The sequence below is a fragment of the Chlamydotis macqueenii genome, chromosome 23 (assembly GCF_036417535.1).
Source record: "Chlamydotis macqueenii isolate bChlMac1 chromosome 23, bChlMac1.mat, whole genome shotgun sequence".
NCBI lineage: Eukaryota > Metazoa > Chordata > Aves > Otidiformes > Otididae > Chlamydotis > Chlamydotis macqueenii.
The window spans coordinates 860279-912150 of NC_141578.1; the positions used below are offsets into that span (position 1 = coordinate 860279).

Sequence of the window (51872 nt, forward strand, 5' to 3'; positions counted from 1 at the left end):
CCTCATGATCTACTCAGCACCTCCTCATCCCCCCCAGCAGCAGGATCCAGGCCGGGAACCGAACAGGAGGTGATGCGGGGGGGGGAGGAATTTCGGCAGCAGTTCGCCTCTTCTTCGCCCACTGCCCGGAGAAAAACTGAAAAGTGCCTGTGCTCGCAGCTAGCAGCTAATCCCTGTGCCTCCGTGGAGAAAAAGAGGGGGAAAAAAGTTATTTTAGGGCTAAAAGCCACGGGGGGGTTGCCCGATCCGCAGCCCGGGACCCCGCGAAGGCGCACGGAGAGACAGCAGGAGAAACTCCCGCCACAGGCTCCAAAAGTGACCGAGTACAGCGAGAAGTGAATCCCCAACACCACACACCCGCGCACAGGTACACGCGTGCCCCCCCCACCCCACGCACGGCATCTACGGACGAACACGCGCACGCTCACACGGCGACGACATGGATCGCTTCAAATTTAACATCCCCCACCCCACCCCAACACCCTGCGTCTAACACCGAGCAAACGCCACAAAGAAGTACAGCATTTCCACAGATAAAAATACAGGTGGGGTCCCCTCCTCCTCCTCCTCCTCCTCCTCTTCCTCTCTGCTGGGTCCCCAGGGCCACTGGACCCCCCGGGGCTGGGGGACGGCCACCCGCCACACACAAGAAATAAAAAGGTAAAAACACGTCCCGACGTACCGTGAGAATTGATCTGTACAGCACTGAGAATGAAAATAGGGCACGGGCCACTCCGGAGCACGTTTTGTCATTGAACAGCATTTACAGTGACATTTACAGAATAAATATACAACAGAAACAGAGAATCTCTAGGTTATTATCCCGTCTCCTCTCTGTATAGGTTTTATATTTATAATATACCTTTTTGTGTTACCTTCTCACCGACTCTGCCTCTCACTGACGCTGCAAGAAGAGGGGAGGAAAGCCAACGCCTCCCCGGCTGGTTTGGGAAGCGCGATGGGACAGACGGAGGCCCGGATCCCTCCGCCGGGGCTGGAGGAGCATCACACCGCGGGAGCGGAGGGGACTCAGTGCGTCGGCTGCGGGAGGCGTCCCGCTCCGTGAACTCCATGGGAGCTACAGTGGGAACCTGGCCCCCGGCGCAGGGGCAGTGGGAAGGTGACGCTGGGCAACGGCTTGGCTCATCCTCTGTTTTGCTGGTTGGGTGGAGGAAACTGGGGACAGAGGGAGAAACAAGAGATGGGAGGGAACATCGTGCCTAACAATGGGGAAATGCGATGGGTTTTGTGCTTCTCCCAGTCAGAGACGATGCGGTGGGGATATTTCCGTGTCCCTGTGCATGGGCAGGGGAAGGAGAAAGAAAGCAGAGGGGATGGTGAAGGGGGGACTGCCAGAGGAGAGGCAAGAGCATGGCTGCTCCTGACCACTGGTGCTTCTCGGAGAGATCAAAGACTGAGCTGCTTTGGTTCAGCCCACGCCTCCGTTTCGTTTCCCCCCTGGAAAAATGGTTAACGAAGGGCCTGAGCTCATTGTCCAGGAAGAGTCTCCAGGTCACCAGCCAAGCCCACAGAGCAGGACTATAAATAAAGGATCACGAGCCACCAGAGAAATGTTACCATGGGGTCCTCCCAGCCCCGGGGACGCGAAGAGAAGTCAAGGATGTGGGGAGTGGACTGGGTACTTTCTGCCTTCACCTCCCAGCCGAAAGGAGAATCGAGGTGGAAGAAAACCCATTGAGAAGGAGGAGAGGAGGGCTTGTGGGGAAGCACCTACAGACTTGGCCTTCAGCGTGGCTTGAAATACCACCATGCAGGATCTAAGCCCAGCAGAACCAAGGACAAGGAGCTCTCTCAGCTTTTGGGGGCCATAGCAAGGTGCTAAGAGGGAGAGAGGGTGCAAGCAGGCAGCTGCTCCCCTGTCCCCATGGGGAAAGGAGGAAGATGCCACGTAATACTGGTACCCATGATAGAAAGGCTCGGCTACACGTTCAGGGAAACGACCCTCAGTCCCAGTGGGAGAGACTCGGAGCTGGGAGAGCCCAACCTCTCCGAGACAGTCTGGGGAGAAACAATGCAAGGTCACATCAATCCAGTCCCCGGATAATGGGGATGGCTCAGCAGATGCCCCTGGGCTCACCAGCCTGGATGAAGGGCAAGCGGGGACACTGGGACCGGGCGCTGACTCCCAAGAACTGCTGACTCAGCAGACGCCCGCGGTCCCCAAGAGCTGGTTAACCCCACCCAAAAGCCGGTGAGCTCCTGCGGGAGTGCGACGGGAGGCCGTGCAGAGCCCCTGGCTCAAAGCGATGAGAAGGGAGGACGCACGTCCAGAGATCATCCCTGCTCAGCTCACCCCAGCTGGGGGGGGCAAGGGAGGTGGAGTCGGGGGGGGGTTTCCTGAGACCTAAACCAGGTCTGTGGTAGGACTGGACGTCCCACAGCTTCTCTGCTTGTCCCTCTGGGACATCTAAAGAGAGAGGCAAGAGGAGACGATCGCCACACAAGGTATTTTAGTTCAGCAGAGCATCCCACAGGTTAGGAGCAATCCCAGGGGAGCACTCCTGACCCCCATCACGGTAACCCTAACCAGACCCCACGCACGCCCACGCGTCCAAATCACCCTCACGTCAGAGGTCCTGCTGCCACCCAGCACGGTAACTGCCTGACCACGTCGTCCCACGGACGTGACGTCTCTGTGTCTCAGAACAACCCACAGACGCTGTCCCCACGCTGATGGTCACAAAATGGGTACCGAGGATCCGCCACCCGCAGTCTCACACACCGCAATGCCTCAGCCAGCCCCGCGCTGCTCCCCGCCAACCCTGGTCAAAATTTTGGGGCTACTTGGGTGTGTCCACAGCTAAAAAACTACAGGAGATACAACAACAACAACGGTGGTGACAACAGCAGCACCTTTTTGTGCTTTGAACATTGATGGTTAATTGTGCTCGTTGGAGTAAGGCCATGACTCCTCCCGGCTCAAGGACAACAGACCAGGAGAGAGCGCTGGGTGACAGGGGAAGCGGGGTTGGCTTTCCACGTGAGGCCAGGTTCTTTTTCCAACCATCAGCTGCTTAGGAAAAAAAAAAAAAAAAAAAAAAAAAAAAAAAAGAGAGATTCTTTGCTTCGGATTGGAGCTGCGTGAGAACAACTCTCAGAAAGACATTGCAGCGTCTCTCGTTCCTCCTCCCTGCCCCGAAGACGAGCCTGGGGTGTCCTGCCTCTCAGCCTCTCAGCCCAGGGTTGTCGGAGGAGTCCTGCCCCTCCCGCAATCCTTTCTTCTCGACGTCATCTTAGAAATGGCTGCTTTTGGTTATGATTTTAAGAGGGGTTTCTTCTTCATCTTCCTTATTAATTAATTTTCCTGTTGCCCGGACGGCCAGGACCCACTCCCCAGTGACCTCCTCTCCCGGCGGGGGTGGTCGGCAGGCAGCCATCACAGTTCGGATTCAGGGGTGCTGGCCAGGAGGTACCCGCTCCCGTAGCGTCCGTTGGGGGCACTGCTCATTTCCATGGGGGAGTTGCTCCCAGGACCCAGGTAGGACCGGTGCGTGGGCATAGGGGACGGGGTCTCGCTGGGCACTTTGCTCAGGATGAAGCGGGTCTCGTCATTGTCTTCCAAATTGGAGATGTCCTTCATCATCCGGCCCTTCTTGTAGGTGACAGAGAGGGTGTTGGAGCCGTCCGAGACCAGGTGGAACTGCCGGAGGATGAAGACCAGAGGTAGAGGGAGGGATGCCAGGATGATCAGAGAGATGAGGATAGCCATGGCCCAGGTCGGGTAGAAAAGGAACTTCTCAGCAGCCTGGAACAGACAGATATTAGTGTCAAGGGGCAGGTACAGCAAAGGCGATGCACACCAGGTACGACGTCTCCTAAGCGCTGGGCAACTCCTGCTGCCTCCTGCCAGCCTTCACCCTCAGGGGCACCACAGGAAGCGATCAGAACGGGGGGTTCAAATCAAGGAAAAGGACATGGTCCTGCACACAGCGCGTAGCTGTGGAAGCAACCAAAATCCGTGCTCAAACTTCAGCCCTCAGAGCCGGCTGGAGACGTTTGGGCAGTGTGGACAAACCTGACTGCTTGCAGGGGATGAGTGGCCACAGGCAGAACGTCCCCCAGCAGGAGAGGGGAGGGAAAAAGAGCAGAGCGGTGAAAAGCAAAGTGGTCTGCAGCTGTCAGCTGCCCCCTGCTCAGCCCGGACACGGGGTGGAGGCGGCTGCTGGGAAAAGAGCTGCGCTCACCTCCTCTCTGATCCACGCGCTGTAGCCCGGGGGGCTGACTCCCAGCTGGATGATGCTGGCGGTCATCAGCACGGCCATGCAGATAGGAGAGACATACTTCCAGGTGTAGTAGTAGAACTGATAGGGCCGGAAACCCAGCATTTCCGTCAGCTCCTGCATGAACCTGCCGAGAAGAAGAGATGGAACCATGCCGTTCCCCACCTCCAAGCAAGAAACTCCCTCTCAGGAGGCCCTGCTGTAAATTATGCTCAAGGTAGAGCCTGAAGATTAACCCAGCTGATCCAGGCAAGCATCTCAGCATCCCTCAAGCCTGTAAGACTGGTTGGGAACCTCCTAAGGAAAAGATCGTTTCAGCCTGCTTTGCTCTGGCCAATTTATGAACAACAACAGGCACAGCAGGGAACAAGGTGCCCTGCCAGAAGGGCCTGGAAACCTCAGACGAAAGCATAATCCCAAGAGACAGAGCACCACAACCAACCAGACACCCAGGAGAAGGACCTGCTCCTGGGGCTGGGTACAGCTCGGGCAGAGCAGAGGATCAAGGTGAACCAAGTTCCTGCCTCTGTAAGGCAGCTGCCCCTGGGGCGTTTGCTCCATCAGAGCTGGCCTCCTGGGGAAAAGTCAGATGGAAAAGAGCTGGAAGGAGGGGTTTTAGCCAGGAGTTACAGCACAGTTTTGTTGTACGAATGCCTTACTTCTTGGTGCCATAAATCCAGGCCACAGCAATGTTCTCCAGGATGACCACGACAGTGAGCGGCAGCGTGGCTGAATAATCGTCAAACATGGTGACAAAGTAATTCCCAGAGCGCTGCACAAAGATCAGTCCCACCACGAAAGCGAAGATGCAGCTACCAACTGCGGGGAGCAAACAGACACGGTCAGCAGAGCACCCCAAGGGGAACCAAGGCCTCCATCACGCAGTCTCTGAGTTAGCAGGACCCAGTACCTATCCACCACGTCCACACTCTCCTGGAGTGTCTCCCCAGGGCAATGGGGACCCTTCCACCCCTTCCCCAGGAGGATGCAGGAGAAAAGACCTCACCTGTGAACACTTCCTTCCGCACCTTGAAGGTGTCAATGATGGGCGTAGTGATGCCTGACATGGTCCCGATCATGCTCCCCAACCCCAGGTTTATCAGCATCAGGAAGAACATGACGGACCAAAATGGTGAGGCTGGAAAGTGGGTCATGGCTTCTGTGAAGGCAATGAAGGCCAGGCCAGTTCCTTGCACCGACTGTTCAGGGGGATAGAGGACCAAAAGATGAGGAAAAACACACCAGAGACAGCGTACAAGCCCCTGCGTGCCTCAGGTCTCTTCTGTCGCACTGAACGACTCTTTGAGGAAAGAACAATCCAGGCTAGTACCCCAACCTGGAAGCAGTGACGACCCTGCTAGATTTACTATGGGCAGACCTTTCCCCCACCCCAAGAAGGACCACTGTGTGCTTGGGAAGACCACAGGAACGGGGAATCCCCATCCCTGGAAGGCCTCTAAAAATAGTTTTTCCAGATCTACATGCCAGGAGTGACACAAGTAGAGCAGCTCCTACCAGGGAGAGGCAATGGGGTAGGTGACCTCCTGGTCCTACCCAGGAGTGCCACCAGGTACCTTGTTGAGTTCGTCCTCCAACAGGCAGGGGTCCAAGCCCAGTTCTTTGAAGTGCCCCTCTTTCACCGTCATGATCACCTTGTACATCTCATTGTAGTCTTTGGCAGTGAGGTGGGAGAAATTCACGTGGGGCGGGATGAGGTCATGGCTCAGCACGTTGGTGTTCAGGTAGCCCAAGATCTTCTCAGCGTTCCTAAGGGAGAGCAGAGCCTGGTCACCCAGTGATGTCCCCTTCCTTCCAGGGTGGAGAACGGGGCCTGATCACACCAGACCTTTGTCCCAGGCAGGATGAACCACCCCAGGTCACATTTCCCAGGTCTCAGGGGACCTCTTGGCAGTTCCCCAAGGTGTAAGTAAACATTGCATTCAGCCACATCACAGAGGATGCAGATGGGGGCTCAACAGGGAAAGGGCTCTCTGTGCCTCCTTCTCAGGCTTATCACCTGCTCTGGGACTGCACACTGCACGGCCAGGACTTTTATGGATGCAGCCCACCATCTAAAGACAACACTAGGTGCACAAATTCACCTTCCTCCAGCTGCTTCTGGGGTATGGCACAGCAGCTCCCTCACCCTTGCAGACAAGTGGACCCTACGATGAGCGGAAACTGGGGGAAACCTGGGTGATGTGACCAGGCATGTTGGATTTACCCTCAATCTGCAAGTTAGGGCTGGATTTTAGGTTGGAGGAGCTGAATACTCAACTCCCTCAGCTACATCTCTAGAGATCCAGGTCTTGACCATCATGAACTTGGGTCCAGCAAAACACAGTATCACCCGGCTCCAGAGCTCTTACTCTATTGCGTCTAGACCCACCACTACCAGCAAAGATCTGCCCGCTCCAAACAGAGAAAAAGCAAACCCTCTTACTCCACCACACATTTCTCATTCATGATGTTGGCCTTGAAGCCCAGCACAGCAAACACAACCAGGGTGGCCAGGACGGACGTGAAGAAGTTGATGAAGGAGACGAGCGTGGCATCAAAGTGGCAGTTGTTGTCCTGCTTGTTGTAGCTGGAGAAGGCAATGACCCCCCCAAAGCCCAAGCCCAAGGCGAAGAAAACTTGCGTAGCTGCCTCCCGCCACACCTGGGGGTCCAGCATCTTGTCCAGCTTGGAAGGAAGACACAAAAAGTTAGGTGGTTTGGTGACCCCACAACCCATCCCTGTGGAGCCAGAGCTAAATTAAGAGGCTGCTGTGCCTACAGCCTGGGCTGGTTTTGGAGCAGCCATGGGCATGCTTTGACCTACCACGATCATTGCCCAGCACTCATAGATCCTTTTCCTCTTTCCCAAAGAGGGGGCAACTGAAGCACGGAGAAGAGCAGATGAAGGTTTGACCTGACGGTGGCTCTGGCGCTCCATCTGCCCCAGAGTCCACGTTGGGTGCCTGCTCTCCCAGTGCAAAGCCCTGCAGCTTCCCAGTGGACTGTCCAGCTGCCCTACCCAAGTGATGGGTGCCACCCAGTGATGGGTCTCCATCCTCCCCCAGCCATCTCCTGCCTCCTGGAGCACTTGACATCAAACGTCTCAGCTGGCGGGTTCGTTTAACCTCCCGTCCCTCCAGCCACATCCCCCCATCCTGCGAGCCAGAGCATCATTCATCAAGAGATCATAATTAATATTTTCTAACAGCCTCGCCGGATGAGCTGATTCATCTACATCTCTGCTTAATTAATTAATTAGCTGCTTAATTAATGGATGCATACCACCAGCAGGGGTTTTGCTGCCAGCCTCTTCCCATGGAGTCTTTAAATATTTCTTGGGCACCCCCAAGCCCCCACCCTGGTGTCTGGGCACCTAAAGGTGATGGGAGTGATGTTAAGGCTCAAAGCAGCTCCAGGGCAGTGGGTTTGTGAGGCCTTTGGCTGTCCTGGCCATATTTAGGGTGCTGCTGGCACATCCTGGTGACATATCAGGGTCTGCGAGGTAGTTTGGGATCGATACTCTGCTTTTTGGGATGGGGAGCAGGGAAAACAGAGTGTGACCAGCAGGAGGAGAACCTGCTTGGAGTCTGCTGGGCATGGAGGCTCTCACCTTGGGAGTGAACATGTGCATGATCCCATCCACCGCCCCGCGCAGCAGAAGTCCCCGCACCAGGAAGCAAACCAGCACCACGTAGGGGAAGAGGGAGCTGAAGTACATCACCTGGGGCGAGAGGGATGCGACATGGGCACGTTCTCATTTACTGCCTGCCGAGCTCTGCCACCTCCCCATCCAACCCAAGGATGGCTCTACAGGGTTCCCCTCCCCAAAACAAGGTCTGCTCCTCGGGCAGCGCAGGATGCCACAAGTGCTGAAGTTCAGGTGGATCTGCAAAGTGCTCACACACACTTAAGAGAGAAAATGTCAGGGCTGCTGAATGCAAAGGTGCCTCTTCCCCACATCCTCTTTTCATCTTATTCTGTATCCCCCAGAGACGGCCCCGACTCTGGAGGGGGTGCGAGCATCCCAGGGGACACAGCATTCTTCAGCCACCCCAGATCAGGGCAGGAGAGCGTGCTCCAGGCGGGAGGTTTCTGTCTTGAGGACAGACCCCAGCCAGGCTCCAGTGGCCACCACTACCCACCTTCCCGGAAGACTGGATGCCTTTGATCATGGCCAAGCCAACAAGGCTCCAGGCCACCAGCAGACACAGCGTCATCTTCCAGTTGAGTCCCCCGCTCTCCGAGATGGAGTTGGAGATGTCCAGGGTCTCCCGGTACCAGAAGTAGGTGGTGGCCGAGCTCCTCTCGCATTCAGGCTCCACAACTGCAAGAGACCAGAGGCAGGAGAGCGTGAGGGGACGGGGGAAGAGTCACCCACCGTCTCCTAGAAGATGAACATCAATTAACATCAAAGATCTGCTGCAGCTGGCCAGGGAAGGCAGACCCTGCTGGAAACTAAGGGGCAGGAATTAATGGGGCTCATTTTTAGCAGGAAAAATAAGAGATCAGATATAAAACCATTGTCAGGTGGAAATAAGATGTTAAATACAGGGAGAGACATTTGCACTTCCTATAAAACCTCCAAGAGCGTCCTAAGGAGACGTTTGGATGCTATTAAACACTCTGGATCCCCAAACTGGCATCAAACCCCATCAGCGGGGACAGACCCCGTGGGGAGAGCATGGGAGAGACTCGGCCAACCCAAGGGAAACATCTGGGACCCAGTGCCCCAGGAGACACCTCAACCTGCAGCGTGCCCAACCTGTGACAGCTCTAGGTGTTGGGGGCCCCCAGTGTCCCACAGTCCCCCCTTCCCTGGGAACTGCTCCTGCCGTCCCTTACCAGCCACCGAGCCGTTTGTCACGACAGGGCACTCGCTCCAGGGAAGAGGGTACTGGAAGGACTTGAAGAAGTAGAAGATGCTCCAGCCGATGATGACGTTGTAATAGAGACCGACAAAGAAACAGACCTGGGAGGCGGGAGGAGGACACGGTATTGAATTGCAGGGAGCGACACCGTCCCCAGCACACCTCCCGCTGCGCAGGGACCCGGGGGGGCAGGGATTTGGGGATCAGGGGGTGGGCCCATGTCCCCGAACCATAAACCCATGAATAGAGCTGGAAAAACTCCCCCTGACCCCCAAACCACAGGGCCCCTCGAGGTTTGCTTCAAGGCCACCCTGGGGTCAGGGGGGTCCGAAGGGGCCCACGGGTGCACTCACGAGGCAGCTGGCGTAGCCGATGCCCCCCAGGCGAGGACAGATGTAATTCCAGACGCCGATGCTGCCCCGGCGGATCCGCTGCCCCACCGCCAGCTCCAGGAAGAAGAGGGGCAGCCCGATGATGACGAGCAGGACCAGGTATGGGACCAGGTAGGCACCTGGCGGGAGAAAGAAAGCTCATCATGGCCCCACCTTGCCTGCCCTGATGCAGCCAAGGACAGATGGACAGGGATGGGACAGGGACGGGTCCATGGGTTCGTTTGCAATGGAACTGGGAACACAGATCCGCGCCTGGGCAGCAGAGAGGAGAGCCGTGGAGAGGAGCAAACACACGTGCGTGGAGGGGAAGGGTGCGACAGCCCCTGCCAGCACGGGTACACGTGGGATAGAGCCCAACGCGCCTATGGACATGCTGCATCCGTACGGACACGTCGCCCCGCACGCAAGGGGACACCTCTATCAGCCAACCCCCGGGGCCACACACACACACCCCGACACGCACGTTCCCGGCCGTCTCAGACACGAGCCCTCCCGGTCACCCAGGTCACGCCTGCACACGCGTGTCCGAGCACAGCTGAGACCCCTGTGCCAACACGCACCGCTCACGGCCACCCACATCCCCAGCAGTCACCACGCCACGTGGAGCGAGGTCCTCTGGACTGAAACCGCTCGAATTAGAAACACGGTTAATCTCTGCCTAATTGAGGAGGCCGGAGAGAAATTAGCAATTCCTGAAGCACAACCAGTGACCGCACAGCGCGATGACTCACACTGCAGCGCCGGGCTGTGCAGCACTCCAACCTCCTGCCAGCGGCTGACGAAGGGGCTCAGGAGCACGCAGCCCGCTCCCGCGGGGCGGCAGGCGATCCAAAGGCGCGCGCCGGAGCCCGGTTGCTTTGGGCAAATTCGCAGCTGGATTTACCCCGGTGACAGCCACCAGCCCCTGGCCCCAGGCAGGATGTGCGGCAGGTGACGTGGCTCCGAGCAGCGGTGCCACAAAGCCGTTCAGGTGGGCACGTAAATCAAGACGCAGCAGCCCAGGGTGATTAGGAGGACAGGGGAGAGGCAGAGAGCAGGGCCAAGCTGGAGCCCGGTGTAATTCGGGAAGGACCGCAAGCATCCCGTCTCTGCCACGCCGTCCCGGGCATCCGCATCCCGACCCGCGGACGGATGGAGATGACACAGGCGGACAGACTGAGACGCAAATCTGTCCAATATTGGAGATTTTCTTCTGTGGTCTCTGGAAAGGTGGGCACCAGCTCACGCCCGTGCACTGCCGTGCTCGGCAGCACTGGTGTGGAAGCCCGTCCTGGCTCCCGGCACACCGAGTCCTGGGAATTTGGCTCCAGCGCATCTCGCTACCCAGCACGCAGCCGCTCTCCTCTGCGGATCCCCACCAGGGAAGCAGGAGAGAAAGCAGCAGCCGCCACCACATCCCGGGGCTGCTTGGCACAGCCAGAAGCGATCCCTCCATCACTCCCCAGCTCCCGCATCTGTCTGTCCGGCACCAGCCTCACAGCCCACGGGAATCTCAGCCGGGGGCCAAGAGGTTAAAGGTGGTGGGAAGAAAAGGCAGAAAATCAGTGTCTGCCCCACGGGACAGGTGAGATGGTGCCACCTGGCCAGAAGGAAAAGTGCAGGAAAGCTCAGCAATCTGCTGCTCCAGCCAGTTCCCACCTCCGTGCCTCAGTTTCCCCATCTGTAAAATAGGGGCAGTGGTTGGGGCAGCCTGTAAAGCCTTTTCTGAGACCTGCAGCGGGAAGGTGTCACACAACGGCAAGCTGCTCCTAAAACCAGCGGCTCCTAAACCCACCCTGGATTCGCCAAGGAATGCGCCAGGAACGCCAGCCCGGGAATGCTCTTCCTGCTACCCAGCTGAGGGTGGAGCCTTGCAAACACACAGGACAGCAGAGACCTCAGCGTAAGCTGAGAACCGTTCATTCATTGCACTAATGACAGCTCGTTATTGACTGCTGTGCCAGTGGGGAAACTGAGGCACAGCAGGGTTAAGCACTTACGGAGAAGCGGGATCTCCAACCTCTGGGTCCGAGCTGGTTCCCAACTTCATTTAACTGGGAAAACCCACTTGGGAGCCAGAGGCCAGACGCGCAGAGCTGAGCACGAAGCCAGCAGGGCCATTTCGATCTGTCCCAGCCCTGAATTCACCCCAGGCTCTGCCTCCAACCTCCTTCGAGCCACACGTACAACGCGCCCAACACCGGCGTTCGAGCACCGCAACACGACCCAAGACCACGCCCAGATGTCCCGTTGCCCTTGCGACACACCAAATACACCACGCTGCACCAAAACCCAGCCTGGACCCAAACTGGGACGCCGGGGAGATGCTGGGATGCAGGCGCCGGCCGCAGCGCGCTCCATCCCAGCCGGGAAGGGAAGGCGACGGGGGTGTGAGCAGCCCCGGTGGGAAGTGCTGACTGCACAGGTCTTCGTTTGGGAGAATGACTCATCGCAAAGATGACACCAGAGACGTTTTAATTATTGAGAGCGCTGCAGGCCTGCACGGGGGGCACGCCGAGTGGCGCAGCGCCGGGGACGTGGCAAGGGGGAAGAGGGGATCCCGGCTTCGTTCAACGCCGCTCGGCAGGGGCTGCTTACCGTCGCTGCAGGGGAGGGGCCTCGAGGGCTGTGTTTGGATTAATGATGCTCATCAGTGTCATGAAGGTGTCAGGTCTCAGCACAGCTGGAAGAGACCTAGCACTCCGGGCTGCTCCTGGAAGCCCAAGGAGGGGGCACGGGGTGGGACAGGAGGACGGGCTGGCTGGAAGGAGGGTTTGGGAAGGGGCTGGAGCCTACACAATGCGGCTTCGGGATCTAGGGAAGTGGAGGGACTCTCATTTTTTTTTCCCCCACGAGTTTCCAAATTGCTCCAGCAGAAACTGGGGGCTGCAGCAGGAAACCCTGGCTCCTGGCCTGCGGTTTGCCTTGACTTTGTAGCAGGCAGGTGGACATCCTTTGGGAAGTGGCCACCCTGGAGGCTCCTGCATCTCTACACTGATGTACACGCAGCAGCAAGCAGCTCCTGGCTGCCCCTTTCCACTCTCAGAGCCCAAATAACCCCGTCCTGCCCTGGGATCCACATCCTGACATGCAGCGATGCAGGATCAGGTCGTAGCCCCTTCTCCAAGGGCCGAGCCCATCCCTGCCCCATCTCTCACCTCCTCCGTTCTTCTGGCAGAGGTAGGGGAAGCGCCAGACGTTGCCCAGCCCCACGGAGTAGCCGATCTGCGCCAGGATGTACTGCAGCTTGCTGTTCCACGCCGGCCGGTTCTCCACGTCCAGCTCCTCCTCTCCATCCTTCTGCTTGTCCCAGGTCTCCCCCGTCACATTGAGGACGCTGCGTTTGTAGTCCACCGGCTCTTCGTGGGCCAGCAAGTCGGCCACCGACTCGGTGACGTGCTCACTGCTGTGCTCCCGCTGCGTCACCTTGCTGTTCTTCGGCATCGGGACAGCTTCTGCGTGGCCCAGTCGGGCAGGATGGGGTGAGGGGAGAAGACGAGCGTCCCGCAGGGAATGGCACCTGTGAGAGCTACAGCTCGGGCCTCACCTCCTCTTCATCCGCAGGACCTGGGCAGGAATGGGGACAGCGAGGATGAGCTGGTTTTACCTTACCCCAAGGGTGTCCTGGTGCCGGTGGGAGCGGCGCCACCACAAGAAGGGTCTCCATCGCCCCACTCCCTGGGGACCTCCCTCTGGGCTGGGGGATGCCAAGGGCCCCCTTCTCCATGAAGGACGCACCAGGAGCAACCCCCCGGCTCAGCATTCCTGGAGAGGAGCCTCCCACGACCCACAAGAGTGAATTGCCCCAAGCTGCAGGGGACGGTGACCAGCGACGGAGCTGGCCACATCGCTCTGACATCTCTTTTACCCTCTAACCACCTCGCTCCCAGGCCAGCAGCACCGGTGGGGACCAAACCACATCCAGCGCTGGCCAGGGCTCTGCCCTCCCTGCCCCGGCAGAGCCCGGGCTTGGCCCCACGGCAGCTCGGAAGCGCTGAGGGGACAGTGACAAACGCCCAGGCCATCTCTCCATCCCTGGACGTTATCAGAAGTGACTTAAAAGCCTGGGGGCGTGCAGCTAAATCATCCCGGGCAGCTTTTCAACAGATAACGGCTGCAGAACAGCGGCAGCCAAGGCCAAGCCATCAATTGTCCCAGCCCCTCCACCTTCCCAGCCCTCACCGGTGGGCTAGCCTTGGCTGCAGAGTGCCGAACCCATCCCACAGCATCCACGCCATCACGCCAGTTTGCCCCCACCACCTCATCCCCAAAACCAGCATCACCAGATCCCAGGGGTGCGGGGCCAGGCTGGGCGCAGGCAGGGTAATTTTTGGACACACGGAGGAAGCATGGGTGGGAGCGTGGGTTCGCCACCGGCGTGGTGATGAGTGGAGACGCGCGGCTGGTTGTGTTTGCAAGTAGGCGGCCGCGCGTTTGCACCGGGGACTCCTCCGGCTGCGGGAGCGACCCTGCATTGTTTCAGGGGGTGCCCGTGACCTGGCTCAGCCTCGCAACACTCGCCCTCGCCTTGAAAAGCTGCGGCGCATCAGGGAAATCCTCTCTGCTGGGGCTCCCCAGCTCAGGAAAGCACCATGTCCCTCCTCTCCATACGGGGAGAACTGGGGTCAGACTGGCACCTCCTGCCCCAGCTGGGACCGTGGAGCTTCACCAACTTTGGAGAAGACACAGAAACCTCACATCTTGGAAAAATGACTCTCCCAAAGGGCCACACTTGCTTCTTTTCTCTCCTCTCCACCCCTGCTCCCCAGGAGACACCACGCTGGTCACCAGCCCCTGGAAGAGCGACGGTGCCATGCCGGGGGACCTCTCCCACCCCCGCCTGCCCGCAGCATCCTCTCACCCTCACCCTGGGGGCTTTCTCCTTCAGTCTCGTACAGGACCCAGGTGGCATCACCCAGGTGACATTGCGCAAGTGACCCATCACTGCAGGCCTTGGGCAGCCACCCCTCGGTGCGGGTGGCCAGCCTCTACCAGGATGGACCTCCCGCTGTCCCCTCCAGCGAGCCAAAGGAAAAAAAGTCTCCCATGATTTTCCAGAGCCATCCATCCTCAGCTCTTCTTGCCTTTGGACAAATATCCAGCTTTTTGACCCAGTTCAGCTCACAATCCCAAATCGTTTCACAGCAGCAGGCTCAGCCCAGGCAGCAAAGCCCACCCCCACCCAGCGCACCGCGGTCCCGACCCAGCACGGGAGGGAAGCAAGGCATCAGCGGCAGAAAACCTCACCCTCCTTCGCCCTCACCTTGGTGTTTTTTCACCTCTGAAGAAAGTTCTCCCTTTGCCAGGCCCCATTCCTATTAGAAAAGCTATTTTCGGCTGTCGGCTGCATCCGTTGCCAGGCAACCGTGTCGGCTCCACATCTCTCCTGGACCCGCTTCTCCAGAGAAGCCGTTTGAATTATTCTTTCAAGCCTGGCCCAGCAATATTTAATTTCCTAACGAGGGCTCATTCACGTAAACCACTCATGGCTCGATCGTGGCAATTACCGGCACGTGGCCGCCCGGGGCTGGAGCATCCTCAGCCGGGATGGGGACGGGCACAGAGGGCAGGGAAGGGCCTCATCCAGCGGCCAGAAAATCATCGATTTTGGATCAGGCTCTGCACGGATCAGTGCAGACCTGCTTGAACCACCCGTGAGCGATTTGCTGCTCTCTGTCTGCTCAGCAGCCGCTTAAGCTCCTTCTGAGCAAGGGTGACTCAGAGCTTCAGTAGGACTCAACCTCGGGGGCTAAAGTCTCTCTTTGGGGTAGGGACAGAGCCCAGAAGAGCTGGGATCTGCCCGCTGAGCCCCCAGAGCTCAGTGCCCCACGGGGAGGGCATCCAAACCACTCTCCTGGGACAGCTCAACCCCTTGGAGCAAAGCCTGGGAGATGCCCGGCTCCAGAGAAGATGGTGTTGAGCCAGGCCAGCGTGATGGGGCCAAGACAAACCCTGCAGCATCTCTCTCTGGATCTCTGCCTCTCCCCTCCCCAGTTTAGGTGTCGTCCCCCTCCAGTGCTATCCTTAGTAGGGAGGCAGCAGGACACAGCAGTTCTTGAAAAGCAGGTTTCTTCGAGCACCTCCAAAGCCCCAAAGGGTCTCAGTGCCTTTGAGGACACTCGAGACAGCAACATTCCCACAGGATTTAGAATCATAGAACAGTTTGGGTGGGAAGGGACCTTTCCAGGCCACCCAGTCCAACCCCCCTGCCAGGAGCAGGGACATCTCCAACCAGATCAGGTTGCTCACAGCCCCGTCCAACCTGGCCTGGAATGTTTCCAGGGATGGGGCATCCACCACCTCTCTGGGCAACCTGGGCCAGTGCTCCACCACCTCAGCATAAAAAATTGTTTCCTAACATCCAATCTGAATCTGCCTCCCTCTATTTTAAACCATCACCCCTCGTTCTGTCACAGCAGGCCCTGCTGAACAGTCTTTCCCCACCTTTCCTGCAGCCCCCTTTAGGCACTGGGAGGCCGCTCTCAGGTTTCCCTGGAGTCTCCTCTTCTCCAGGCTGAATCCAGGCTGATTTGGGGATCAAAGGGGTGCTCAGCTGCTCTCCTGGGGCTGGGGCAAGGGCTGTCCAGGCACCGCAATGAGACAACACCAGAGGACAAGATGAGGGTGAAGGAGCAGAGGTACAAGTCTTCCTCCCTGTGGGACACATGCCCAATTTAATCAAAAATTAATCTGCCAAAACTAATAACCACCCTGCAAGAAAGACGAGGCAGATCAGCTGACAACGACGAGCTTTCCGGGCTGGAGAGAGACAGAAAACCCTGTCACTGACAGATGGAGATTTGGCTTGTTTACTTAGCCCTCATGACCTTAATTTTCTTAAATGTGCTTTTTTCCTCTCTCTTTAGAAGACAGATTAGGGCCTTCCAGAGCCCATGGCTCCCAATAACCTTGCTTGCCCCCCAGACCAGGATGCCTTCGCACCAGCCACCTTTTCCAGGTAAAACCCGTGCTGGTGCCTCCCACACGGGCGCTCGGAGAGCGAGCACGGCTTTTCCGACGGCAGGACCAGGGAAAGGACCAGTCTGCGCTGGGGTCCGTGCCGTTGTCCCTAGGGATGGCGTGCGAGCAGCCACCCACACCTGCAGGACGTTAGGGAGGGAAGACGCCAGGGAAAGCACCACCGGACTGTCCCTGAGAACTTACCTCCTGCGTCTCCCACCGCTCCGTGTCCCTAGGCATCTCCTTGAATATTCCCACTTTCACGGTCCCTGCTGGGGAAGCTCCTGCTTTGCTACTGCCAAGGGGTTTAATCCCTGCCTGGAGGCTCCCATCGATCCCAGCTGGAGACAGAAACACCCACTGGGAAAAGCTTCCACTTGGGACGAGTGAAGACCTCCGGGAGCTGGGGGCACGGCGTCCCCCAGCCCAGCCCTGCCAGCAGCACCAGGAGCGGTTCAGCGGAGGAGGGATGCTCGGAGCCACGCATCCTGCCTCGGCCCATCTTTGCTTTCTCGGGAAGGCGGCCGGGGAGCAATAAAGCCAGTTGGAAATGTGTCAGCAGATCTTTCGGCCTGGCAGTGCGGAGGCAGGAGGGGAGGAGATGGGGATTCACAGCAGCCTGCGAGGAGAGCGGCCAGCAGAAAACGTGCTCTGCGTCTGAAGGACACTTCTCCTCTCCTGCATCCAAATTCTATGCTTATACCCTGTTTGGGTCCAGAAAGGGGAAACTGAGCCAGGAAAAACACAGCCTGAACTTAAAATTAACATCTAAACTACGGGGATGCTCTGCCGGTCCCTCCTCCTTCAGCTGCGACCCCGCTACGCCCAGCTTCCAAGCAAATCTCTCGCAGCTCCTAAAGGAGAGGGGAAAGATGCTCCCGGCGAGGCATCCGAGCTCACCAGGCCCGGGAAAGCCCGGCTCACTCCATCAAGGTCACAGAGCAGGGAAGGGAGGGAAAAGCGAAGGGGCCAGAGGGGTTTCGGGAGCTGGAAGGCCACTGGTTGGGGCTGGGAGATCAGAGCATCAATTTTCAGTTCCCCATCCTCCTCCACACGCACGGAGCCAGGGAAACCTTGCACCCAGAGCCAGGCTGTTCGGTGCAGGTGGGGAGACTGAAGCAGGGAGAGGAAGGGACGGATCCAAGGTCACTCAGGAAGCCAGAGGCAGACAGAAGGAAGGAGTATCCCTCCTGTCGTCCCTCTGCACCGCAAAGGGAAGGAGCCCTGGACACGCATCGCGGCTTTGAGACAAAACATGAGAAAACCGGCTCCAGGCCCCCCCACCCGCTGCTCCCTGCGGTCAGGAGGGCCTCAGCGCTGTGACAGGGGTTGCCTGCACAGAGTGGGTCCCTCGGGAGACATCCCACCTTCGGGAGGCATCCCACCCTTACAGCCCTCAAGGAACCACAGGCAGGACCCTCCCAGAAGCCCAGAACTCCTCTTCAAAGCCCCGAGAAGAGATTTTTGCCCCACACGGAAGCATCGCAGCTCTGACCCCCCCCAGCCCTGCTCCAAGCACCTTGCTGCAACCCCTGCCATGCAAACCTCCCTTCCAACAAGCCAAGGTGCCTCCATCTTAAACCTCTTCAGTGCTGGGGCATGCTGGTCCTCTCTGGCTCCATCTGGGCTCATTAGGGCTGCTCCCTCCATCCCCTCCTTTAAACAACCTCTGTTAATTAGCGCCAGGCTCTCGCCGCCCTGCGGAGATGGCACGCGGTGACTCAGTCCCACCAGCCGAGCCGCATCCCGCTGCGCGCCCTCCCTTACGCCCACGCGCGGAGAGGCGCGAGCAGATGGGTGTCCTGGGGCACCCATGAGAAGCTTCGCCAGAATCCAAGCCCGAGCGCGGGGAGCAGGCCAGTGGCACGCACCCGGCGCTGGAGATGCTCCACATCACGTCCTTCCCATGCGAACGCTCGGGCCCGCTTTAGCCTGGCGACGCCGGAGCGGTTCACAGTCGCTGATGAATCAGAGCTGCCCACGCTTCTGTCTTACACCTACTGACAGCGCCCAGATGTTATAAATAACCCCCAGCTCCTATAAAGGCAAGCAGAGGTGGGGCTGTCCCACAGCCACCCCCACCCGCTCTACCCCAGAGGTGGGTGCGTTTCCCACAGGCCCCAGCTTGGTTTGTTGGGTTTTTTTTTTTTTTTTTTACACCCCACGACACCACAGCGACTCTTTTCTTCCAGAGGTGCCAAGAAACTCACGGAAAGGGCAGTTTTGCTGATGGGTCACGAGACAGACACAACGGCGGCGGAGGGAAGGCCTTGGCACTTGGGTTGGTCACGAAGTCTCCGAGCCCGTTGATTCATGGAATTTGGGCTCCTTTCATCTCTCATTTAGCACCATGAAAACAGACATCAGCTGCGACAGCGTGACACCGTATCAAAGCCAGCCGTCACACGATTCCTTCGGGGCTCTGATTCACCGGATGAGCTTTTCCCAGTTAGATCCCGGTGATCCCTCTTAACTCACCGCTCCAGCTGACGGTTACTGACCGAACCCCATAACCAGGCCAGGTTTATCCCACCAGGCAGCAAACAGGCAGCGTCCAAATCCCCCTGCAAGCTCCGCTTTTCCCTATTCAATTCACGCAGCCGCTGCTACGTTTGTAAACAAACCAGTCCAAACGCGACCTGGGATGGGGTAAAACTGGAGCTTCTCCTCCCACGGCAGCGGTTTCGTCTGGACACGTGTGGGTCAGCATCTGATCTAGGGGGAATTTGATCCTCGTGACTCCAGCTGTAACTCCAGATTCCCTGCTCCGGGCAAGCCTGAAGCAGCAGTGGACTCCCTCCAGATTTTATCCAAACTCTTTTATTCTATCGATTTTAGCGGAGCCATCTCCAATTTATCCCGGAGGACAGCTCAGACCCACATTTTATTTCCCTTCCAAGAAGCCAAGTAGCAATCAAACCACCATCCAGGTTCCCTGACCCAATCCCGACACCTCCAGAGAGAGATTTGCAAGGAACTCAACGCCCTGCCGAGAATAGCTCAGCTGCTGTGGCATTTCGGGTTTTTTTTCCTCCCAAGACCAGAAATAGTTGCATCAGCTGGACTCAAACCTCAGGTGCCTCAGACACAAGGCGGGGAGCAGAAGGATTTCACCTTCTGGGTCCATTACTGAGACCGCATTTCCCAGCTGGCCGAAGCCTCATGCCCAGGGACCGATGCAAACCCATGCCCAGCCCCGACGCCGGCACGAAACACGCACCTTTGGGCGCGTTCAGCGCCGCGAGAAACGCGCAGAGGGGAATAAGGACTTCGCGCGCCCGATCCTGACAATGGTGTGAAAACGGGAGCGCAAGCCCCATTTTTTTTTTCCCTGCCTCAAAACCAGCCATCCCCATTCAAGGAGAAGCAGAAAAATTTAAAAAGGGAAAATAATCCCCCAGCACTCCGGGGGCCAGGAGGGAGGTGCTCACGCAGAGGAGCGCTTTCCCCTCTCCCAATGTGATTGCCAAGGTCAAGCTGGAAGCTGCATTTCCACCCATCCTCAGGCAACAACTCGGAGGGGACGAGCCCCGCCACCAACCCCAGCCGGGTGGCGAGTGCCACCCCCGCGGTGGCCACCCCCAGCCTCTCCGGGGTGGCTGAAGACATTTGCTGCCTTTGTGTGTCCCCCCCAGCCCTCCATGCCACCACCCTTAGGGCCACGCCTGATGCCTCCAGGTTTAGGTGCCCCCCCCCCCATCATAGCCCTGAGCATCTTCCCCCCTCACACCCAAAAAAAAGAAAAAGGGTGGGGAGGGGGCAAACAAAGCCGGTAGCACCCGGTGAAGGCGTAGACACTCCCCCCGGGAACGGGACCCCGGTTTGGGGAGCAGGGGGAGCAGCCTTACCTCGGCGCTGCGGGTCCCGGGGAGGGCGAAACCGACCGGTTCCTGGGGAAAACGGACCCGATTCCGGGAAAAATTCACCCGGTTTCCCCGCCCCGCCGCGGGATGGGGCGAGGCCGGTCGGCGGGTACCGGTGCCGCCGCACCGGGGAAGCTGCGCGGGTACCGGTAGCTGCGAGCGCGGCGGCGGCTGCTTTTCCTCCCCCCACACCCACTCGCGTCCGCGGATGCGCGTTGGGCTCGGCCCGGCCCCGCTCCCTTTCGCCGTGGTGTGGGGGAGGTAACTCCGCTCGACTCAGGGGGAAAAAAAAAATCAACAATTTAATTAAAAAAAACAAAAAACCTAAGAAGGGACACGCAGCCCCTGACGCAGGCTTGAGTCACCAGGGCTGCGCGTCAAAGCTGGGGTGTCGGGCCACCCCCCCAACCTCTCCGAGGGGGTTCTTGCATTTTAAAGGAAAAAAAAAATAAAAAAAAAAAACAACAGAACAGCAGCGGTGAGTCCTGGCCGAAGGGGTGGGTTCAGCTTCACCCACCCTGGTGCTGTGGGGAAGAGCAAAACCCCCTTTAAAATGCACACACATCCCCCCTCCTACCTAAAAAAAAAAAAAAAAAAAAAAAAAAGAAAGGTGCTGTGACTCTGCCCTGGGGGACAGGGAGATTTGGTCACCCCTTTCCTCCAAGGATAATTTGATGTATTGGAGGAGTTGCTTTGTCCAGACCCCCTAGAACCAAAGGGAGGCAGGAGGTGCAGCGGGGACCCAAATTCTGCCCCCCCCTCCCCCGCCATAACCCTGGGTGCAGACCTGGACGCTCCCCTTTAACAGCAGCGATGCTCGGGGCTGGCCCACAGCCCGGTGACACTCGGGGACCCCGGACCCAACACAGGGGACACCCCACCGCCAGCCACACCGGTTCCCTCTCACCAGTTCCAAAGCCGAGCCCAGGAGCGGCGCAAGCCGAGCTTGGGCTGTAAGCCAGCTTTGGAAACTGAGGTGTTCGCGTTTATGAACCCAGCTTTAACGCCGATGGCAAAACTCTGCAGGTAAAAGGGTCCTGCTCCCCGTCCCAACTGGACACAGTGGGATACGGTGGCACCAGGTATTTTATCAGGAGGAAGGCAGAAATACATGAGTACAAACAGCTCTTCAGGGCAAATAAACCCCAAATCCAGCTTTTTTAGGCTTAATTGACCACAGCCACATAGGCTGCCTTGATGCAGTAGCCGCGGCGTGGCCCAGGCTCACTTATAGAGCTCAGCTCCCCCCTTCTGTTCACTGAGTCCCGCCCGCAGAAAACACCTAATTGGGTTAATTAGGAAAGCCAGAGGGCTGGGAGGCTGGTTTGCTGGTGGGGAAAAGGAGTTTTCAAAGGAGTTCATGGCTGGTTCAGCACCTGATGGAAATGATTAAGAAAACCCCCAAATTCAGCCTATCCAGACCCCAGCAGCGTAGCCTGGACGCATCTCCCCAACCAGTGTGGTACCAGTATCCAGCTCCTGGGCCTGCAAGAAAACCCTGACAGGAGAAAAAAATGAGTCTGGAAAAACAACAAACCTGGGAGGATTCAGACCTCCAGCCCCAAACCGCGCTCCCGGATCTCAACGTTTGTGCGCGTTTCTGGCCTTCGGGCCTGTTTTCCTTTCCAGGGAAGGCACAGAACGGTGAATTTGCCCGGGTACCTGAGAGCTCAGTCAGCGCCCGAGAGCCACGGTCAGAACTCTCCCTCCTGTAGTCTCCCCCTGGAAAAATGAGGCCATCCTCCGTTAAATCTGCACCTTTACCCTTCCTGGGCAGGGAGAAAGGCACTGCTGTCTGCCGACATGAAAAACTTCCTGATCTCCAAAGACGGAGAATTTTTTATTGCAGCCCAGCGCTGTCTCCATGGGGAGATGGGTACGAGCTGGGGAAGGGGAACCGCAGAGCCTGCCGGCTGCAAATGCCGACAGCAGAAAGCTCTCTGCACACTCAGGTTAAATAAAGAAGATCGAGTGGCCTTATTAAGGGGGTCTTAAGCAAAGGGAAACCAAGCAACCTTATTAAGAGGGGCTGAACCGGCCATCAGCTCCCCTGATCCCGCACAACGCAGCGGGGAGCAGGGATGAGCCTACTCAGCTGGGGAAAGGGGAGATGCTGGGTCATGGGTGGTTCAACAATCTCCCTTTGGGGGGCCACACGTCACAGAAATGTGTTGCCTGTTGGTAAACTGAGGCACAGAAAGGTCCCCAACTATATCAGTGCTAAAAAAAAAAAAAAAGACCAGGCGAGGCTGGATCTGGGCTGTGCCACAAACACGCGTGCTGAGGACCGAAATTTCAAGATGCAGACAGTGCCAGCAACCAGCGCAGAAGATGCCACGGGCAGGTAGAAGAAACTCTGGCTATGGCTGCCTTTGGCTGAGGCTGGTTCAGAGACTCGGCCTCAAAAAAAACCAAAAAGCCAAACCCAGCGAGCCCGGTACTTTTCCGACGTCAGCCCCAGCAGCGGGAACAGTCTGGATTAAAGCAGAGCGTGAGTAATGTCTCTCCTGGAAGAGCAGTGCCCTGGAGAGGCAGCGAAGGGCTGATAGCGCGGTGGAAGACAGACGCATTTCCATAAACGCTGGAGCAGCAGCCTATAAATAACCAGCTGAATTCACCGCTGCTCTCATGTGACCCTGATCCCTGCATTTTTGGCTGCCATCTGTCACCATGGAAATGGCATCACAGGGCCACCAACCATTCATTCATAGAACTGGTCCAGGGAAGGGGGGGGCCAATCCGGGGGAGGCATCGCCGAGGCTTTTTAAAGGATGAAAGTTGCAATTTGGGGAGGAAAAATACAGGTTTGGAGGGGGCGGGCGAGGAGGGAGCAGGCGAGGAGGGATGTGGCGGATGGCTGCATTTCCCAACATGCTGCAGCCAGGCAGGGACACCCAGGCAGAGCTGTGGGAATGGAGGGACGGATGGACAAGCCCAGATGGACAGAGAGCAGGGATGGACAAACACCTGCAGGGAGCAGAGCGATGAATGAATCCCTCCCTGGTCAGGCCCCAGCAGTTCAGAGCATCATGAGGATGCTGCCAGCGGGGGAGATGCATTTACCTCCCCGTCTCCCCCCAAACCCCTCCCGGCCTCGCGGACCACCCCATGCCTTTGGGAGGAGATGCCTGCCTTAACAATTCACCTTATTGCCTCCTCCACCGGTGAAATGTCTCCTAAATCCAGCTTTCCCTCCGCAAAGCAGGGTGCGAACAGGGAGGGATTAAGAGTACAGCGAGTTTGGAGCTCTCGGTAGGCTCAGAAGATGGTTTTCCACCTAAGCTGTCAAGCCGACCTACATTCAAGTGATAATAATCGAAGAGGATAATGCCCTCCGGTTTCTAAATATGTATTTGCCTGCAAAGCCAGGGCCCGTCACGGCTCATTCGAGGCTGGGCGCTGCTAACGCGGAGGGAAGGGAGCAGAGCCTGGGAAAGGAAAGCCTGGCCTGACACAGCAGAGGAATTTCTGGCTCTGCCGGAGAGTTTCCCACCCGAGGATCCCAGCTCGCTGTGCCAGGCTGCTTCCCCCACCCCGCGAGGCAAAGGGTTGTGAACAAGGCTGCAGGTGAGGGGGTGGCACAGCCAGCATCCCAGCCACGACATTCCCCCTGGATTTGCCCTGCCCATCCCGGAGATGCCCCGTCCTCATCATCACAAGGGGACACGGGGACACCATTGCGCCCGCGCAGACGTGGTGGCCCTTCAAGGGCTCCCAAACCTCCTGCGTCACCCAAGAGCGGGATGACAACCCCGCAGGCTACCGTGTCCCCAAAAGAGGGGTGAACGCCAGACAGCCTCGGCTGCAAACGTCAAGAAACACAGAGAAACGACCTTTGAAAGAAACATCTACCGTTTATTAGTGACCTTAACGAAGCCAGCCCCGGTGCCCCTCTGTGCGCTCACCTGTTGACTGTTCTGCTCTGGGGCACAAGAGCAGGGACCATCTATTTTTGGCCTGGAGACCAGGTCTGAAAAACAAAAGGGTGGTGGGGAGGAGGCAATAAATCGTGTCTGAGCGCGAGAAGAAAACCACGCTGCTTCGTTCAGCCCCAGGGGACAAGCACACAGGGAATAAAGGGGACTCTGCACAATGGAAGGAAAAATAATAAACCCCAGCACAGGCATAGGAATGAGAACCATGTCCTGCCGCCCCCGGGCGAGGGCTCCTAGCAGCGGGACAACATGCTTTAAAGAGCTGCTGCTCCTGAGCTCTGGTCTTAATTTTCTCCACAGGCCCAGCTGCCATCAGCTCAGACGCGGCCGAGCCTGCATTGTGCAACGGGGCGATGTCCTGAGCGCCAGGGCCGGTGGCACTGCAGCAGAGCAGGCTCCCTTTCCAGGTGGTTGGGCCTGGATGGGTTGTTTTGAGTCATCTCAGAGAAGGTTTTTCTTGAAGGCTTCGCATGTAGCTTGGCTGATGCTGCTTTTCCCCCCAGGCCCCTGCTGTGCCGAGCCACCTCCATCTCCCTGGAGGGTCTGCAGTGGGATGGACCCCAAAAGCTGGATCCTCACGGCTGGATCCAGCCCTCCCTTGCCCAGCACGGAGGCCCAAGTCGGGGATCTGGGACAGTCTCAGCGCCCAGAGCCACAGGGTCCTTGGATGTTTTGTCCTTGGAAATGAAAACAAAAACCCTTCAAAGGGCTGCTCAGCCTCAGATCTGCTTGCGCTGTCGTGCCATTTATTCCTGGAGGAATAAAGAGAAACCTCGGCCTGCCTCTGGGCCAGCTCCTTTGAGAGGGGACGTCTGTCCCCTTCCCGAGTCCCAGAGGGAGGACACAGCCCGGCGGGGAGGGAGGTTGCGGTGGCCTTGTCTGATGCTGCCCAAACCAGCACATGGCTTGTTCCTCCCATGCCTGTCCTGACCGTGTGACCTGCCTGGCAGACTCAGTAGGGCTCAAATCCCCAAATAATAGGATTTTCACCCCAACCTGCATCCCTTGGGGGGGAAAAAAGCATGTCCTGGGCCCTTGAGCCAACCCCGCCGAGTTGCTCATCGTCCCCCGCCACAGCCCCTGTGCTCCCCGTGGTGATGACCCCAGCAATCTGGCACCCAACGTCGTTCTCTAACGAGGAGCAGCCACACGCCATCCAGCCGGTCCGCACCAGTAGCTGCTTTCAACAGAATTCACGCAGGAACCACCCCAGGGCCATGCGGCCGCAGCCCCGGCTGGCAGGGAAGCAGATGGGAGCCAGTTGGCCACCTGTGGTCCCCGCAGCCACCCGCCACCAGCCAGCCCTCCCCGCCGTCCCCAGCCTGGTGACACGGCTGCCGGCTCATGGCGAGGGCCAGGGAGCCGAGACAGCAAAGCAACCGGCTTCGGCTGGGGGATGCTCCCCACCGCGTCCCCGAGGCTTCCGCAGGACTCGTCGGCTCCTGTTTCACCAGCTGCCATGTGATTTTGCCCGGGGTATATTTTAAGCACTGCCTTTGACGTCACACCTTCTTCCCCAGGATGCTGCTTTCCGTACATTTTCCAGGCAAAACGGTCCCCAGATCTCCCCTTCAGCTTCCTCACATCGGGCGCTGAGCTCCCCTGGCCCGGATTTCCCCCATCCCCTGCTGAATTGCCTCCCCACAGCCAGGTCACCCCCGGCAGCTGAGGATGAGGGAGGTGATATTTAATAACCCAGCTTGGCAGAACAAAGAAAAGGTGGAAAAAACACACAGGCTGGGAGACGCGTGGCTCACCCAGTAACCGGACCCGGGGAGGACTGATCCATAGACCTGGTGGGGCGGACGTGGGAAGCAGGGCGTTGGGAGATGGAGCTGCCCAGGGTGGCGGGTTCACCCTGCTCCCTCCTTCCTTTCGGAGCCGGGTGCAAGTGAAAGATCCTCCCCATGCCCCAGCTGACCGCCCTGACAAGCCCCACTGGGCCTGGCTGGGTCTGCATCGAACTGGGAGCCAGACTCCATCCCATCCCCTCCATCCCAGCTGCTCTCCTGGATGAGTCCCAGCCCCACACAAATTAACTGCTGCGTCCTGCCCCAGACCAGGAGCCACCTCCGGATCCCTCACGTCCTGGAGCAGGACACGGCTGTCTGGGGAGAAGGACACAGGCAGGGACGGAGCAGCACGGCCGCTCTGCCTGTTCCAGGAGGATTTTGCAGCACTGCAGTGCAAATGCACACCAGGCTCCCCGCTCACGCATCTCATCCCAGAAACAGCCGCTGTCTGTCCTCAGAGACCTTCACCCGAGCTTGGTTCCCATCAAGCTCTTCGGGCTGACCCACAACGGATGGAGAGCAGCTGAGGGCAAAGACCTCACCTGGGTTCTTTTCTGGGAATTTTTACTCGCAGCTCCGTCTTGGCACCTCCCCTGGGTCTCGGTGCCAGCACTGGGTGTGCAAGTGCCTCCGTGTCCTTCCTCGGAGGTGCCTGAAGTCGAGCGGCTGGTGGAGATGCCATGAGGATACCCACTGCCCTATACACAGCACAAACCCACTCCTCAGCCTCTTGTGTGCACCCTGTGCACCCCTGGCCAGAAGCAACCCCAAACATCTGGCCGAGGGAGCGCATTTCCTTGCCCCAGACTCTGGGAACACCCCAGTTTTTCCTCCTTGAATCCCCTGGCCATCTCCCAGCCAGGCATTTCCACAGGCTCTCCTGCATCTCGCTTGCCGGTGGGATGTCTGCGGCTGCAGTTCAGCCCCCGTCGGAGCCGTACTGGTGGAGGGGAAAACGCAGAAGGTCTCGGGGCTGGGAGAGGTCTCTTGGAGGACTAAAGCAGCTGATTAAAAAAAAAAAAAAAAACCAAAACCAAAAACCCATCATCCTATCCCAGTGATTCAGCTGGAAACGATCACCCACGTGAAGACAAGCGGGCTGGGCTGAGCTGCCCTCCCCTCCCTCGTGTCGCCCCCAACCCTCCAAGGCCCCGCACGAGGGGCTTTCACTGCGCTTTAAGGACAGAGCAATCCCCAAGCTCTGTGAAACGCTGCTGGAGAGAGGAGCCTGGATGCCATCCCTCGCCCTCCCCGCTGAGCTCCCGTCCACCCAGCGAGATGGCCGCCCGCAGGGCCGCTTCTCCCCTGCCTCGGTGCGGAGACGCCGCTGACGCTCAGCCCCTCTGGAGCCCTCTCCCCCCAGGAAGAGCCGGCCTGCCCCACTGTAGCTGGCACCAACCAAGGCACCTCCTCCCCATCAGCACACTGGGGACGATTCTTCTTCTCTCCCATCCCACACCACAGACCCAGCCCAGCTCCAGGAGGAGGAATGGGGGTCAGGAGAAGCCTTGAGGGATGTTTCTGCCTGGGCAGCATCTCCTGGGCTGAACTGCGCGGGTTCAACGTGGCCAGGCTGCCCCGTCCCGCTGACACCCGGGATGCGGGCTCACGCCGTGAGCACCCTGTGCTGAGGCAGGATTTGCTGCAGCTCTGCAAGATGTTGGGAGAAGGGGATTTTTTTCAGCCAAGGCAGGGTTTGCTGCAGCTTTGCCAGGAGCTGAGAGGAATTTTCCTCCGCGAGCCTCCTTCCGGGGACAAGGGTGACGGCAGGAGATGGCTCTGCCGAGGGGAGATGTGCCGCCTGCACAGCACAATGGGGGGGACCCCTGGCTGGAGCGAGGCTGGCTGTGGTTTGGGGTCTAGCTTTCTACCTGTTATCCTCCTGTGTTCCTGGTTTCTCCTCCTCTTCCGCAGTGCCCAGAGCTTTCTGTGCCAGCTGCGAGGTGGGAGTTCCCCTGCCCCATCCCTTTCTCCGAGGCTCCAGCACCGCCTGGAGCCAAGCGAAGCCAGAGATGACGCTGAGATCAAGCCTGAGGGGCCCAGGGGAGGATTTACCCAGGCCTGAGCAAACAGGACTTTCCTCCTCATTAACAGCCCTCCGAGCTTTGGCCATGGCACCATGGGATCCCAGCTGGGACCTCCTCCAGGGCCTTCACATGGGAACCCATCCAAGCAGCAACCACCCGTCAGTCCCCATCCTGCTCCCCCCTCAGCATCCCCACGGCTGTCGACGCGCGGAGCCACTGCCAAGACAGCAGCGCGCTCCATTGTGCGGGTCAGGCTTCAGCCGCTGCCACCCCAGAGAAGGTTTGGCTGCCCAACAAAACTGGCAACGCCAAAGAGACGCCGGAGGAGGTGAAGAGACAAACAACCAGAGAAATCAACTTTGAAAAAAACAATGCATCTTTTTGATGCCGGGATAAAGCCCATCATCCCCGCTGCAGGGCTTGATCTCGGCTGAATGACGTGGCCACCACCGCTGCGAAAGGGACCACCGAGGAATGCAGCCACGCAGGGGTCCCCCGGGAAGGAGGGGGACATGGGGGATGTTCATGTCTGGGAGAGGGAATTGCAGAGCTCCATGCCTTTCGAGCCACGGCCCTGGCAGAGACGAGGGCTTGCGGCTCCGTTTCAACTGCAGCATCTGGAAATTTAAACCCTAGGCAGAGCTGGGGCCGGCTGAGCACAACGCAGGAGCTGGGGAGGGGGCTGCAAATCAAGAGGAGGGTGAGGGGATGCAGGAGGAGCTGGATAAAATAGGAACCATGCAACCAGGCTGATTTTCTGGGCCCTTTAACCTTCCCTTCGTACCTAGAATTCACAGCCCGTCCAAGAGGATGCTCAAAGCTGGAGCCAAGAGCACAAAACCCACAGCACCGTCTCTGCAGCTGGGGAAGAGCGGATGAAACCAGCAGGTCCCAGTCCCCGTCGTGCCTCAGTTTCCCCCAGTATGAAGCTGTGTCCTCACCCAAGCACCAGAGCTCAGCTGACGGGACTCGGGGTTTGCGCTGCGCACCTCCGTTCGGGGTGGGAATAGTGGGAGTGAAGGCGGGGTCCTGCTCTGGGGAAGGGTTGGGAAGCCTCTGGGGGGATAAGTCAGCAAAACTAAGAATAAGAGGAGTCGGGAGAGAGGATGAGGAAAGGGAAGAGCAAGGAGGCGGCGGTGGGGGGGAGACAGACTGCACCGACCATCTGCTGCGGGTGCTTTTAATTGCTTGGGCTCGTTTCAGCTCTGGTGCCTCAGCTTTGCTGCAAGAGCTGCCAGCCATGGGAGCTGGTCCCCAGCACCAGCTGGGATGGCAGGGGATCCTCAGGGATGGGGCAGGATGAGACCCAGCCCCAGCACAGCCCAGGTGCAATGCGGGGAGAGAAAAGAACAGGGTTTTGCTGGGCTGAGCTGGGGAAAGTGGCATCTACGCCAAGGATGGGACCAGCCAGGGCTCCATCACCAAACCGCCCACTGCGGCCAGGCACCTCCGGCAACCAGCTCCGGCAGAGCCCAGGAAGGAGAAGCTGCCGAGAGCAGCTGCAGACTCTTCACCCAGCTGGGCAGACGCCCCAGTCCCTCGCAGCTTTTTTAAGATGCCTCAATTCCAGCACTGGAGCTGGAGAAGGGGCTGCCGAGCTCTGCTCCAGGCTATAATTATTCCCTCTCTGCCCCAGCAGCTCCCTCTGTACCATCTGCACCTCCCGACACATCCTTCGCTCTCCCCATCACTGCCCTGTCCCCCCCCAAACCCCCTCATCCAGGGGTCCCCATCCCCACAGCGCTGCTTTCCCCACATCACCTACGCCAACCTGATGCCAACTGGCAGGAGCGGGCACAAAAATCACCGGCCATAAATTCAGCCATCCCTTGCCCTCCTCAGTGAGGGATCTCTCTTACCAGACCAGGAACCCCCGTCAGGGGACCGGTACCGTGCTGGTGGCCAAGGACCACCAGCCCCCACCACGCTGCAGCCTGCACTGGGGGCTCCCCATCACCACCCACAAGGGTTTTGCTCGGCCCTACCATAACACAAAGAAAAACAACGAGCCACAGTGTTTCCCACAGCTCTTTTTATCCTTCATTTAGGGCGTCAGGGTGGGCGGGAAAACCCAGCTGTTAATTATCCCTTCATTACATATGCAAAAAGCCAGCTGCCCGTTGGCTGAATCACGTTAATCTACTCACACAATGCAGCATCTGCTCTCCCGTTGGCTCAGTGGCCAGCAGTGATTTACAGGCTGGGCATCGCCGGCCCTTTGAGGGGTCCCCAAGCTCCCGAAGGACCTAAAATCCCTGACTGGGCTGGTCTGGATCTGCTCCTTGCACCATGGATCCCGTTAACCAGGGCCTGTTAATTGTTCACACGTCCCCGGAGGAAAACAGGGGGGACGATGCTGCACCATGACCCGCACATAGAATCATAGAATGGTTAGGGTTGGAAGGGACCTTCAAAGGTCATCTAGTCCAACCCCCCTGCCAGGAGCAGGGACATCTCCAACCAGATCAGGTTGCTCAGAGCCTCATCCAGCCTGGCCTTGAACGTTTCCAGGGATGGGGCTTCCACCACCTTTCTGGGCAACCTGTTCCAGTGTTCTATAATTCGCATCGTAAAAAATTTTTTCCTAATTTCCAATCTAAATCTACTCCCTCTATTTTAAAACCATTACCCCTCATCCTATTGCAACAGGCCCTGCTGAACAGCCTCTCCCCATCTTTCTTGTAGGCCCCCTTGAGGTACTGGAACACCGCTATCAGGTCTCCCCGGAGCCTCCTCTTCTCCAGGCTGAACAGCCCCACTCTCTCAGCCTGGCCCCACAGGAGAGGTGCTCCAGCCCTTTTATCATCTTCGTGGCCTCCTCTGGACCTTCTCCAACTGGTCCATGTCCTTCTTGTGTTGGGGGCTTGTGATGGTTTAGCCCAAATCACCACACAGCTTCTCGCTCACTCTCCCCCTCCCCAGGGGGATGGGGGAGAGAATTGGGAAGGAAGGAGAACTCGTGGGTTGAGATGAAGACAATTTACTAAAATAAAAGGGAAAACTACAATAATAACAGAATATAAGGATATTAAAAAATATACAAAGTGAACAATATGTGTTTTCTCACCACCCGATGTCCCAATGACCGATACAGCCCGTCCCGAGCGGCGATCACGGAAACAAACCCGAGCAGCAAGCAAAGGAGCAAAAGGGAGCCAGCAAGGTAGGGGGAACGATGCCAGCCAAAACAAGCAGGAAGGATGGATGCCAGGAAGGCAGATACCCACCCTCGCCTGCCCCCACTTATATACTGAGCATGACGTTTATGGCATGGAATACTCTCTTTGGCTAGTTTGGGTCAATTATTCTGTCTGTCTTTCTCCCAGCTTCCTGCATCTGCAAATTAGCGAGACTTGGAAAGCAGGACGGTGTCCTTGGTCTCATTCACAACAACTGGTATCATCAGGGTGTTTATGAACATTCTTCACACACAAAATCCAAAACATACCAGCTACTGAGAGGAAAAATTAACTCCATCCCTGCCAAAACCAGGACAGTATCCACCCCTTATTCCATACCACCTACGTCATGCGTATACATATACACACACACAGATGTAACTCCTTCAATCTATGGGCTATCCCTCCAAAGTCTGTTGAGTTCATTTAGTCCATGACTTTGGGTTCCATATATCATACAGTCTTTCAGGACAAGAGAGATCGTATGTAGCATGGGACTGTTGCCTGCTGCATCTGGAACTCGCAGTTGGTACATCTGGCATGGCTGGTGTATCATGTCCATGGTCTGCAAATTGAAGATGTTGATCTTGAGGGAATTGTTGGGCACCAGTTCCTGTTCCATCATCGTTGCATGTCTCCTGTTTTTATTGAAACTCATTCTTCACTGATCAGGGTGTTCTTGCTGCAATACCTTTGATATGACATATAAGAACTATGGAAATGATTATATACAGTTCACATTATTGGCTGTTCTCACCTAAAATCAGATCTCCTTGAGGTACACATCGGACTTCCCCATCCTCCCGCATCACCCACCAAGTACATCCAGGTCCCTGAGCAAAAGCAATCCCTCGGGTGGGTTTGCCTTTGCCCAGGGGAGGAATAACCCAGACCGTCTTTCCTAACATATTCCTTAGATGCACTACAGGGACTTTATCACCCTCTACAATATGTAACAGTTCTGACTGGGCAGGGCCAGCTCGATTGGTGGATCCCCGAGTGTTAACTAACCAGGTAGCTTTTGCTAAATGTTTATCCCAATTTTTGAAGGTCCCACCACCCATTGCTTTCAGTGTAGTTTTCAGCAGTCCATTGTACCGTTCAATCTTTCCAGAGGCTGGTGCGTGATAGGGGATGTGATATACCCACTCAATGCCGTGCTCTTTGGCCCAGGTATCTATGAGATTGTTTCGGAAATGAGTCCCGTTGTCTGACTCAATTCTTTCTGGAGTACCATGTCGCCAGAGAACTTGCTTCTCAAGGCCCAAGATGGTGTTTCGGGCAGTGGCATGGGGTACAGGATAGGTCTCTAGCCACCCAGTGGTGGCTTCCACCATTGTAAGCACATGGCGCTTACCTTGACGGGTTTGTGGGAGTGTGATGTAATCAATTTGCCAGGCCTCTCCATACTTATACTTCAGCCATCGTTCCCCATACCAAAGAGGCTTTAATCGCTTGGCCTGCTTAATTGCAGCGCATGTTTCACATTCATGGATAACCTGTGCAATGGTATCCATGGTCAAGTCCACCCCTCGATCACGAGCCCATTTGTATGTTGCATCTCTACCTTGATGGCCCGAGGTGTCATGAGCCCACCGAGCTAAAAATAGTTCACTTCTGCGTTGCCAGTCTAGGTCCACTTGGGAAACTTTAATCTTAGCAGCCTGATCCACCCTGTGGTTATTTTGGTGTTCTTCTGTGGCTCGACTCTTGGGTATGTGGGCATCTATGTGACGTACTTTTACAACGAGATTCTCTAACCGGGCAGCAATATCTTGCCACAGTGCAGCAGCCCAGATGGGCTTGCCTCTGCGCTGCCAGTTGCTCTGCTTCCACTGCTTTAACCACCCCCACAGAGCATTTGCCACCATCCATGAGTCAGTGTAGAGATAGAGTTTTGGCCATTTTTCCCGTTCAGCGATGTCCAAAGCCAACTGGATGGCCTTCACCTCTGCAAACTGACTCGATTCACCTTGGCCATCAGTAGCTTCTGCAACTCGTCGTGTAGGACTCCACACAGCAGCTTTCCACTTCCGATGTTTTCCTACAATACGACAGGACCCATCAGTGAACAGGGCGTATCTCTTCTCATCTTCTGGTAAATTATTATATGGTGGGGCTTCTTCAGCACGTGTCACCTCTTCCTCCGGTGGCATTCCAAAATCTTTGCCTTCTGGCCAATCTGTGATTACTTCCAAGATTCCTGGGCGATTGGGGTTTCCTATTCGGGCTCGCTGTGTGATCAGTGCGACCCATTTACTCCATGTGGCATCAGTTGCATGATGTGTAGAGGGGACCTTCCCTTTGAACATCCAGCCCAGCACTGGCAGTCGGGGTGCCAGGAGGAGCTGTGCTTCAGTACCAATCACTTCTGAAGCAGCTCGAACTCCTTCGTATGCTGCCAGTATCTCTTTTTCAGTTGGAGTATAGCAGGCCTCAGATCCTCTATATCCCCGGCTCCAAAAGCCTAGGGGTCGACCTCGAGTCTCCCCTGGTGTTCTCTGCCAAAGACTCCAGGTAGGGCCATTCTCCCCGGCTGCGGTGTAGAGGATGTTTTTAACATCTTGCCCTGTCCGGACTGGCCCAAGGGCTACTGCATGAACAATCTCCTGTTTAATTTGTTCAAAGGCTTGTCGTTGTTCAGGGCCCCATTTAAAATCATTCCTCTTTCGAGTCACTTCATAGAGAGGGCTTACAATCATACTGTAATTTGGAATATGCATTCTCCAGAAACCCACAACGCCCAAGAAAGCCTGTGTTTCCTTTTTGTTAGCTGGTGGAGCCATAGCTGTTATTTTGTTGACCACATCCATTGGAATGTGACGACGTCCATCTTGCCATTTTACTCCTAAAAACTGGATCTCTTGTGCAGGCCCCTTGACTTTGCTTTGTTTTATGGCAAAACCGGCTTTCAGAAGGATTTGGATTATTTTCTCTCCTTTTTGAAAAACTTCTGCTGCTGTGTTGCCCCATACGATGATGTCATCAATGTATTGCAGGTGCTCTGGAGCTCCACCCTTTTCTAGTACAGTCTGGATCAGTCCATGGCAAATGGTGGGGCTGTGTTTCCACCCCTGGGGCAGTCGATTCCAGGTGTACTGGACACCCCTCCAAGTGAAAGCAAACTGTGGCCTGCATTCTGGTGCCAAAGGGATGGAGAAGAACGCATTGGCAATATCGATGGTGGCATACCACTTGGCTGCTTTTGACTCCAGTTCATACTGAAGTTCTAGCATGTCCGGCACGGCAGCACTCAGTGGTGGTGTTACCTCATTCAGGCCACGATAGTCCACTGTTAGTCTCCATTCTCCGTTAGATTTTCTCACTGGCCATATGGGACTGTTAAAGGGTGAACGGGACTTGCTGATCACTCCCTGGCTCTCCAGTCGACGAATCAGCTTGAGGATGGGGATTGTGGAGTCTCGGTTGGTGCGGTATTGCCGCCGGTGCACTGTGGTGGTAGCAATTGGTACCTGTTGTTCCTCAACCTTCAGTAATCCCACAACAGAAGGGTCCTTTGAGAGCTTGGGCAAGGTGGCCAGCTGTTTATTTTCCTCCGTCTCCACAGTGGCTATACCAAAAGCCCACCGGTACCCTCTTGGGTCTTTGAAATACCCACTCCTGAGGTAATCTATACCAAGAATGCATGGAGCATCTGGGCCAGTCACTATGGGGTGCTTTTGCCACTCATTCCCAGTCAAACTTACTTCAGCCTCCAATACAGTCAGTTCTTGGGATCCTCCTGTCACTCCAGAAATACAAATGGGTTGTGCCCCTTTATAGCTTGATGGTATTAGGGTACACTGTGCACCAGTGTCTACTAGAGCCTTATACTCTCGTGGGTCTGATGTGCCAGGCCATTTAATCCATACAGTCCAATAAACTCTGTTGTCCCTCTCCTCCGCCTGGCTGGAGGCAGGGCCCCTCTAATCCTGTTCATAATATTCATCGCTCACTTCCTGTGAATATGAATCAGAATTCCCTTCCATAGGATCATAGGTAAGATCAGCCCTTCTATTCCGTCTGGGGAACTGTCCACTGGAGACCGGAGCAGCAGTTTTCCGGGGAGAACCTCTATTTGCAAATGTCTTTCCCCGCAGCTCACGTACCCGTGCCTCTAGGTCTGAGGTAGGTTTCCCATCCCACTTTCTCATGTCCTCTCCTTGGTCACGCAAGGTAAACCACAGGATACCTCGCCGTGTGTACCGTCTCTCTTGAGCAGGGAAACGTTTACTCCTAATAGCTGAAATACTGCTCTGTATGGGCGGGGAGTAGGACCTATCCTCTTTTAACTGCTGGACCTCCCAAGACAGTTTCTCCACAGCTGAGACGAGGGAAGAAGAGAGAGTGTCTTCATATTGCCGGAGCTGAGTAGCCAATTCATCTATTGTTGGTCCCTCTCCCTCTTTCCAGAGCATAATTGCCAATGAATTGGCATACAATGATGGTACACTCCGTAGAAACTTCCGCCACATGAGCCGTGTGCACCGGACTTCATCTGGATCTTGGGGTGACTCCTCGCTGTCTAGGTCACTATAAATGGCTTCCAGCACAGCTAATTCCCTTAGGTACTGGATACCTCTCTCTATAGTGGTCCACTTGCCTGGATGATAAGTAATATCTTCCTTGAAGGGATATCTTTCCTTCATACTTGACAGGAGCCGCCTCCAGAGGCTGAGAGCTTGTGCACCTCTTCCAATCACTTTGTCAATGCCTGCTTCCCTAGAAAGGGATCCCAGCTGTTTAGCTTCCTTACCTTCTAATTCCAGGCTACTGGCCCCATTATCCCAGCATCGAAGCAACCAGGTGAGAAAGTGCTCGCCTGGACGGCGGCCAAAATCTTTTCGTATGTCTCGCAACTCATTCAGGGATAAGGATCGGGTGGTTTCAGTCTCATTTATGAGTTCCTCTCTCATGAGTTCCTCTCTCATGAGTTCCTCTTCTTCTTCCTCTGTTCGTGATGGTCCTGGTTTTCCCTCATCCCTTACTAAACGAGCTGACTTTCGCTTCCAAGATTTCTTCTTCTGTACAGGGGCAACTGATACTGACACAGGTTGGTTCTCTGATTCGGCTGCAGTGCCAGTAGCTAGAGTTGGAGTAGCCGCAGTGCCTGTCATTGGGGCTGGAGTAGCCACAGGGCCGGTAGCCAGGGCTGGAGCAGCTGCAGTGCCGGTAGCCGGGGCTGGTGTAGCCACAGTGCCGGTAGCCGGGGCTGGAGCAGCTGCAGGGCCGGTAGCCGGGGCTGGAGCAGCCGCAGGGCCGGTAGCCGGGGCTGGAGCAGCCGCAGGGCCGGTAGCTGGGGCTGGAGCAGCCGCAGGGCCGGTAGCCAGGGCTGGAGTAGCTGCAGGGCCGGTAGCCGGGGCTGGAGTAGCCAGGGTATCGGTCGGTTGATTTTTTCTCCCTTCTTCCTGAGGGTGCTGCACGTTAAGCAGTGTTTGGTAGATACTAGCCAGTGCCCAGCACAAAGCGGTAAGCTTTGCCTCTTTAGAATAGCTATGGCATTTTTCTTTCAAATATTCGATCACTTCATCTGGATTCTGTAGTTGTTCGGGAGTGAAGTTCCAGACCATTGGAGGCGAGAAGTTTTCTAGGTACCTGCCTGTCTTCTCCCACATACCATGCCACCCCTGCCCCTCCAACCTCAAGGTAGATCTCCGGGTGAATTTTGTAAATAATTGTTTAATCCTAAACAACATCTGAAACCCATTTAGGACACAGAGCAATAGGAGTATGCTGGCTTGCACATCCCAAGGATATTCAAAATTCTCGAGAGCTGATGTGACTCGCTCAAAAGAAAAAGGGAAGGTAAAGGAGTATGGGAAGGTACCCTCCTCTGACTTCCCCATAGATTGGTTCTCCGGGGAGAAAAAGAAAAATGTGTGATTATTAATAATTCTTACCAAATGGCATCCAAAGTACGGAGTTGCCAGCAATGCCGAAAACAAGGACCAGATTAGTTTAACGACCAGTGATGATACCATATCATAAGCCAGTAGTGCCCAGTAAATCAAAATGAGAATTCTCATCCATTTCCGAGAAATGATAAACAGCACCAAAGGAAATACGTGATGCAACTTAGGACAGACATAACACAACCATGTGAACACGTAGTACAACATTGTGACCAGGGATTCAAATAAAATAATGAGCACTTGTAACAACTTTAACACACTCTAGTCAGATCTGTCCTTACCTCAACCCTTCGAGCCCCACGTTGGGCGCCAAAATGACTGTGATGGTTTAGCCCAAATCACCACACAGCTTCTCGCTCACTCTCCCCCTCCCCAGGGGGATGGGGGAGAGAATTGGGAAGGAAGGAGAACTCGTGGGTTGAGATGAAGACAATTTACTAAAATAAAAGGGAAAACTACAATAATAACAGAATATAAGGATATTAAAAAATATACAAAGTGAACAATATGTGTTTTCTCACCACCCGATGTCCCAATGACCGATACAGCCCGTCCCGAGCAGCGACCACGGAAACAAACCCGAGCAGCAAGCAAAGGAGCAAAAGGGAGCCAGCAAGGTAGGGGGAACGATGCCAGCCAAAACAAGCAGGAAGGATGGATGCCAGGAAGGCAGATACCCACCCTCGCCTGCCCCCACTTATATACTGAGCATGACGTTTATGGCATGGAATACTCTCTTTGGCCAGTTTGGGTCAATTATTCTGTCTGTCTTTCTCCCAGCTTCCTGCATCTGCAAATTAGCGAGACTCGGAAAGCAGGACGGTGTCCTTGGTCTCATTCACAACAACTGGTATCATCAGGGTGTTTATGAACATTCTTCACACACAAAATCCAAAACATACCAGCTACTGAGAGGAAAAATTAACTCCATCCCTGCCAAAACCAGGACAGGGCTCCAGAACTGGACACAGTACTCCAGGTGGGGTCTCACCAGGGCAGAGTAGAGGGGGAGAATCACCTCCCTCGACCTGCTGGCCACGCTCCTCTTGATGCAGCCCAGGATGCGGTTGGCCTTCTGGGCCGTGAGGGTGCATTGCCGGCTCATGTTGAGCTTCTCGTCCACCAGCACTCCCAAGTCCTTCTCCTCAGGGCTGCTCTCAATCCATTCCCCGCCCAGCCTGTATTTGTGCCTGGGATTGCCGTGACCCAGGTGCAGGACCTTGCACTTGGCCTGGTTGAACTTCATGAGGTTGGCACAGGCCCACCTCTCCAGCTTGTCCAGGTCCCTCTGGATGGCATCCCTCCCTTCCAGCATGTCGACAGCACCACACAACTTGGTGTCATTGGAGAACTTGCTGAGGGTGCACTCTATCCCACTGTCCATGTCACCGACAAAGATGTTGAACAGGGCCGGGCCCAGCACGGACCCCTGAGGGACGCCACTCGTGACCGGTCTCCACATGGACATTGAGCCATTGACCACCACTCTCTGAGTGCGGCCATCCAGCCAACTCCTTATCCACCGAGTGGTCCGTCCATCAAACCCATGTCTCTCCAGTTTAGAGAGAAGGACGTTGTGCGGGACAGTGTCAAAAGCTTTGCACAAGTCCTGGTAGATGATGTCTGTTGCTCGTCCCTTGTCCACCGATGCCGTCACCCCGTCATAGAAGGCCACCAAATTGGTCAGGCACGATCTGCCCTTGGTGAAGCCATGTTGGCTGTCACCAACCACCTCCTTGCTCTCCGTGTGCCTTAGCATGGTTTCCAGGAGAATCTGCTCCATGACCTTGTCAGGCACAGAGGTGAGGCTGACCGGCCTGTAGTTACCCGGGTCTTCCTTATTCCCCTTTTTAAAAACTGGGGTTATGTTCCCTCTCTTCCAGTCATCGGGGACCTCACCAGACCGCCACGATTTCTCAAATACGATAGCCAGTGGCTTGGCAACTTCATCCGCCAGTTCCCTCAGGACCCGCGGATGGATCTCATCAGGTCCCATGGACCTGTGCACCTTTAGGTTCCTCAGATGATCCCGAACCTGCTCTTCGAGTACAATGGGCGGTTCTTCATCCTCGCAGTCCCTGCTTGCACCTTCTACAGCTTGGGTGGTGGGACAAGAGCTCTTGTCGGTGAAGACTGAGGCAAAAAAGTCATTGAGAACCTCAGCCTTCTCCATGTCCTGGGTAACCAGGACACCAGTTCCCTTCCGGAGGGGGCCTACATTTTCCCTGGACTTTCTTTTGTCCCCTACGTACCTATAAAAGCTCTTCTTGTTGCATTTTATATCCCTGGCCAGATTCAGTTCTGCCAGGGCTTTGGCCTTCCTTACCTTATCCCTGGCCACTCGCGCAGCCTCTTTGTAGACCTCCCAGGCTACCTGTCCCCGCTTCCACCCTCTATAGGCCTCCTTCTTTACTTTCAGTTGGTCCAGGAGCTCCTTGCTCATCCACGCCGGCCTCCTGGCCTTTTTGCCCGACTTGTTCTTCATCGAGATGCACCTCTGCTGAGCTTGGAGGAGGTGCTCCTTGAATGTGGACCAACTTTCCTGGGCCCCTCTTCCCTCCAGGGCTGCCTCCCATGGCACTTGGCCCATCAGGTCCCTGAAGAGGCCGAAGTCCGCCTTCCTGAAGTCTAGGGCAGAGAGCTTGCCATGTAGTTTCCTTGCTGCCCCGTGGATCTTGAACTCCACCATGTCATGGTCGCTGCAGCCAAGGCTGTCCTTTAGTTTCACATCCCCGACCAGCCCCTCCCTGTTGGTGAGCATGAGCACATCTCCATGCACATCGGGGAAAAAAACAGCAGGAACCGCAGATCCCAGTGCCGTGGGGTTTCACAGGAGGATCCCATGGGGAATCCCAGTGACTCCATACTGGGAGCGCTGGTAACGTTGAGCTCTCAGTGTTGTCTCGTCACAGGGGTTACCTGTATCCTGCAAAATGGGGATTTAGGATTCAGAGAGGAAAAGGCCGCCCGCCCCCCCACGTCGGAGGTGCGTGCTGGCGGGAGGGATCGGGGTGGTCCGGTCAGGAAGCCGAGGGGCTCAGCCAAGCACCGGAGCCACGCATCCCTCACCTCAGTGTTTACAAACAGGAGTGGTGCTGCCAGCAGGTTAAACAGGCCATGCCTGGGGCTTGATTTCCTTCGAGAAGTCTGATATTGAATCCAGCGAGCTGCAGCATCCAAACACTGGGTGCTGGCTGTGATGAGTTTGTCAGTGCTCGGTCTCTGAGCCACTCGCCAGCTCCAGTGAGTGAAATCATCCTGGTAAAGCTGAAGCTGAGGATGAACCTAGGGTCATCAATGGGAGGGCGAGGCTGACGGCAGCCAAAGGGATTTGGGAACCAAATCAGTGTCCTGTGTTTGGGGGGGAGTGGGCAGATCCCCATCAGATCCTGAGCCCAGACAGGTCCTTTCCAAAAACCAGCCCCAACAGGACAGCCCAGGCAAAACTGGGAAGATATACCCAAAGAGATCGCTCACCAAGTGGCTTAACACAATCCGCTTAGAGCGCCAACAAGAAAATGCCATGGCTGGAAGAAGTCAGACCCGGGGCAAATCCCACCCCAAGCCCTGCTCGCCCTGCCCCATCCATCCCCTTGGGACTTCACCCTCCTTTTTCCAGCATCCCAGGGTTTATCCGCATGGATCACGGGGAGCAGGGTCAGGCCAGGGATGGGCAGAGTGCTGGGGACATCCATCTGGAAACACATGGAGAAGAGTGGATGAGCACCCGTGGGAGAGGCTTCGTGACCCTGACACGGAGAATCTCCCAGGTGAAGTGGCAGCTGGGGTGCGTGGGGTCCAGGAGAGATGCTGGTGTTTTTGGGGAGCCACTGCTGGGATAAACGCCAAGGGTTAGCAGTTTGGGAGGGAAAAGGGTGATGGGAAAGGGGTGCCTCTGGCTGCCGCGTGAGCGGGATGCGGCCGAGGCCCTGTACTGCAAACACGGCAATCCCCTCCCCGAGGGGCCCAGGGACCCTACTCCTGATTTACCCCAGGAGCAGCTGGGAAGGGATCCTGCGAGCATCCATGCTGGGAGAGTCAGCCAGCCCCTCTCCCTGTCTCATGGCACCAGGCAACCCCCTCTCCCGATTACACAATTAGCGTAAGCACAGGTAACGAGAGAAAGGAGGCGTATAATCGTACAGCTAACTGAGGAGACGCCTTCAGGGAGGTGATGCCAGGAGGGAAATTGCCTCCAAAACCTAGGGAATGGGGACAACATGGCAGCCTGGCACACACGCTCACACACGCATGTGTGCCAACAGCCACTCCGGCCACAGCTCACACACGTGTGTGTGCCAACAGCCCCTCCGGCCACGCCAACAGCTCAGTGGAGCAATGACTTACGGAGCCAGGCAGTCACCGAGCAATTTGGGCTGGCAGTGGGTTAACTACACCAACGCACAGGGGTCCTCTGCCACAATTCTCCCCTTTCCCCCAGCGCAGGGCTGGGGTTCGTGGAGTTTTTCTGCTTTATAATTGCCCGGGGGGAGGCACTAACAGCCAGATGGAAGGATAAATCGAGGGGCTGGGCAGCTGCTTGCAATTTGGGATTGCAATGCGTTAATTACGTTAAAGGTGCTAAATCCTTTCACTGCCCTGATGAGGTAAGAGGGGTGGCAGAGATGCCCTGGGAGGCTGTGGCGTCCAACGTGCTGGGGGGAATCGGGTACCTGCCGCCGAGGATGCGCAGGCACCTTCAGCTCCTGTGGGAAAAGGCAAGTTTTTCCAAGTCATAGCCTGCCCTAGGGATGATAGAGCCCGAGCCTGTTATGCTGGGACAGTCAGAAGAACTACAGGCCTGTCAGCCTGACAGCCCGAGGTGCCCCTGCAGAACCGCTTTGCTGCTCTGCAGACCGAAGAAGTAAGACCCAGCACCTCGGGGGAGGCACTGGAGCCGTGCGAGGTAGCCCGACCAGCTCGCGTGATTACCAGTGCTTCCAAGAAAAAGAGGCGAGTGGTAGTAGTGGGTGACTCTCTCCTGAGGGGGACGGAGGCACCCATCTGCCGACCTGATCCACCACTCTCTCGGGAGGTGTGCTGTCTCCCGGGGGCTCGTGTCAGAGATGTTACCAAGAGAATACCTGGCCTCATACGGCCTACAGACTATTATCCATTACTGGTCTTTCATGTGGGGGCCAGCGACACAGCTAGCAGCAGCCTAAGAAACATCAAAAGGGATTTCAGAGCCCTGGGTTCTACAGTCAAAGACTCTGGGGCTCAAGTGGTATTCTCCTCTATCCTCCCGGTCGAAGGGCAGGGGCCTGAAAGGGCCAGGCGTATCTGGCAAGTCAACTCATGGCTCAGGGAGTGGTGTTACAGCCAGGGCTTTGGGTATCTTGACCATGGGGCGTGCTTTGAGAAGCCCGGGCTGCTAGGGCCGGATGGCGTACACCTAAACGAGAATGGGAAGACTGTGCTTGGACGTAGGCTTGCCAGAGTTGTCCGGAGGGCTTTAAACTAGTGTTGCTGGGGGAGGGGGAGCACAGTTCAGCCCACGGCTATCGGCATGGCGCCAGTGCCAGCACCAAGCGCCCAGAAGTCAGGGAAGGATCGCAGGTAGGTGCAAATAAACCTAATCTGCGATACCCACCTTTCTTACAGGGGACAACGAATCCTAGCACAGGAGCTGGCGGGGCTTATCGACAGATCTTTAAACTAGCTACAAAGGGGGAAGGGGACAAAACAAGGCCCTCAAGGGAAGAGCCCAGGGGAACGGTGCTCGATCTGGGGCTGAGGCAGCCGTCTCGGCTGAAGTGCATGTACACCAATGCACGCAGCATGAGTAACAAACAGGAGGAGCTGGAAGCGATTGTGCGGCAGGATAACTATGACCTGGTTGCCATTACTGAAACGTGGTGGGACCACTCCCACGACTGGAGTGCTGTGATGGAAGGCTACAAGCTCTTCAGAAGGGATAGACGAGGAAGGAAGGGTGGTGGTGTGGCCCTTTGTATTAAAGACTGTTTTGACGTTGAAGAGCTTGGGGTTGGGAATGATACAGCTGAGTGTCTATGGATAAGGATAAGAGGAAAGGCCTGTAGGAGAGACATCGTGGTGGGGGTCTGTTATAGACCGCCTAATCAGGATGAAGAGAAGGACGAGGCGTTCTATGGGCAGCTTGAGCGAGTCGCGCAATCGCCAGCACTCGTTCTTGTGGGAGACTTCAACTTCCCTGATATATGCTGGGAATATCATACAGCGCACAGGAAACAGTCCAAAAGGTTCCTAGAGGGTGTGGAAGATAGTTTCCTTATGCAGCTGGTACGAGAGCCTACCAGGGGTGGTGCCCTGATTGACCTACTCTTTACTAACAGAGAAGGTCTGGTGGGAGACGTGAAGGTTGGGCACTGTCTTGGGCAGAGCGACCATGAAATTGTAGAATTCTCTATTCTTGGAGATGTCAGAAGGATCACTAGCAGAACGGCTATCCTGAACTTCAAGAGGGCGGACTTTGACTTGTTCAGGACGCTTGTTGCGAGGGTCCCTTGGGAGTCGCTCCTTAAGGGTAAAAGGGTCCAGGAAGCCTGGACGCTCCTCAAGATGGAGATCTTAAAGGCACAAGAACAGGCTGTTCCTGAATGCTGTAAGGCGAGCCGTAGGGGAAGAAGACCGGTGTGGATGAACCGGGAACTATTGTTGAGGCTCCGGAAGAAAAAGAGAGTCTATGTCCTCTGGAAGAAGGGACAGGCTACTTGGGGAGATTACAAAGAAGTTTCTAAGGTATGCAGGGAGGAAGTCAGGAAGGCAAAAGCTCAGCATGAACTCAGATTGGCCACTGCAGTAAAAGAGAACAAGAAATCCTTTTACAAATATATCAGTGGCAAGAGAAGAAATAAGGAGCATTTACACCCTTTACTTGATGCAGCGGGGAATGTGATCACTGAGGATAAGGAGAAGGCTGAGGTCCTCAACGCCTTCTTTACTTCTGCCTTTAATAGGCAGATCAGTTATCCTCAGGGCACTTTATGCCCTAATCTGGAAGTCTGGGATGCCAGGCCGAGTACACCCCCTGTGGTACAGGTGGAGACAGTTAGAGAGCTCCTTCTCCATCTGGACTGCCACAAGTCCATGGGACCGGACGGGCTCCATCCTAGGGTGCTAAGGGAGTTGGCGGGGGTGATTGCCGAGCCGCTCTCGGCCATCTACCAGCGGTCCTGGTTATCTGGGGAGGTCCCGGAGGACTGGAGGCTTGCCGATGTGACTCCCATCTACAAGAAGGGCCGTAAGGAGGATCCGGGGAACTACAGGCCTGTCAGCCTGACCTCAGTACCTGGGAAAGTTATGGAGCAAATCATCTTGGGTGAGATCACTCGGCATATGAGTGGCATCCAGGGGATCAGGCCCAGCCAGCACGGGTTCACGAAAGGCAGGTCGTGCTTGACCAACCTCATTTCCTTTTACGACTGGGTGACCAGACTGGTGGATGAAGGAAAGGCTGTTGATGTGGTCTACCTGGACTTCAGCAAGGCCTTTGACACGGTCTCTCACAGTATTCTCCTAGGGAAACTGGCTGCCTGTGGACTGGGTAGGTATACCCTTCTTTGGATAAAGAATTGGCTAGGGGGCCGTGCCCAGCGGGTGGTGGTTAATGGAGTCAAGTCCAGCTGGCAGCCTGTTACAAGTGGTGTCCCCCAGGGGTCGGTACTTGGGCCCATCTTGTTCAATATCTTTACTGATGACCTAGACGAGGGGATTGAGTGTACCCTCAGTAAGTTTGCAGATGACACCAAGTTGGGTGGCGGTGTTGATCTGCCTGAGGGTAGGGAGGCCCTTCAGAGGGATCTGGATAGGCTGGATCACTGGGCTGAGCTGAATGGCATGAGGTTCAACAAGGCCAAGTGTCGGGTCCTGCACTTTGGCCACAATAACCCCATGCAGCGCTATAGGCTCGGAGCTGAGTGGCTGGAGGACTGTGAAGAGGAAAGGGACCTGGGGGTGTTGGTTGATGCTCAGCTGAACATGAGCCGACAGTGTGCCCAGGTGGCCAAGAGGGCCGACGACATCCTGGCCTGCATTAGAAATAGTGTGGCCAGCAGGAGCAGGGAGGTAATCATCCCCCTGTATTCGGCACTGGTGAGGCTGCACCTTGAGTATTGTGTTCAGTTTTGGGCCCCTCACTACAAGAAAGACATTGAAGCCCTGGAACGTGTCCAGAGAAGGGCAACAAAGCTGGTGAGGGGTCTGGAGCACAAGTCTTATGAGGAGCGGCTGAGAGAGTTGGGATTGTTTAGTCTGGAGAAGAGGAGGCTCAGGGGAGACCTCATTGCACTCTATAGCTTCCTGAAGGCAGGTTGTGATGAACAGGGGTTTGGCCTCTTCTTCCAGGCAACAAGCAGGACCCGAGGAAATGGCCACAAGTTGTACCAGAGAAGGTTTAGATTGGACGTGAGGAAAAACTTTTTCTCTCAAAGAGTGGTCAGGCACTGGAACGGCCTGCCCAGGGAGGTGGTGGAGTCTCCGTCCCTGGCAGTGTTCAAGAGGCGGCTTGATGAGAAGCTACAGGATATGGTTTAGTAGCTGTGGCAGCAATGGTAGTGAGAAGACGGTTGGACTAGATGATCTTATAGGTCCCATCCAACCATGTGATTCTATGATTCTATGAAGCCGTTTCTCCTCCAGTGATGCCCAGCTGACCCAGGCAGCAGCCAGTTGCACAGGGGAGGACAGCAGGGAAATGCTCTGTCCTTGCAGGAGAAAAAAAAAAAAAAAAAAAAAAATAAAACACTTTAAAAAATGTTGGTTTTTTTTTTACTTTTAAAATTTTTTAAATTATTTTTTTATTTTATTTTTAAAATTCATCGTGATGGAGAAACCTCCTTTCCACGGGGAAGACGGTCCGGCCCCACAGCCAGACCCCCCCCCCGGGGGTGCAGGACCGGGCGGGGCACAGTAGAGACGGTGCCACCTCCCCGGGGTCCGGCTGTCACTAGATGGCAGTGGAGCATCTCCGTCCGGCTGCGGGGGAGCCGGGACCCTCGGGACATCCCCACCCGCTCCGGGCAGACCCCACCCCTGGGCTGGCCCAAGGGGACCCCGGGCTGGGTCTCGCAGTCCCGGTCTGCGAGGCGGCGGCGTTGCACGGGACACAGCCCTTTTGCTGGGCGAGACAATATTGGGGGGGGGGGAAGAAATTTTAAAAAATTAAAAAAAAAAAAAAATTGAGCTCTCGGCTGCTCAGCAGGGATTTCTTCTGCAGCAGGCTCGGTTCTGGACTCGCTGCCCATGTTTCTGCCCGACAGAGCCCAGGCGTGAGGGCGATGCACACCCCGAACTCCCCGCTATGCCATTGCCGCAAATAAACCCCCAGCCCTTGCACAGACCCCGGCTGTCCCGTCCTGATGGGGACAGGGCCACAGGCAGGGACCCCGAGATGTACAGCCCAGAAACAGGGGAGGCAAGACAAACCCTGGAGCTGCCGTACCTGCCCTGGGCTACCGTCCCGCTGGGGTAAAAACAGACTGGGAACAACCAGCCTCGAGGAATTACATGCCTGGCCGGCCTGGCAGCGGAGCAGCCAACGCCAGCGCTCCCAGATGAGAAATCCCTCAATAAAAATCAGTTCAGCTCATCGCTGCAGCGGCTGGCACGCGGCTCCGAACCAAGGGAGCAACCAGCTCCGTTAAGTCAGGGTAATTCCCGAGCACGCATCGGCTCTGGTTTTACACACCTTCACGCAGGGCGCTCCGTCTGCAGCAGGGAAGACTTTTTTTTTTTTTTCCTGCCGTCCAGGACTGCCAGCTGGGATGAAGCAGTCCTGGAGCTGAATCCATTCCTGCTTGCGAAATGGATAGCAAAACTTGGAGATAGTCTCTCTCCAGCATGGTCTGGTCTGGGAGGTGCAGCTCCAGGCTGAAACACCTGGAAAAGAAGCACAGGAGTAGCTGAAAAGGGAAAAATTTGCCCCAAAGTCAAGACTAGCTGGGAGGACAGAGCCCCCAGACCCAGAAGAGCAGAGGGATGTCACTGCACGGGCAGGGGACACTGAGGTGTGGGGATGGGGTGAGGTCAGGGCACGGATGTAACAAGACATCCCTTCCAAGCCCAGCAAAACCAGTATCCCACCAGCACTTTTATCTGGCAAAATCCACAGCGCCCACCACCTGCCCAATATGAGCTCCCAGACCAGCTTGGGAGAGAGATTTTAGAGTTTCTCCCTCCTTTTGGGCATGGCCAGGCCAGATCCCAGAGAAGGGGAGGAGAACGGGGCAGGAAAACCAGGCAGAGCCTTTGCAGCCCCCGGCTCCAACCTCACCAGGGAGCGGGTGGGCTCCGCAAGCCCCTGGCCCCTGAGACTTCAGGGACCAGAGCAAAGCCTGAAAAAAAAAAAAAAAGAGATTGCATTAAATGACAATGAATCCCCAGTTATTTACTGGGTGCTTCAGTGGGTGCAGGTGTGCCTGGCAGCTTTTAACCCCGCAGAGACCAGCGCTGCTGGTAGAGATCAGGGTGATGCAGTCCAGCCACAATGCCGGAGAGCGGCACTCGGGCCACGTCCATCCTCCAGAGGATTTATTTCCTGGGAAGTGCGGAAAGCAGCAAGATCTGCTCATTCTCATCTGTGTTTCCAGAATCCCCCGGGAGCAGCGTTCCCCAACACCGGGGCAGTGGATTTCCATGGCTGAGGATTGGCCTCTTATCAGTGGGGTCTGCAGGAAGTTGGGGCTGATGGGAGGCCCTGGGAGCCAGGACGGGGTTCAGAGGCCGATGCCTTCAGCTGGGCTACGGCTGGGACAGGCACAAAGCCCAGGTCCCTTTGGGGCACCAACACTGTGGTGGGGTGAAACCCATCGGGGTGCAGCCCGGGACAGGCGCTGGGGATTTACCCCCAGGGATCGCTCGTTTGGGGAGGGCACGGCACTCACCTCCTGCCTCCCGGCATCACCGCGCAGGTCCTGGGGTGGGCACGTGAAATAGCGGGGGGAATGCGAGCCTACAGCAGGCTCTGCAGCCAGCACGGCAGGGAGCCATCCTCATCCTCTTCTACAGGCTGCAGGAGAAGGAAGGAAAGATGTTTACAAGGAACCTCCAAGAAAACAAACCCCAAAGGCCTGACCTGTTCTGCTACCCTCAGGAGCTGGGTTTAGCCCTCAACCAAGATAAAAGCAGGAGCCAGCAGTTATTGAACAGAATCCTCTCCACCTGCTGTCAATCACCCTGACGCCAGGCAGCTGATGACAGTGATTGACAGCAGCTCAGGATGGGGCTGAGCCCCTGCTCTCCCATCCCACTCTTCGGAGGAGAGCTTCCCCATGCCAGATCCATCTGCTCCTTATTTATTAAAACAACAAACAGGGTCTCTGCCTCCAGGCTCCCTCGACTGTTCCTGCAGGGCTGGCAGAAGCCAGAGACAGCGGTGGGTGCCTCAGAAAAAAAAAATCACCATCCCAAACCCAGCTGCTCCATGTCCTCCTGAGCTGCCCGGTGGCACGGGGGCTCCCATCGGGTCCCGTTGAGGTGGAGATGTCCCAGCAAAGAAGCAAAGGGGTGGTGGGATGATGGATCTCGTGGTGATGCTCGGCTCCTGCACCTGACTCCTGGAGAGCAGATGCATTTTTCTTCCCGTAGCAAATGTTCTTTCTGCCCCACTCCGACCCAGGGAGGGTATTTTTGCTGCCCTTTCATCTCCTTTTGGGGCTGGGTACAACTGCCCACTCCTTCCTAGGATAAACCTTTCCGGCCTTGGGCAGCTGGTAAAAGGCTGTCGCCTGGGAGCCGTTCCGTTAACAGGCAACATGAGGGGAGGAACGAATCCTCCATGCACAGCCCACGGGCTGGGCACAGCCGAGCTGGGATCAATGAAAGGATGGATTTCAGCCTGCCGGGCATCGCAGCCTCGATAGGCTCGGTGTGCCCCGCGCTGCTGGGGTCTGGCTTCCTTTGACTGAAAGAAGTTAATGAAATTACCGTGAGCCAGAGAAACACAGAGGAGGCTCTGTGCCTTCCTTCTCGGAAAAGCATTCCCGCGTTCAGCTCACCCATATGGCCTCTGTGCCAGGGACCCGTGGGGATGCTACGCAGGGCAGGGGCGAGGGGATGCTGCAAAATCCCCCCCTCCTGAGCACCCATGCTCGCTGCCCCGCTCTTGCTGGTGGGTGCTGCTGGACGGGCTGGTCCGACAGGCAGAGAGGATGCTGCTGCACCGGAGGGATGGAGAGCAAGCACACGGAGCTGCAGCAAAACAGCCAGTGGAGAAAAAAAAAAAAAAGATGCTATGGCAACTTTATCGCTCCCCGCTGCCAATTCACCTTCCCAGGTGAATTTATCCTCTGCCCCGGATCAGCGGGTCCACAGCTGGGACCAACCCCGGTGGCTTGGCTTGGGTTGGGTTGAGTTGAGGGGATGGGGCAACCCCTTCTTGGCTCCCTGGGGAGCAGAGGCACAGAGAGGGGTTATTCTGCCTCGCCGCCGCCACCGGCCTCGGCTAATTACTGTGACTCTTCTGGGCGGCAGAGGAAGCGGGGTTAACGCCGAGGAAAGCCAGCTTCCTTGAGCTCGTGCCCTCGGTGAGGTTTTTGAATTTGCTTCCCCTCCGAGGAGCTGAAGGGAAGAGCACGGGGCCTGCGGCGGGGCACGCCGCGCCTCCGAGCCAGCTGGGACCCATTAAACCCCCAGCAGCGCCGAGCCCCACGTCTCTCCCAGGTGCCCAGCGCAAGGGGCTCCATTCCCGGCTCTCTCCATCTCCATCTCCAGCTCCTCGCTCCACCTTTCAGGGCTCCACACAGTCGAGCCAGGGTGGGGACCCCCCCTCAAAGACGCTCAGAAGAAGCAACAACAAAACGTAATCACAAATCAGCACTTTTCCCCCAGAAGTGAGGAAATTCTACCAATTTCAGATGAGGATTGTGGTGCCCAAACCCCATTGTGTTTTTTCCCCTGACCCAACCCCCTAAAACCCTCACTTTCCCCCCAAATTACCTGGGTTTGTTGACTTTCCCATAGGCTTCACATCCTGGGATCTCGGTTCTCTGTGTGATCCCTCTGGGAGCATCCCCTCCTGGATGCCGGACCACGGGGTCGACTGCTGAGCCCGTACCCCCTGCTCCGGGCAGCGACAGCCCCTTCTACCCTCAGCTCTGTGTGGAAAGGGCCTGATCCTGGCTGTTTCTTCCTCCCCAGCTACTCTGGGCGCAGAGATTTAATGTGAAAATGCTGCGGGCTGTTTGGGGAGAGGGAGGAAGACATCTTTTACTCCAATTTGGCAGAGGTCACCTCCACTTATTGCTCTGAGCTGCCCCCCACTGCTCCCGAGGCTTTGAACCGGCTCAGAACCCATTAATGGAGTTAACCACCAGCCGGGAGAACGTGGGGTTAATATCAGAGGAAACCTGGGGCCTGATTCTGCAGGACGCTCAGGCTCTCCATCACCTGGGACACCCCCACGTTTCGTGCCATGGAGCTGTGATCGATAAACACCCAACGCGGGGAAAATCCCCGGCGTGGAAAATCTCAAGTGATGGAAACCAAGCGGGGAGGTGTTTGGGGAAAGCATCACGGCACGCTGCTCTCCTCCACCCCGGGCTCGCACGCGGCAAGACACAGCCCACATCCACGCCGCAGCAAGGGGAACGCGGTCCTGAGAGCCCGGTTGTCAGGGTCCGAGCATCCAGCGAGATGTGAGACCTCTGCCCGATCGCCCCTCGGAGCCGAGCACGCTCCCGGCTCTGCAGAGTCGCCGCGTCTCCCGCTGTTGTGTTTATACCAATTAACGGGCTCAAAGCAATTAATGAGCTCCAACACCTCCAGCCCTCACCTTCCTACAACAGCAGCAGCCCAGAGGGTCCAAGCAAAGAGCAGGGCACGTCACCGAGCTGGACCACTCCGCTTTGGAGTGGGAATGAAAGCAAAGATGGAGATCTACGTCTACAGGCACATCGCGTGCCCGCTGAAATCCCAGGAGTCAAACCGTCCCTTCCCAAGGAGCCTGCCTCCTGCAAATCTGCACCATCACTTCTCACCCGTGATGGTCCATCCATCTGTCCCCAGTCCTCCTGGGGCCCACAGCAGTAAAGGTCTCAGCATAATCAGGGTCTCTCACTCTCAGAGAAGAGGAAAGGAGGTGCCAGGTTTCCCCCAAGCCTTTGCACCCCATTGGTGGGTCTCCACGGGTGACTGCAGCAGACAAAAGCGAAGGAGAGAGTTGAGGACCAATGCTCCAGAGAGTCAACCAACCCAAAACACCTCTTACACGAGTTGCATGTGCTGGCCCGGTTCCTCAGCAGGGTTAAAACCACCCAGTGCTCTTCAGTTGAGCTTTTTTTTGGTGCCTAAGAGTTTTTGGGGTGAAATTGCTTAGAAGTTCAATGGCAGGGATTTTGTTTCCTATCAAGGGACCTTTGGGATACGGAACAGCTTGCAGCTCCTCACAGGGAGATTTGCAGTTGATAGGTCAAAGCTGTTTCTGGTTCTCCTTATCAGAGTTGGCCAAGAAAGAAGGAAAAATTTCACCATCCGGGTCGGGTAGGGGAGGTCACACCAGGGACAGAGCACTGGGGCACCAGGGATCCAGAGATGAGGTGCCGATGGCAGAAGGTGGGAAGAAATCCAGGAGACAGGAATTACGCCCCTATCTCCAGATCTACAACAAGGCCATGGAGGGGAAGGCGACCCTCTCCACCACCCTGGCAGGCCCCACAGTCCCATCCGCTGGAGAACTGAAGGTGGTGGGACACCACGGTTTTGGGGGATACCATTGCCCAAAGCAGATTTGGCCACTGCAGCCAT

General features: G+C 56.4%; 1 protein-coding gene and 1 long non-coding RNA gene across 3 annotated transcripts; both read right to left on the minus strand.

The window, feature by feature from the left end:
• Window positions 1-679: 679 nt before the first annotated feature.
• SLC6A17 (solute carrier family 6 member 17) lies at window positions 680-20526 on the minus strand. 2 transcript variants are annotated; one of them, XM_086765721.1, is made up of 12 exons: window positions 20288-20526; window positions 12638-13046; window positions 9462-9619; window positions 9083-9209; window positions 8383-8564; window positions 7851-7961; window positions 6685-6926; window positions 5816-6008; window positions 5248-5440; window positions 4901-5060; window positions 4206-4368; window positions 680-3766 (listed from the first exon to the last, which is right to left on the minus strand). In XM_086765721.1, the coding sequence occupies exons 2-12, from the start codon at window positions 12921-12923 to the stop codon at window positions 3398-3400; spliced, it is 2184 nt and encodes a 727-aa protein (XP_086621847.1). In that variant the 5' UTR covers window positions 12924-13046; window positions 20288-20526; the 3' UTR covers window positions 680-3397. The 2 variants fall into 2 exon arrangements, with proteins under 2 accessions (XP_086621847.1, XP_086621848.1); XM_086765722.1 differs by lacking the exon at window positions 20288-20526 and adding an exon at window positions 19660-19781.
• Window positions 20527-45751: 25225 nt separating this feature from the next.
• Window positions 45752-50295, minus strand: LOC147597935 (uncharacterized). Its single transcript, XR_015261010.1, has 5 exons — window positions 50067-50295; window positions 49127-49319; window positions 48014-48138; window positions 46817-47009; window positions 45752-45828 (listed from the first exon to the last, which is right to left on the minus strand). It is a non-coding gene; the product is annotated as an uncharacterized LOC147597935 (long non-coding RNA).
• Window positions 50296-51872: the final 1577 nt, after the last annotated feature.

What these genes read in the sequence shown, in the direction of transcription:
- SLC6A17 (XM_086765721.1), bottom strand. Translation starts at nt 12,923, where the DNA reads ATGCCGAAGAACAGCAAGGTGACGCAGCGGGAGCACAGCAGTGAGCAC. An exon ending in GCATCCAGTCTTCCGGGAAG is followed by an intron (nt 7,962 to 8,382) that starts GTGGGTAGTGGT and finishes CTCTCGCCCCAG; the next exon opens with GTGATGTACTTCAGCTCCCT. An exon ending in TGCACATGTTCACTCCCAAG is followed by an intron (nt 6,927 to 7,850) that starts GTGAGAGCCTCC and finishes CTTCCTTCCAAG; the next exon opens with CTGGACAAGATGCTGGACCC.